The sequence below is a fragment of the Quercus robur genome, chromosome 8, assembly GCF_932294415.1.
Source record: "Quercus robur chromosome 8, dhQueRobu3.1, whole genome shotgun sequence".
Lineage (NCBI taxonomy): Eukaryota > Viridiplantae > Streptophyta > Magnoliopsida > Fagales > Fagaceae > Quercus > Quercus robur.
The window spans coordinates 65,345,259-65,415,310 of record NC_065541.1 but is presented as its reverse complement, the minus strand read 5'-3'; the positions used below and the strand labels follow the sequence as shown (position 1 = coordinate 65,415,310).

At 35.3% G+C, this 70,052-nt stretch overlaps 7 protein-coding genes and 1 non-coding gene across 12 annotated transcripts; 3 read left to right on the top strand and 5 right to left on the bottom strand.

Annotated features, from left to right (window-relative positions):
- Nucleotides 1-2,715: 2,715 nt before the first annotated feature.
- LOC126697733 (NF-X1-type zinc finger protein NFXL2) lies at nucleotides 2,716-10,978 on the bottom strand. Its single transcript, XM_050394823.1, has 13 exons — nucleotides 9,730-10,978; nucleotides 8,967-9,080; nucleotides 8,824-8,879; nucleotides 8,477-8,543; nucleotides 7,668-7,760; nucleotides 7,145-7,230; nucleotides 6,873-7,035; nucleotides 6,552-6,725; nucleotides 6,153-6,343; nucleotides 5,923-6,004; nucleotides 5,551-5,757; nucleotides 3,462-3,551; nucleotides 2,716-3,374 (listed from the first exon to the last, which is right to left on the bottom strand). Exons 1-13 carry the CDS (start codon nucleotides 10,870-10,872, stop codon nucleotides 3,216-3,218), a joined length of 2,625 nt encoding a protein of 874 aa, XP_050250780.1. The 5' UTR covers nucleotides 10,873-10,978; the 3' UTR covers nucleotides 2,716-3,215.
- Nucleotides 10,979-17,788: 6,810 nt separating this feature from the next.
- LOC126697732 (phosphoinositide phospholipase C 2-like) lies at nucleotides 17,789-23,594 on the bottom strand. Its single transcript, XM_050394822.1, has 9 exons — nucleotides 23,139-23,594; nucleotides 21,953-22,149; nucleotides 21,159-21,294; nucleotides 20,840-21,085; nucleotides 20,518-20,750; nucleotides 19,758-19,875; nucleotides 19,099-19,251; nucleotides 18,885-18,971; nucleotides 17,789-18,359 (listed from the first exon to the last, which is right to left on the bottom strand). The coding sequence occupies exons 1-9, from the start codon at nucleotides 23,433-23,435 to the stop codon at nucleotides 18,066-18,068; spliced, it is 1,761 nt and encodes a 586-aa protein (XP_050250779.1). The 5' UTR covers nucleotides 23,436-23,594; the 3' UTR covers nucleotides 17,789-18,065.
- A 9,763-nt stretch (nucleotides 23,595-33,357) lies between these two features.
- LOC126697731 (putative pentatricopeptide repeat-containing protein At3g25970) lies at nucleotides 33,358-37,599 on the top strand. Of its 3 annotated transcripts, none has more exons than XR_007646248.1 (3): nucleotides 33,358-33,849; nucleotides 33,949-36,466; nucleotides 36,564-37,599. XR_007646248.1 is itself a non-coding variant. In XM_050394820.1 (2 exons), the coding sequence occupies exons 1-2, from the start codon at nucleotides 33,757-33,759 to the stop codon at nucleotides 36,133-36,135; spliced, it is 2,280 nt and encodes a 759-aa protein (XP_050250777.1). In that variant the 5' UTR covers nucleotides 33,358-33,756; the 3' UTR covers nucleotides 36,136-36,538. The 3 variants fall into 3 exon arrangements, 1 of the variants encoding a protein (XP_050250777.1); XR_007646247.1 differs by having other exon boundaries at nucleotides 36,567-37,598; XM_050394820.1 differs by lacking the exon at nucleotides 36,564-37,599 and having other exon boundaries at nucleotides 33,949-36,538.
- A 1,211-nt stretch (nucleotides 37,600-38,810) lies between these two features.
- Nucleotides 38,811-44,137, bottom strand: LOC126697730 (phosphoinositide phospholipase C 6-like). The gene is made up of 9 exons (XM_050394819.1): nucleotides 43,553-44,137; nucleotides 42,312-42,508; nucleotides 41,969-42,104; nucleotides 41,665-41,886; nucleotides 41,362-41,582; nucleotides 41,135-41,252; nucleotides 39,907-40,059; nucleotides 39,741-39,827; nucleotides 38,811-39,304 (listed from the first exon to the last, which is right to left on the bottom strand). The coding sequence occupies exons 1-9, from the start codon at nucleotides 43,886-43,888 to the stop codon at nucleotides 39,011-39,013; spliced, it is 1,764 nt and encodes a 587-aa protein (XP_050250776.1). The 5' UTR covers nucleotides 43,889-44,137; the 3' UTR covers nucleotides 38,811-39,010.
- Nucleotides 43,174-43,245, top strand: TRNAC-GCA (transfer RNA cysteine (anticodon GCA)). Its single transcript has one exon. It is a non-coding gene; the product is annotated as a tRNA-Cys (tRNA).
- A 10,617-nt stretch (nucleotides 44,138-54,754) lies between the features above and the next one.
- On the top strand, nucleotides 54,755-57,852 carry LOC126697728 (peptidyl-prolyl cis-trans isomerase CYP19-4-like). Its single transcript, XM_050394818.1, has 8 exons — nucleotides 54,755-54,926; nucleotides 55,044-55,097; nucleotides 55,227-55,305; nucleotides 56,475-56,522; nucleotides 56,628-56,651; nucleotides 56,828-57,010; nucleotides 57,146-57,221; nucleotides 57,551-57,852. Exons 1-8 carry the CDS (start codon nucleotides 54,849-54,851, stop codon nucleotides 57,687-57,689), a joined length of 681 nt encoding a protein of 226 aa, XP_050250775.1. The 5' UTR covers nucleotides 54,755-54,848; the 3' UTR covers nucleotides 57,690-57,852.
- A 2,543-nt stretch (nucleotides 57,853-60,395) lies between these two features.
- On the bottom strand, nucleotides 60,396-62,642 carry LOC126697727 (protein EARLY FLOWERING 4). The gene is made up of 3 exons (XM_050394817.1): nucleotides 62,125-62,642; nucleotides 60,938-60,979; nucleotides 60,396-60,834 (listed from the first exon to the last, which is right to left on the bottom strand). The coding sequence occupies exons 1-3, from the start codon at nucleotides 62,539-62,541 to the stop codon at nucleotides 60,832-60,834; spliced, it is 462 nt and encodes a 153-aa protein (XP_050250774.1). The 5' UTR covers nucleotides 62,542-62,642; the 3' UTR covers nucleotides 60,396-60,831.
- Nucleotides 62,643-65,974: 3,332 nt separating this feature from the next.
- Nucleotides 65,975-68,713, bottom strand: LOC126697726 (DNA replication complex GINS protein PSF3-like). Of its 3 annotated transcripts, none has more exons than XM_050394815.1 (7): nucleotides 68,586-68,713; nucleotides 67,706-67,889; nucleotides 67,551-67,619; nucleotides 67,369-67,469; nucleotides 66,848-66,940; nucleotides 66,583-66,722; nucleotides 65,975-66,487 (listed from the first exon to the last, which is right to left on the bottom strand). In XM_050394815.1, exons 2-7 carry the CDS (start codon nucleotides 67,748-67,750, stop codon nucleotides 66,378-66,380), a joined length of 558 nt encoding a protein of 185 aa, XP_050250772.1. In that variant the 5' UTR covers nucleotides 67,751-67,889; nucleotides 68,586-68,713; the 3' UTR covers nucleotides 65,975-66,377. The 3 variants fall into 3 exon arrangements, with proteins under 3 accessions (XP_050250772.1, XP_050250773.1, XP_050250771.1); XM_050394816.1 differs by having other exon boundaries at nucleotides 67,706-67,879; nucleotides 68,586-68,708; XM_050394814.1 differs by lacking the exon at nucleotides 68,586-68,713 and adding an exon at nucleotides 68,487-68,507.
- Nucleotides 68,714-70,052: the final 1,339 nt, after the last annotated feature.

The following is a 70,052-nucleotide window of genomic DNA, read 5'->3' as shown; positions in this document are numbered from 1 at the left end:
TAACAATAAATTTTTTAACAAAATATGCAATATGCATTTAAGTTTCAGTTAACAAAGACAACAACTTATTTGTTCTTATCAATTTATTTAGATAAAGTAACAATAAGTGTTTTAACAAAACATGCAACATGCATCTAAGTTTCAGAAATTTAAATCCTACTCCAACTAAAAATTTATTATCAAAATTTCAAAACTTATATATATTCACCAATGGTCTTTGTCTTTCCATAGAATCTCTCTTGCAACTTACACATATGTATTTGTAATTTTGTATTGGAATGATATACATGTTGTATAGATCCATTGAAGTTGATAAACTTATATGATATTCTCTCTCTCTCTCTCAAGCAAATATTTTTTTTCCTAATAAACAACTACTCTCATTAATTATTAAATTAATTAATTATTAATTGTTAGTATATATTTTCTCAAATTAAGGGATAAAATTAACAATAGTTTAATTTACCTAAGAATTTATCATTTAAATTTTAACAAATTTAAATTCTATTCAAACTAAAAGTCTATTATATTTTTTTTTAAACTTCCTTCCCTAGAAAAAAAAATAAAAATAAAATAAACTTGTTATTTCCCCCTCACACAACATCCACGCTTCCCCCCCCCCCCCCCTCTCAGAGTTGCACCTTACGTTTTATTAATCATTTAAAAAAAAAATATTTTTTTAATTATTAGGATATATTTCCTCAAATCAAAGGGATAATATTTAATTATAATTTAATTTAGCTAAAATTTTATCATCTAAGTTTTAGAAATTTAAATCCTACTCCAACTAAAAATCCATTATCAAAACTTTAAAACTTTTATATATATATATATATATTCACCAATGGTCTTTCCATAGAATCCTTCTTGCACGCCACTTATTTATTTATTTTTTTTTTTGTTTATTATTTTTTTCAAGTTGCAACTTATGCGTATATATTTGCATATGATAGTTTTGATTAAATAAATTAATCTTACTTATCATTATTTGTTTCTAAATTTTCATTGTAAAAAATGTACTTTCATAAAGTATGTATTTTTTTAATAAAATATTATAATTCGTGTAATATTCATAAGTTATATTCCAAATTCATTATAACTAATTCTCAAAATACCAAAAAAACAAAACAAAAATTAAAATAAAGGTAATAAAATGAACTAATATATATATATATATGGTGGGTCGTTTGAGTAAAATGGATCGAAAAAAAAAAAAAATCCAAATTCGGTCCAACTTGCGACTCAAAATAAAATTACAACCTAACCCACCAACTCGCAAAAACTAGCCCAAGGTGTTAGGTTGTATTGGGTCCGATCTTATAAGGCATGAATGGGAGGCGTCTCTCTCCAATGTGGGATTGAACAAATCCTTGAGGATTAAGGCTCAACGTCATTTCCAAAGAGGATAACACTTGATTGGGGGCCGAGACGAAAGTCCTCCCACAATACCTAATATTTAGTTGTATCAAATTAATGATCAATCCGTTCAATTGGCACTTTCTAGGGTCCCTTAACAAGGTGGTCATTATTTGATAGGAGTCATAAATAACTAGTAGAATTTTGGGTTAAATTGTAGCCCGTTATTGAATTAGTATTTTTCAAAGCTTGACCTAATCCATGGAATCATAGCAATAGTTGTATGTTAGTAAGACCCTATATAATATATGTCCATGTAAAGGCCCCCAGAATCCACCACTCCTTCGCGTTTGTTTTCTAGTCCTAGAAGCCTTAGAACACATCTCCTTTGTGTTGCTTTCAGGTGTCATCACTCATGCACATTTCACACGGCTGAAGAACGTGAAGAAAATTGCGAGGGACCGAGTCCAACACGTTTTGCTTTATTTGATAGCAGCATACACAAGTGTGCGCTTCATTTCATAGTCAGTCATCATCTGTTTTCATATAAGAAGACTCAGTCTGTGACAGCACCGTCCAAATTTAACTACAGCTCAATTCATTTCAAGCATCTGAACCAATATGAGCTCTCCAATTTATAAAGCCCAGAAACAAGCCCAATATAATATATATTGTTTACGGAAAAAGTTAAGCACTATTCTTATCTTATTGTGCTCAATGCAACCAATAAGATAACCTGCACAAAATGACCTCTTCAAAGGGGTGTTTGACATGTCATGAAACCTGGTTAGCTAAATAACTGGTTTTTAATTATTCAGTTTGATGACTTTTTCTTAGTCCAGTCAATTGAATTGAATAAAATCATATTAAAAATACAAAACTACTTTTAGATTTGATTCTTTTAAACACGCAATTCTCCTCAAAAGTGGGTTTTTTTTTAGTTTTAGTGTTTTCACATTCATTTTTCAACATAAAACCAGTTTAAACTTTCACATGTTCCGGTACTTATTCGCACCAATCCCAACCTGCGCAAAATGACCAATTAAAAGGGGTGTTTAGCATGTCATGAAACCTGGTTAGCCAAGATTTAATTATTTAATTCCTAATGAAAAAAAGAAAAGAAAAGAAGATTTAATTATCTCAGTTTTATGGTTTTAGAATTGATTCTTCCAAACGCACATCCTATCCACAAATGAATTTTTAAATTTTAGTGTTTTCACATTCAAATAGTCATAAAGTAGTTTTAAAATCAATCAATCAATCAGTGATTTTTTTTTTTATGGGTAATCAAAGATTTATTGCATAAAAAGAACATCATGTTCACGATGGTGAACACTTTGTACTTAAAACAGATACAAGTAACTCAAAAAGAGAGATGAATAAAAAGGAGAAAATCAGAAATGGAAATACATTGTGTAAAATCAATCAATCAATCAGTGAATAAATCATGTATAATTGTTGTATCAGGTTTCTAATCAGTAATGTAGTTGGTTATTTCAAAAACCAGCTCAGACAGCTCGACAATTCTTGAAAAGCTCTGCAGTAATCACAAATGGCTCCATTATTTTCATGTCATAATTTATCACCAATTAAGGTATCAGTGTTCAAGAATTATATTCATGATTTGGGAATACATAATATCAATTCTATGGTTCACACTATTAATTTAGTGAGGGACAAAATTCCAAAATTTCGACCACTTCCAAACTTTCTTCTGAAAAATGGTGAATGATCATCTTCTCGCCGATAAGGAAAGGAAATGTATGGTGAGTAATCAACGCCTATAGGATTTAATGTACTAACCTTCTGTAGATCTATTCACATTTCAAGTATCAAAGAAAAAAAAGCCTCAAGAATGTTTAGACCCGACGGTATGTTCTTCTTTGTCTTTGCTCTTCAACTTCGTTCATCCAATCAGAGAGCCACATGAGACCCTTGTAACCATAATTTGCTATAGCAATTAGGACCACCACAAGGGTGACAATAAGAAGTAGCCACTTCATAGCCGCAACAATTTTCTGTTTATAAAGAACAGATTCTGTTAATGAGCAAATAAAAGGGCACTTGAAAGAATTCATTTTTTTCCCTTTGGAAAAATAACAAACCTGCAGTCTTGATATTTGCTTGCCTTCTTGTACCTGCTGTCGTCTCCTTTTACGCTTTGGTACATTCTTTTCAGTTTCTGGCTCCTTTTCCTGTAAACAAAATTTCCATGGTATTAGATTTGACCTTATAGAGCTCATCTACCAAAATGCTACTGAATTTTATATGCAAAACATAAGCAAGATTCAAGTATGAAAAGTTTCGTGCAATAATTTTCAGAGATGGATATTAATTTTTTAGACTGATATTTTCAGTAGCATAGATTATTTATTTATTTAATTTTTTTTTCATAAGTAGTATTATTCAGTCAAACAAAGATTACTTCAGGTTCATGATGATGAACACAAAAGTATTTAAAAGATTACAAAGAAATCAACTAGGAAAATAAAGAGTCTTGGAACTCCAATATAGAGTGAAAATGAGTAAAACCCCAAGCATGAGACTAACCAAACAAGGTTTGGATCAACGAGGCTTTCAAATGATCACGGGATTGCTCCTTATCCTAAAAAGTACGGGTATTCCTTTCCTTCCACACTTTCCACATAAAAAACAATGGAGTAAGACTCCAAACATCAGAGTAGTGTCTCCCAAACAAATTCCTCCATCCAAGTAAAAGAGCTACTACTGACAAGATATTCCCAAATATCTTGAATACTTCGCTCCACAAGCCATAGGCAACATTGCAATGAAGCAATAAGTGGTCCATTATTTGTCCTTGACACCAACACATACAACACCATTCAACTAAATAAAAACCTCTCTTAAGAAGATTATCATTAGTCAGAATCTTATCCTAACAAAGAAAGACACCCTCTTGGGGGTCTTAACACACCAAATACTCTTCCAAGGGAATGAAGACACGCTTGTACCACAAAATCACCTTATAATAGGAACGAGCATCAAATATGCCACTCCCATTTAGGCACCATCTCAACCTATCATCCCCCAACCCCCTAGGCATCTAGGAATATAATAGGTCTAGAAAGGAATTCACTGAATCCAACTCCCAATCATGAAAGTCTCTAAGAAAACACACGTCCCAGCTCCTAGCCCCCCCGATCTATTGCTAATACAGAGAAGCAAAAATGGAGGTATCTTTGTCAGTTGCACAAACAAATAGGTCAGGATACAAATCCTTCAAGGGAAGGTTCCCACACCAACGAACGTGCCAAAATCTTATACATGTACCGTCACCAACCTCAAAAGACGTGGGAGAAAACTGTCCCACCCCACCTTGATACTCTGCCAAAGACTACAACCATGCACCCTTAGTTGAACCACCCGTCTACCCCATACTTCGAAGCTATCACACATCGTCACAACTGAGTAATTTCATGTCCAAAGCATCATAATCACTTCCCCAATAAAGCTTGATTAAACCTCCCTATCTTCATAATCCCCAAACCGCCTGCCTCAACAGGTAGACAAACCTTATCCCATGCCACCAACAGGAATTTTAACATGTCCTTTGTGGCACCCCACAGAAAGTTCCTCTGAATTCTCTCCAACCTATCAGCAACCAACTTGGGAATGGGTAGTGCATAGATTTCACTGTCCACTGAATCCCCTGTTATGGGTTGTGCATGAAGAAACATGTTCTTCGTTTTGCCATCCCCACTATTTCCTATGTTTCCCAAGTGAAGAACTTGTACTACAACTGTACCTATTTTTTATTTATTCATTTTTGCAATTAGAGAAATCAGTCCATGGTACATGGAAAAAGTTCAACCTCTTCTGTCAAATGACAGCCATAACAAGTTGCAAAAGGTTTCAGGAAGCAGACAATGACATCCTGGTAAGTAAGGGGCTCAAGAAACCAAAAGTTCCCATATCTGGTAGATATAAATCAACGAGCTGAGCCATTTGAAAGGTGTATATGGCGTCAACACTCTCTACCAAACTAGAGCCTCTTGTTGAGTTTGGTTGAATCAATACACAATTACACATCTAATCTTGTAGCAGGCATGAGAAAACCAAGCAGAGAGAGACTGCTTTTCAAGTTCAAAATAACCATACAACTAGAAATGCCAGCCAGAATAGATGATGCAGCAGGAATCCACAAAAATTCTGGCAAAATTTAAAGGATATTACCTCCATGACTTTAGATTTACGTGAGTGTAACTCTGAATCAACAACTTGTACTTTACTCTTGCAAGCAGAATTGCAAGGAAGAAGTCCAATTCCGTACTGATTTTTTGGTATATCTCTGGGATCTGAACCAGCATTCCGATGGGCTGCTTGCACATCTTGACAAAACCATTCTTTTTTCAAGGTTTGGCATTTACAACGAACAAAAACCTTGCAAGAGAAAGAGTTGACAAGGTAAATCAAATATACAAATGCCAGTTCCAATGGTAATGTTTTTTGGATAATATTTGAGATTCAAGACCAAAAACAAGATATGACATCCATGTGTTTAATTAAACAACAAGATCGTCCCTATAAAGTTATTAACATTATTACCTTCTTGCGGCACTTGTCAGGAGATGGGCATGCACCAGGATGACACGTCTCTGGGCATAGATGTGTACAATTGGGCAACTTCCTGCATAATCACAATCACCTTTAAGCCTCATTTCAGTCATAATTCTTAACCCAAAAGAATAAAACCAGAGCAATCATGAAGAATATATAAATTTAGACTGAGGCTATTGAGTTCCATATGCTAATATGAGCATATATCTTTGAATTACCTATGACAAGGTCCACCACATGAGCGAACAGCCATCTGCTCCTTTTCAGACAGGCTGTTGTAGTATAAACACTCAAAGACATGGACCATTGAACCACAATGACATGATCGTTTTACAAGTACTTTGCAAGGAGGACAGTCTCCAGGATGACATGGCAAGGGGCAAGGATGAGAACATGTGGGTCTTCTCTCCTGAATGAGGACATTTAAAATAAGAAGGCAAATAATGAGTTGTGAGAGTAAATGATGAGGCTGAAGAAATACATCCATTCTTCACTCAGACATACAAGGGTGAAAAGTCACTTAGTAAGGACACAATTCAGTCCACAAGATGAGGAGAATTCATGAGAAAATACAGAACATAACACTTGAGGAATGGAGGAAATATAAGAGTAAACACCTTTTGGCAAGGAAGATGACACTCTTCACAAGAATTGCTCCTTTCTTTCTTGAAGGTTGTTGCAGAAAGGTTCTTCAAGGCATGGCAAGTTTTAGTACAATAATGATTGCCACAAGATAAAGGATTTCCGCATAAATTATCACAGGAAAATTGTGTTTTATCTGAGCACACCATCTGATACAAGGGGAAAACCATTATTTTTTTTTTTTTTCCCAAAAAAAATCTGGGGAAAATGAGGCTAAAATGGCATTGATTGTTCTAGAAAATGAAGTCGCAAGTTAAAATATTTTATCCATTTATAGCAAGGAAAATGCAACCAACCATTCTATCTGCCCCAATATGTTGGCCAACACATGACCTCCAAACCAGTTCTGGGCAAGGAGGGCATGGAGAACCAGGAGTATATTCAGTCTGATGTATTGACTTCTTTTTCTTTGGTTTCAATGTAAATTCAGGATTAGGAGGAGATATAGGGCCATGACACCTGAACACAAAAGGAAAACAAGTATAAGTTGCATAAGAAAGGCCATTATCTAGTATCATAATCTCAAGGAGATTTTAAGATAACATTCATGAACTAAAATACTGCAGACCTTAGATTGCACTTATGGCCACATGGATATTCTTCATCGCAAATTAACCGACATGGGGGGCAAGCACCATAATGGCATTTGTGTGGCTGGAAAAAAAGAAAAAAAAAAGTATTGTTAAATTTTTTTTTTTTTTTTTTTTAAAAAAAATCTCTGGGACAGAACAAGCAGTGAATGACTAATCTTTTCTTCTGCAAGAGCTACAGGCATAATTACAGATAAAAACCTAAAACTTCTAAAGATATCAAGAACCATCTCCTCATTGACATCCCAGGGAATTTCAAGTATTCAGTTTCATTACTTTATTAACCACACATGGAAGAAAATCAAGATGGCCATTGGCTAAAAAATCAGGAAGAAGAAATCATGATGATTGTTGGCAAATGCCAGTATGCTCCCAATGTTGAGGACCACTCATATTATTTTCTTAGAGAGTGTTGACATATATCTGAAGAAATCTAGAATGCTCTAATGTCTTCAATTGATCTAACCAATCTTCATGGAAATGAAACAAGCAACCAAGTACCTTGCTATTTGATCCATGCCTGCATAAACGAGCAATATGGCATTGCTTGGGACATCTAGGAGGCTTTTGATCCATCTCAGTACCACAAGGAACCTGATACAAAATCCATTACAAAGTACTCAGCAAAGACAGTCTAATTAAGAGCAAGCATGCATTCACTGCATGGAAGTCTTTTCTTTCTTTCTTTCATTTTTAGAAGGGGTTGATTGGTGGGGTGGGGAAGCAATTTATACAAAAGCTTAATACCATTATTGAAGACAGTGGCAATGTTATTTGTACATTTCTAACATCCTATATGACTACTAGCATGGGGTACCTACATTACAACTGTTAATAACAAGTACTAGAAGAGTTCTAATACTCAATATAACAAAAGAATGGAATGGTAATATAAACTGCTCCAAGCTTCATAGAGCCTGGTGTTTAAGATGAAAACTTCACAAACGAAAAAGTCATCATCTCTACTTTAACATTTGAGCCCTTGTGAATTTTCGAAGGAAATGAGCATGTTATACATGGTCATTATGTCCAGTGAACACCATCCCAGCACTAGGTGTTGTAAAAAAGGTTTTGTCATGAGAGACATTACCAATTATATCTGAATTTTCTCACTTGTAGGGACCAGAGACAAAATTAATGCAGAAAAAAGAGATGTTCCTCCTTGAGACCAGAAAACAACAATGATTTCACAACAGTCACAACCAATCCCAATAAAGAACAATCATTCACGAATCCAAGTGAAATAATACGAGAAAAGCCAATTGCCAGTAAGAAACCAAATTACAGAATTTAAAAGACCAAAATCACACCTCAAAGTGTGTCTCACCACAAGCACATGAAATTGCCACCATCACTGGGCAAGGAGCACAGGCACCTCTGCAACAACAAACTGACTATCATTTAGGCTCACATTTTGATAATTGATGATTATACAAATTGAAACAATCCACTAATCATAACCTTCTTACATTAGCAGAACCTACTGTATCCTATTCCTGCCAAACAAATTTAATCATATTCAGCTTAACTTAACCGTAGATATTCCTCGTACTCCTCAAATTTAATGGTTATCTCAACAAACACCCTAAGCACCATAGACCATATGACAACAGAATCACCATCTGTAGCTTACAGTAAATGAGAAAAGGCCACATACCTATGGCACGGGGCAGGGCATTTATGGTTCTTACATCTTAGCTTCCTGCCACAAACCTAAGATTTCAAAAAATCAATAGTCACAAATAGTTCCTCAAAATAAAGTAACAACACTGAATTAGCCACACACACACAAACACCAACCTCTGAGCATGGAGGGCAATCCCCGTCACAGCAACGACGCTTACAAGCATGACGCCCACAGTCCCGCATTATCTGACACTTCCTTTCACATGCCAAATCTTGATAACAAGGAACCTATTCTACATTCAATTACACTTTCCCATACTAAACTTCCAAAAGTTTAAACCCACACAAAACATTTTTCAATAAGGCTAGTGACACACAAAATTTCAAAACTTTGTTCACAATTATTGAGGTGGTATCTTGTGATTGGTATAAACTAAAAGTGGTATTAATGGTATAAGTAGTTTTATATATATATATATATGACGTGTTGGTGTTTCTAACATTGCTTATACTACTTTTAGGCTTAAAATTTACCATTAAATTAGTCCCTAAAGTTTAGTCCACAAATGATTTTAATCTATGAAATTTAGAGTGATCACTTTTAGTCCCTTAGACTACATGGCAAAATTTAAAAAAAAACTGACATGTCGTCACTCTATTAGACTCATTAGGAACTAAAATTGATCCCTCTAACTTTGCTAGAAACTAAAATCGATCACCTTAAGTTTTCGAGGGTATAAAACAGACTACTTTAAACTTGTTAGAGACTAAAAGCAACCACTATAGCACCAAATCAATTAAACTTATCAACACAAAATTTTTTCACAATTCATTCATTACAGATTAATGCATATGAAAACAACGAAATTTGTCCCTAGCATTGCTCGTTTCTAAATTCAACAAAACTTCAAAAGGCAAACAAGGCAAAAGTGAATACCTCTTTCCTGAGGCTCCCACACCGGCACGACTTGATCACGACGATTCTACAAGTCTCCATACACGTCCCACGGTGGCACCGCTCGTGACACCTATGCAGACCACAGCTCAAAGTCTTATCGCAAGTCGCACCGCACAACGGCGTCGTAACATCGCAGGGCATCCCTTCATACACTCTCTTCCCGCACGGACACGCCCGTTTCCCTTGTAGCGGACACTCTCCGCACCCGCCAATCTCATGGCACCCTTTCTCGCATCGATGCTTCCCGCATTTCAACGCTCTATCACAGGCGCCCTCGCAGCGAAACTCGCGATCGTGACACTCCCTTTCTTGCTTTTCCTTCCCGCACCGGCACGCGTACACCGCACGCGCCGCGCAGGGAGGGCAGGGCCCGTCGTGGCAAGGCTGGGCGCATTTGTGGACCCCGCATTGTAACCGTTTCGAGCAGAGGTTGTTGCAGGAGAAGTTCTTGAAGCCGCAGCGGCGGACTTCGGAAACGGCGCCGCAATAGCATTTGGATTTGATGAGTTTCGGGCAGGAAGGGCAGGGGCCAGGGTGGCACAGCAGGAGGCAGTTATGGCCGCATTTGTGCTTTAAAGGACGGTTACAGACCTCGCCGCAAGAGTGCGGTAGGACCCACGGGTCGTCGGAGGGCGGGTCTTGTAATTTTCCACAAAAGCAGTGGTAGTGTTTAGGGATTTGGGATCTGGAGTATTGGACGCGGCATTTTGGGCAGTTCCAGGTGGAGATTTCGGAGGCGTGCTGGGAGGAGATAGGGAGGCGCGTGGTGGCGCGCGCGGCGGAGAGATCGGAGGACTGGCGGGACCAGCTTTGGATGCAGGCGAGGTGGAAGACGGCGAAGCAGAGGGAGGAGCAGGACCACGTCGGGTGAGAAGGTTTGATGCGCTCGAGGCATATGAGGCAGGAGAGAGCGCCGGAGGAGGAGGTGGTGAGGAAGGATTGGATTTTGGAGAGGTCCGACGCGGAGGGAGATGATTGGTTGGTGAATTCGAGGTAGGATTTGAAAATGGAGTTGGAGAGGTCGGCGTGGAGGAGAGAGGAGGATCCGGTGTGGCCGTGGTCTGAGTCGGAATCGGAGTCGGAGAATTGGCGGTGGCGGTGGTCGTCGTTAGTTGAGGTCATTTTTACTCGTCCAGCTGAGGCTGGTTGATAGGCTTTTTGAATCTATCACAAGTTTATAAAGTTAGACAGTAGGTGTAGGATTCAGTTAACTTAATCATACGGGCTCTTATGCATAATACAAGAGATTTGGAGTTTAATCTTGGTTTATACCAAAAATTGAATGGTGTGATGATCTGATTATAAATTTTTAGTCTCTGTCACTTGTATTCTAAAATTGTTGTATTACACTCTTTTATTTTTTATTTTTTATAGTGTAAAACCCTTGGCCAATGGCCAAATATAGGTACAGAGAATAAATTAAATCGATAATTGAAATGAAAACATATGAATTTCACTATAATAAGATGAACACTCCAATATTATTAGATTATCAATATCCTCAAAGAAAAATAGAATACAATGACAGAAATCATAATAAAATGAGTTTCACTATAAAGATAAACACTTCAATATTATTAAATTATGAGATGTACAAATGATACTATTTAAATTATCAATATCCTAAATATTATTATTTTTGTTAACGATAATTTGGAGATCTAAATTGGCACTAGGTGTGTCAATTCGGGTTAGCGTGTCGGGTTCGTGTCGTGTCGAGGTAGGGGTATTCGACTAAATGGTTCAACCCTAACCCGACCCATTTAATAATCGTGTCATGATCCTTCAACCCTAATCCGACCTGTTAATAAAGCAGGTTAACCTGACCCAACCCATTTGACACGCTTAATAAACGGGTCGTGTTGGGTTGACACGAATGTAATACAACCCATTTCAACCTGCATAATATTAAATATAACATCTATTTAGAAATAATTTTTTTTACATTCCAAAAAACAGTGCATACACTTCATATTTTTAACTCACATTCAAAATAATATAGTTCAACAAAAATATAACATTCATCTAGAAATAAGTTCTTTACACTCCAAAAGAAGTACATACACTTCAACCCAAATTCAAAAGAACAAAGTTTAACAAAAATAAAATAACATAGTTCAACAAAAATATAATATCCTTGGAACTCGCCAAATGCTAAGTATCAATATTGAAAGAATTTAAGCAAATAGTAGACTAATCCTAACTATGACCACGATTATCATCCATAGATTCTTTGTTAATGTCCAAATTCATAACATCTTTCACAAGCCCATCCAATTTCATTTATACAAGTTCTATGCCAAAAAAAAAAGAAAAAAGAAGAAGAAGATATTAGTAGTTCTAAGGTCTGTAAAGTTTCAATTTTCAATTATATCCCTTGTAAATTTTGTAATTACTCACTTTTCTTTTTAAATTTAAAATATATGTTGGATATAAAAGGTATTTGACAAATCTAAAATAAAATAAATATTTATTTGTTATACGAGTTAAACGGGTTGTGTTAAGTGAGTCATTTCGGGTTGACACAAATAAATTGTCGTGTTAAACGTGTCTATTGCGGGTTACACGGGTTGACCCACTTATGACACGTTTCTTATCGTGTCACTTTCGGGTCGACCCGTTTATGACCCAAACCCATTAAGGCCCAACCCTAACCCGAAAAACACGTGTCAGGTTCGTGTCGTGTTCGCGGGTTGGGTCGAACATTGACACCCCTAATTGGCACCATTATTATAACTATAATATAATGGTATAATTTATATTGGAATTAAAAGTGAGAGAGAAAATAGAAAGAGAGTAAGTGAAAACACACACATATTAATATGATTTGGTTTGATGGTTTAAGTTCACAGTGAAAAGCCTTTGAAACAACTATACTGTTAACTAGTTTTAAGCCCGTGCAATGCACGGCTTAATCAATAATCTTGTGTAAATTAATGAAAAAAAAATATATTTTAATTAAAATTAAATAGATAATAAAAATAAAGTAATCTTTTACTCTATTTTTTTTAGAAACAAAATAACCTTTTACTTTAAGTTATATAATGAATGCATATTGTGTAAGATTAGGTTTTTATAAATAAATAAAATCATATATAAGTTCAAAATTAATTGAATGGAATATAGTAGATAACTATGCAACTAATATAAAAAGAGATGCCTAAAAAAATATAAAAGGATTTTGCATAATTAAATCTCAAGTGCTTATTTAAATGAAAAACCTTGAATTCAATAATTAAAAAAATAATTAAAAGCATATTTAAGTGGTAACCTCAATGTAATAGTTAAGAATTATGAACAACCCAAATTACTAAACATTAAAAATAAAAGTAGATAAACTTACATAATAATTGAATTTTTGGCTTTGAAAATGAGATAGGAGGCACCGAATTTCACCCTATCAAAACAAAATGTGTAAATATAAACTTCAAGAAATTTTTTTGAGAAAACTCAATACCAAGAGTATTATTTGATCGAGTGCTTTGAAACCTCAAGGAAACTCCATGAATAAAAAACATGAATGATAAATAAATAAATAAAACAAACAAACAAACAAAATTAAACAAATAACAAATAACATGATAGATACTTAGACGTTCAAAATATTAATAGAAAAATCAAGAATCTAGCCTTATTATTTATATTGTTCTGAAAATATAAATATGAGAGTTGTAAGGACTTAATTTGTAACAACCCCGAATTGGTTTATTGGGTTCGAACATTAAAGGCCCAAACAATAAATTTGTAGAGAGTGGGCTAAAAGGCTAGGCCTTGGTTATTGGACAGTAGTTAATCATTGTGTTCATGATGATCGCATGGAGATGAACTGAGTTTGTCCAAGAAGACTTTCTCGCTGGCACGGCCTGAGCGGCTCCGGTCATTGGACCTCGTCCGATGAGGTTAATGCTCTTATTATATCTTTTTCTCTTCGGTGACAATGGTTCAAGAGCCGATACATAATGCTCCCTCTTTTTGGCGCATGAATTCTTACATTATATAGCCCCTCGCAGTTAATCCTGACCTTTCATCTGTTGATCAGGCAGGTAACTACTCGAGTGCTTGTCCTATCAGCCGCCTTCCCCCACTTTCTGTTAGTTGCAATAACCGAAACCACACTGTTCAAGGGTCTTTTCCCATCAATGTGACCAAGACGTTTATTGGCGCATTCAATGCGGAGGTGACGTATTTTCCTTAAACCACTCCCACACTGTACCCCCGTGTGAGTCCTATTCTACTCGCCTTTTCTTTTGGGAGCGCTTTGAGGGCTGCCTTTGATGGTGTGTCGTTCTTCCCTTCTAGGCCTTGGGATGCCGAGGACGAGATGCCGAGGACAGGGTCGTCCTCGGCTGCATCTCTAGGCCATTTGGACTTTCGCTGCATGTCCTCGGTAACGACTCTCTTCGGTGCGGGCCTTGGGCCCTAATGGAAAGTGGGCCGGGATCATAAATTCTCTGGCCCCACAAGAGTCATGGTACAATAAAACTATTATCCATAATCATTCTTATATTTTTCCAGCAAACAAAATTTCAACCACGGTAAAAGTTGATAAGAAGTTGTTTCTATTTAAAACAATAATTTTAAGTTGTGAAGATGTTGATATAAGCCAAAAAGAAAAAGAAAAAAAAAAGAGAACAAATTTAAATTAAAATCCAATACTATAAAAATAAATTTATCCAAAAAAATTAAATTAAAAAAATATTTGAAAAAAGTAGATAAAAAATTTATTATCAATAACTCCCATTTTGTATATCCTCCTAATGAAAGTTGTGATGAAGTTGATATAAGCCAAAAAAAAAAAAAAAAAAGGAAGAAATTTATTTAAAATCAAATACGTTATTAGCTTTTTTTTAATCCTAAAATTTGTAATTTATTTATTGTGGGGTCATGGGCCCAAATCATACAATTGGGTTTTGGGCTTTGGCCGAGAGCGTGAGAGGTCCGAATCCAAGGAGGAATATCTCCTCGGATAAGCTAAACGCAGATCGGGTATAGATCCTAATGATCAAAGTGACCTTCCAAGAAACTCTAGTGATATGGACGTGCACCATAAACATACAAGAAAGATGGGAACCCAAAAATATCTAAGGGAAAACTGCTACCACAGCATTGAATGCTCTGTAGCTAATTCCCTGGCCGCATTAATGAGGAAGTGACCTCTGAATAGTACTTTTCCAGCCTTATAACCATCCTCCAAAGACTTCTAGAGGAGGCTGATGGGACAAGTATTAGCCTAAGCCTTCAACTATCCACGTGTAGGGTAAAGGTGAAGGAAGAGATGTAGTATAAATGAGAATAGAGACCATAGAGGAAGGGGATCGGAAAACAGAGAAAGAACATTGCAGCAATCACAATTGCACCTGTACTCTGTTTACTTGATTTATATGAGCACTTGCCTCCTCGGACAAGGAGTTCATCCATATTAGCCGTTGTCCAATTCACTAAAATCTAGTTTTTTGACCCACTCTCTACAAATTTATTGTACTGGGCTCACTAAGCCAAGATCCCATACATTTTGGGCTTGGGCTGCAAATCGTGTCCCTACATTTATTTTATATTAATGTTTTCTTTTTACGTGCAGTGTAGTAATTTAAAAAAAAATGTTTTATTTTTTATTTTTTATAATACATTATACGTAAAAAGAAAAACGATTAGATGGATTAGACAAAGAAATTGGATTGTAATCAAATTAAGATTTTTATTCACTTAGAAATTCTAGGAGAATAAAAATTATATATATTTTTCCTAAAATCTAAAAAAAATTATGCAATTTGGTAAAGCCACTTGGCGCAACCATGACTTCTAAGCCCAATTTTTATCATATAGTATATGATGTCTTAATGTATGTTACAATAAATTCATTATAATGGATTACAATAACTTAGATTTTGTATCTTAATCTCTCTAAAAATGTGTAGTAAATATAACTAAATAATACCAATACCGGCAATACACTATCATTTTAAATATTATTGTGTGATTTTGTTTGCACCCAAACAATGACTTATTGGGATTGGAATAGTGTGGTCAAAGACTAGGACACCACTACTTTATAAATAAGTATACAAATAATACTTATCGTTTAATATTATTAAGAAATGAGATTAAAAAAAAAAAAGCCATTTGAATAAATCTGTTTAAGTATTAAGTATTAAGTAAAAAAAAATCAATTTATATTCACTTAAGTTCTTACATTTTATTTGCCTATAATTATAATTGCACCCTTATAGTTTATTTTATTTGCCTATAATTATAATTGCACCCTCGTAGTTTTTTTTTTTTTGGGAGATCCCTTATAAGATTGCTTTTACTTCATTAATGGTGTGTTTGGATATTGTTTATTTGCTGAAAACTGAAAATTTATTACTAAAAACACTGTAATAAAATAATTTTTAAAAGTGTGAATAGTGCTGTAGGGCCCAAATTTACTTAGAAATTTGCTGACTTTTGTGGGTCTGTGAACAGTACCCATGGGCTCACTAAAAAAACACGGACACACAGATTGGGCAAAACGCCCAATCCAAACACATGCTAAAACAATGCTGGAGAGGAGAGGGGAAAAAATGGATCGTAAACTTAATTTACACACTTGAATGGCTTTTTGAAGCCCACAAGTAAATCCCAACTCATTGATATTGTTCATGATTTCTACGTTTATCAAGTTCTAAAAAATGCATGCAACCAGTAAATCAGGGAGTATTGGCAAAACATTGTATACAAAAAAACCCATCACAAATAAGAAGAGTGTCCTCAAAGTGCATTGGTCACCAATAAGAAGAGTGTACTCAAAGTAGTTCAATTCAAGAAAGAGCCTATTGTTCACAAGCCTTTTCTTATAGTTTTTTGACAATTGGATGTTGGGTATTTGAGTTGTAGTAAATTGGTCGAGTTTTGTTGGTAGCAAATGGAATATGCAAAGCTGAATGATGAATATGGCAATGGGCCTATAGGTTCCAATTCTCTCAAACTCTCTTGCTTTTTACCCCTATCTCTATTACTCTACTCTCTCTCTGTTACTCTACTCTTCAATGAACTATGGTGTTTATTGTTAATTTCTTCCAATATCTCAATGGTGATCCTCGTAGAACACTACTTGGTAAACCCATCAATTTTTCATAGGTGTGTTTTTAACAACTTTAGCTTTAATTGAAATTATTTATTTGTATTAATACCACAATGATATACCAAAATCATGAAATTTTAACAATGTCATTGGCATGTTAAATACCTTTCATGTAAAATATGGCCACATTGGTATGATTTTGTTTCCACCAATCCACTGCCATGTTGGATACCATTATGTGATTTTGTTTCCACTCCAATAATATTTATTTATCACTAAATATTAATTATTACTAAGAAATGAGATTTTTTAAAGTCTAAAAGTTAGACAAAGGAGGTAAAGGAACTAGGTAGAATGGGGGCAAAAGCCCAACGATGAAAGAGAGAAGGGACACATGATGAATAATCATTGAGTAATGATACAAACTTGAATCTAATGGACATAAAACAACTCACAACAAACTTTACATTTGTTGATGTAGCAAATTGTTATTGGTAGATGATAGAGTGCTATCACTATTGAGTTCATATGAAAATTAATGAAAACTTGATAATTCAGTTGTTATGAAATTTGTTGTGAGCAATGTCGATTTTAAGTTTAAAGAATCTCATTCAGTGGGGGAAAATGTTCAAATCTAAATTATCCTTCTCTACAGCATCTCCTTCACCATTTTCTTTCATTCTCTCTCAAACTCTCTTCTTCATTGAGGAAAAGAAGCAAATATGAAATAAAAACTTTTTCTCGATCTCTCTCCCATTGTCCTAATAGTAACGATATTTTTTATTTTATTTTACTATATGGGTTTTTTTTTAATACATGTATATGTGTCCAACCTTACTAATTTGTGGAGAATTAACCAATACCAAAATTTTGGGATCAAGACTCCATGGTTGTATTGACTACTATTGTCAGAAGTCAGTAAGTACCTACTTTATTTGAGGACATGCTAGGAAACTTGTAAGCGACTTAGAGGCTTGCTCACAAAAAAAATCGACATTATTGTAACGAATATAATGAATTCAAGTCTGGTTATCTTACAAAAATACATTGACAATTTCCCACACAATGAATACCAATCTAGTTATATTACAAAAATACATCGACAATTTCCCACAATAACTCAACATAATTTCAGACATTACATATGCATATATCACACAGCAAACCTTTGATGAAAAAAGAAGTGCACATTTAAAAACTGTACATTATTTTGTACTTCTTTCCTCGCAAATATGGAGTGCAACTACTGATGACATTAAAAGTATTCAAAGCGCATAAGAAGCTTCACAGATGGGTACTTCTCACCCTTTTCATTATGGAGTGGAACTGCTCGAATCCCGCTTCTTAGCTCCGAAACTGGTATGCATGTTTGGCCTCCAAAGTCATCTTTTTCAGACATGTCATACTCATGAACTTCAATCCGAAGCAAAGCCAGTTCTGGCACAGTTAGTGGGAATTCAAACTCCTCATTCCAAGTAGGCACCCAGTTGTCCTCTAATGTCTTCGTTTTCTTCATGACAGTATCAGCAGACACTCCAGCAATTCCTACCTGCATACAGATTGGTAACATCATATTTTACATCAAGAAACCTTTGAAGAAGGTTATGAGTAGTTTGGAATTTTCAGAAGGGCACCCTAAGAAGAGATAGTAATGGTTGGGGGCAGCAATTGCATACCAATAATACAAGATACAAGATATTTCACAACTTGTTGAAGTGGCAGATTGTGATTAGTGCAACATCACTTTCAATAAGAACACCACTAATATCGCTTATATTGTACACCAATCACAATTTGCCCACCGCAGTTGTGAAAAATGTTGTGTCATTTGGACATTGATTGCCTATATTTGGAGCTTTGTATGAGAAGAGGTTGAACTCACAAGAGAACAGCAAAAGATGAACTAATTTCACTAAACCCAAAACTGCTCGATAAAAGGTAAGGCACCCGTGTCAAACTTGACTGAAGACATTAATGAGAATTATAGCAGAGGAAGGTAGTCACACCATAGGTCAAACTATAACAGAATGCAGCTATATAAATCAAATTATTTTTGAACATTCAGTTGACTTACCCTTGCATAAAAATCTGGTGGGGAATATGCATCAAAGTGCGTGTGACGGAAATCATAATACCATCCTTCCCCCATATACACAGTGACCTATTAAATAACAAGAGAACTATAACCCTTGGTCGAGACAAAAATAGAAAGAATAAAATAAAAGCACTTCTGTTAAATGCTTAAGGAAACTAAATAGAGTCAAAAACCCTGGCAATAAAGCACTCACCTTTAAAGTTTTTTTCACCGACAACTTAACTTTAGGATCAAAGACCTCATTGGGTGGGTCAGTCTTCAATAGGAAATCTGGTTTTTTAACATAACCACACCCGCCATTTGCTCTGAACATTCCCTGCATCAACCAGAGAGATCGTCCATGTCCCTGTCATGGGAAACATATTCCAGGAATTTAGCAGAGGTAAACACTTTGAGAAAACGTTTTTCTTAAGCTGAGATTACTATTAGAACCCAGAAAAGACACAGCTTATCGACCAGTGAGCATCACAGAGACACTCAATGGTAACAGCATCTCTTCCTTTCCTATCATAATAGTAGTTCCGTGTGGGAAATGAAACACACAGTCATACACATACATGCGCGCATTTCTGATCTAATAGCTCAATTTAAAAGCAAACACTACTATGAATTTTCTGGTATAAAGTTTCAGATTAATTCTTGATTATTCTTTAGAACAGAAGGATCCATTACACAATATAATGTCATGAACAAATCATTGGTATTTTTAATGACTTAACCCCCCCCCCCCCCCCCCCCCCCAACAAAAAAAAAAAGCATAAAAACTAAAAACTGCATTTTTATCAAATGACAAGGAATAAGAAAAACAAGAAATCCCTGACTGACAAAGGATTAAACAAGAAACAAACCAACCTGCATATTAAATGCAACCATTTGAGCTCCATGAGTCCACCCTATTAGTGGGTTGTAATTTGAAGAGTCAATGCGTGTACCCTTTGGATACACCCTCAGAATATTACGCTGGGTAAATCTACAACAAATCAATCATCAAAACATGGAAAATTTTGTTATTTAGAAATCAAGACAGAAATTTATATTACAACATATAATGTCAAAGCATGTTATTATGTTACACTGGAGAACATATATAGGAGTTGCAGGAAACCACTAAGTGATACAGCACATAATGCCTGCATGTGTATCAAAGAATCAGAGTCACCAATGGATGTCACACCTGAGACCTGTCTCAGACAATAAATATTACAGCCAGATAATTGAAATCCCACCAAAAGAGGCCCTTCCTAACCATGATTATCAGAATTTTAAAGTAACTGATCAACCAAAATAGGAAGTGCCATCCTATTGACTCAACTGTTAAACAGGACCTCTAAAAATTAGTCCTACCTGTCTGTTCATTAATCACATCTACTGCATCAGTACAGTGCTTCTAAATCATCTTAAGGTCTTTCAATATCAAATATTTAAACTACTTTGAACTTCTTTTCACTAAGCCACTCAAAAAGGCAGCCTGAATGATGCTCTTTTCATGAATATCAACAAATGGGCCACATTCTTGTAAAAATAGAAAAATGAACATGCCACAGGCACAACAAAACTCCCTTTCCAGACCCCCACCCCCCAGGAAAAAAAAGAAACACCCTTGTATCAATACCTGACAATCTCTTTTCCATAAGTGGCTACGGCCTTTTCAAGTTGTTGCTCACTTAAGCTAAGACGTCTCACTTTATCAGGGTCCACCTTGAAACATTCCTGTAATCCACCTTTTGGCTTCCCAGCATGAATGGTAATTAAACGTTTATATTCAGGTGCTTCATGTTGCTGTGCCTTAGTATCTCCACAATCAAGATCTTCCTCTTCATTATGATCTTCTTCATCCAAATCATGCTGTCAGGACATGTTAAGATAGCAAGTGAGAATTAAAACTTGGTACCTCAAGTAAATCAGCATATTATATAAAAAATGTATCTACAAACCTTGTCATCTGATACAGACATGCTTTTCTGGTGTGTGAGTTCTTTACCCCAAGCAGTTTCATCACCTAACTCCTTTCCCTTTTGGGAATCATTTTCTTTTTCCTTAACTTCTTTGGCCTCAAGGTATTCCTTTGGAGGTTTGGTTGATATGATTATCCTTCTCTTTAAGGATTCTGGGGATGGAAACTCCTTCAAGCTTTCTGGGCCAGGAGTAAAGAGTATGTCTTCAAATGTTTGAGTGGCCATCTAGAAATTGGTGAAAAATTTGTAAATTAATAGAACAATAGAGCTGAAATACCACAGAAAATTAAATACTCACATGAGCCACTTTAGCCTGAAGATCTGGAGTAAGGTGGTCTTCTAGAGTTATCACAACTGGATATTCAGATGCAGTAAAGGCATGCTCCTTTATACACTTCAAACATTTGAGGAGTTCCACAGGAGTAGTCAGTGTCCTATACAAGAAAAAAATGTCCAAATTGGTAATATAGCAAGTAGCATATAATTATTATCAAAAAAGCAAGTAGCATATAATTAACTCAAGGAAACCTTTATCCCAACTACATAGGTCAGCTACATAAATCCACTCCATCCAGTCCAATCTAAGGGTATATACTTTGTTAGTATTGTTAACCTTATTTTGAAATATATACTTGTGAAACTGAACCCAAAAAAAAAGGCAACTGTTGTGGAAACTATTAGAGAAAGTGCATTCATTATCCAAGCATAGAAGGATTTAAAAATTTTCCCATTTTGATTTTCGGTCATATTCTCCACTTTTGATTGTTAGGTGATGTGCAGTGTTATGGGGAATTTTCAAATCTCATTCCTCTTAAGTTCAACTCGTTTGTTCAAGATTGTATCAAAATCTGAAAGGAAGAATGATACTATCTTTTCCTAGTATCAATAGTTGCTAGTTTCTCATTTCCACTAGGTTTTTTTTTTTTTTTTTTGGGTGGGGGAGAAGGGGCTGTTAATATCTATGTTCAAAATCCAGACAAGGATCAAATAGAGGTTCTCAAAGAAAATACGATTTGACTGAAATCTTGTGTTTAAGTTTCACAAAAATGAGAGGTCTCTCCTACCTAGAACAATTTGTACGCTAAACCATACCTTCCATGAAGAACATCCACATTATCTTTTGCGGCATTTGGCCATAAATCCAACTCAATTACCCTCACTCCTCTCTCCAGCGCTTGTTTGATGGGGACATCGCTGCAATCACTACTGAGTTGATTCCCAGTTAAATAAGAATTGTGACCCGTATATATGAAATAATGCGACAAAGGCGCATTCATTTCATGATGCACCTGAAACATACCATATGTTGAAAATTAGAAATGGTTACCACACAAAGTGTTGTACTTAAAAAAAAAAAAAAAAAAAAAAATTAAAGCTGCAATTTTAATTACTTAACAGTTGCATTAGTCCTTAATCTGCTTCACTAATAGTTACAAAAAGTGAAACAGCTAAAATGTAATGTAAGCACTAAACAACAAAAACACAAAATATAGAAATTTTAAAGGATAATTATTACTGACTCTCACAATTTAGTTCATTAACTCTCAATTGTTACATTGGATCCCCGAAAGTTTGAATTAAAAACGAAATCATTAGAGTTCCCAGTTCCATCCAAGTTAACAAATTTAGCAGTTTAAGGATAAACAATTTACCCATTGTGGTTAAGCCCAATCACAATTTAGTCTCACGTGCCTTCTCAATTGCGACCTTTAGCACCCCTAGATTTTTATTTTAATAATCATAATTCAATAGTTACAATGAGGAACTTTGGACGAAGCCCTAAAAATTTCATTTTAGTCCAAAACGTAGGGACTCAAATCTCAAATGTAACAATTAGCTCAACTGATAAGCTCTCAGGTCAACCCCTGCTTACACCAAAAACTAATCAATACCTTGATCTGATAAACAAGCTAAGCGCAAACGCCATAGGTTAAAACTCTCTCAAACAAAAAAAAACAAAAATCTCAAATGTAACAATTACAGGTTTGTGGACTAAATTATGATACGGCTAAACCGGAATAAGATGAATTGTAATCATCCAAAAAAACAAATACAAAAACAGCAACCGTATACATTATGACAGCCATAATTTTTTTTTATTTTTTTTTTTAAAAACATAAATTTAGTCAAAATAAAATATTTCCAAAAAAAAATTTCCTTAGCTAAATTCTACTTTTACATTTAGTTTACAACAACAAAACAGAATTGACCATAAAAGTCTTCCACAAAATGCGTTACTCAAATTAACCAACTCAGTGAGAAAAAAGTTATATTATACCGTCCGAGAATGGAAAGGAAGGTTAGAATCAGAGAAGAGGTACTTAAAGAAGGCCTCGAGGTTGAGTCCCTTGCGATGAATGTGCCTGAGCTGATCGATGATGCCCTGAGCTTCCGATTCGGTTGCTTTCTCTTGTTTCTGAACTTCGATCAGGAAGTTTCGTAACCGATCGGCGTTCATGATCCCATTCTCGGAGTACTGACTGAAAAGGTCCTTGATCTCCGCCGGTGCTTCCGTTACGGCGAGCCTGAACCGCCTATGGAAGCAGAAGCAGACTCTGTAGGTCTGTTTGGACATTGTTAGTTCAATTCTGGATAGTGGAAAAATGGAAATGTGGAATTTTTTGTGAGTTTTGAGAGTGTGTTTGTGTGTCTGCGTGTGAGAGAGAAACTGAAAGAGAGTGGTTTTATTAGATTTTTGTTGTTGCTATTTGGTTTCTGATAGGGTGAGATGGTTGTGTTAATGATTCCATTTAAGATGGGGAACTGTTGTGGGACCGTATGCTTATATACTTTTTACGTCGTTAACTACTTTGGTGTTGGAGCCAACGAAAATAATATACTATACTAAAAAAAATAGTTTGCTTTGGTATTATTCCCTTTTTTTTGTTTGGCTCTTTTGCATCATAAAAATAAAATAAAAATTATGTGTATATGTCTGATCTTATCTCTTATGGTTGGTGTCCTTACTTTACTTAGTGTGATTGATATAAAGAATGCTACAATCCCATTATTTTACAATATTTTTATATGATAGATTTTTAATGGATCTCATTTGGGTCTGTCATTGATCTTACTTTTTTACTTACTATTAGCTATATTGACCATTAGTAAAAAAAAAAAAAAAATTGTTAAAAATTTATGATTTTAGCATTTTTTATGAAGTAATATTATTTTAATAATAACTTATTAGCCTCTGAGCATGCGCACACTCAGACACTCTTTTATTTTTATTTTTTGATAAAAATTAATAATTTGCATCTATTACTATTAGGGATTACTATATTTTTTAATCACAAAAAAATCTAAAGATATGATGAGTTAATTTCTAATAAAAACTACATAATTGTCTTTGAAGTTGTACAATCAAGAAATAGTGCCTCTCACTCAAATGAATCCAATTTGGCCTTTATGCAAATCTAACAAATTTGTGAATGCGTGAATCCTATTAAAAAGGAAAGGGAGAAAAAAATTTGGCCTTTATGCAAATCTAACATCATGGTTTTTTTAAAAAAAAAAGCAATTTAATATCAAGCAATGAAAAAGTACAAACAAATAAACAAACTATACTTTTTCATAATGTCAAAATTCATCTCAAAATCGACCAGTTAATTTTTCACATTTATCAATTCAATGTACAATCAATGCTGGCTAATCAAGGAGTTCAATAAAACAATTAGACAATATTAAAGGAACATTCAAAGACTTACAAACATTGTTTTGGAACATTTTGTTTTATAATAAATTTAATGCAACAGAATATGTAAACAATGTCTTCTGTAATGGTAAACAGTGGCATCAGTTTGAAACGAATAAAACATGAAAAAAAAATCTATATATCATAATTTTTATTGAAGTTACAATGTCGTCTTATATATTAAAAAAGTAATGGTATAAATTATAAAAAAAATGTTATATGATCTTTTTTTTTTAGTTATTAAAAAGAAGTAAACAATGACATAATTTTTTTTAAAAGAAGCCTTAAATTTTTAGGTTGACATACCTTCTTCATATGAACGATCGTGCTGGCTTTATAAGAAAATCCTTCTGTCAAAAAACTTATAAACTTGTGAGTCTCTTTACCAAAAGACGGTGTTGTTATATATGTTGGGAAAAAATCCAGAAAAAAAGTAATAGTATAAATTAAAAAAAAAAAACATGTTATATCATCATTTTTTGGAGTTATTAAAAAGAAGTAAACAATGACATAATTTTTATTAAAAAGCCTTAAATTTTTAGGTTGACATACCTTCTTCATATGAATGATCATGCTGGCTTTATAAGAAAATCCTTCTGCCAAAAACTTGTAAACTTGTGAGCCCCTTTACCAAAAGAGGGTGTTGTTATATATATCGGGAAAAAAAAAATCCAAAGGAAGAAACAAAAATAAATAAATTCCAAATGTGAAAAAGGACAAAGGAGTTTATTGATATCAAAGGAGGATGTTACAAATTTTTTAGGTTGACATACATTTTTCCCAGATGAATGGTTGTGTTGGCTCTGTCATAAAATTCTTTTTGTCAAAAACCCTAAATGACACATTTACAAAAAGTGATAAGGTGGTTGCTTATCTATACTACTATTTAAGGAGTTTCTCTTATTTGAGATCCTCAATTTTAATGCTCAAAATATCCTCAAAATTATCAATTTGTAAAGCTTAAATTCTAGGGTTATTTATGTAAAATTGCTAATTTAAAAATTCCTAAATTTAAGAGAGTTGGAACTAAAATTTAGGACCAATCCATTTGTATACTGAATTCAGATTTTCTAGAGTTCTCAGGGTCCATATTGAATCCTACTATTGCTTCTTTTTTTCTTTTTTTTTTTATAGCTAAAATTTAGAAGTTTTTAAATTAGTAATTAACATATATAATCCTAGAATTTAAGCTTTACAAATTGGTAAATTTGAGGGTATTTTGAGCATTAAAATTGAGGATCTCAAATAGGAGAAACCCCTTAAATAGTAGTATAGATTACTAATTTAATAAATTATTAAAACAAAATAGAAAAAAGTTATACTTGTAGTTCGTAGGCTTTGTATTTTTTTGGGAGTGAGATCACCAAAATTAGCTTAAAAAGCTTCTAAAAAATATTGACCTTTGTTGGGCTTGCCAAACGCACTTGTGTTTGGATTAGCATTAGCATTTTTATTTATCTTTGGTTAACTGGAATATAAATAAAAAGAAGGAAGAGACTACAGAGTTATTGCACTGCCACGACAATGCCTAAAATAAACAGTGCCCAAGGCATCAAGTCTAAATTGATCAAAATACAATTCAGGGATGAGCAAAATAACAACAAAATCCTAGGTCATATCTCCTCCCCTTTTGGCCATTTTGTCAGTACATCTATAGGCCTTTCTTGAAATAGTGTTGGATTTTGCGACGAGGAATTCTTCTTAGAAGAATTTTGCAATCATCAATCATAAGAGATAAAGGTTTGGAGTGTCTATTATCACTATTCAACACATTGACAATAAAAGAAGCAGTAGCATTTTTAGGTTAGCTTATAAAGAATAAATTCAATAAGGACCGGGTGTAAACTCTTTGGTTTACACCAACTAATAAGAACATATCACATCAGCTTTTTACTAAATACTTGCTATAAAATCAATACATTTTAATACACCTAATAACATCTTAAAAAAAAAAAAAAAAAAAAAAAAAAAAAACCCTATCTCACATTATCATACTAGATGTGAAAAAGAGTCCCTAAAATCTCATCTCCCTCCTCAGCTCCTCTGTCTCCCACCACAAATCTCCCCGGACCTTCGTTTACCGCCGCATACCTTGTCGGACCTTTGTTCTCTACCACATCAACTCGCCGGAGTTACAATTCAAACCTTGACAGTGGAATACGACACTTGAAGATCTGTTTTGCTATATTTTCTATATTTGAAGGTCTCTGATCTTGTCGGTATTCAAATCTTGACAGTGGATTTGCACACAATTTTGTTTGTTGTTCCATAGTTAACATAGAATCCTGTCTTTTATTGAATGGGTTTATTGTTTTTATTGATATAGATATGTACATTGAAGTCACGTATTCCATTGTCAAGGTTGAATTGACTTGTGTGATTTCCGATTTGAAAAAATTACTATTTCATGGAAGTGATTTTCGAAATTACCTATCAGAAATTTTGATGAATGTTGATTTTGTACAGAAATGTACAAAATCACTTCCATGAAATGTTTTAGATTTTTTATAGGTATTTGAAAATTTTATGATTTCTGATAGGTACAAGATGGGAACGATTAAGAAACGATTGAGAATGATTTTGGGAAAAAGAAAAAATCAAGAAAAATTAAAACTTGAGCAAACCTGCAAAAACGATGAGATTTCAGATTTGAAAAATTAAAACTTGAGCAATGATGCTAGAAACGATGAGATTTTAGATTTTTATTTATTTTTGGATAGGAAAGGATGAGGTCCTGGTTTAAGTTTGTTTGGAAATCAAAGACTTTGATGAAAGTGGGAGTTAATTGAGATATTATTAAATGTGATAGGGTGTATTTCTTGTTAAGTAAAAGGCTGATGTGACAATATATTATTGAATGTGTAAAACAGAGATTTTACACCTCGTCCTTATCAAATTCGGACTCTAGTTTATATTAGTTTTTTTTTTTTGAGGGTGAAGTTTATATTAGTTGATATTAGTTTATGTGGCTATACATTGTTTTAATAATTTTAAATATAAGAGAATTTTTATCAAGTTTTAACAAAAATTTAATCTAAATTCACACTTATAAAAACACTTACCAATTTGATCACAAAATGCTTATAAAATTGATTTTTTTTATTGGTAAGATTGAATTTTAACTTATGACTTCTGGTCAATAGATACAAATATTAATAATATTTAAAAAAAATATATATATATATATATATATATATATAACTCTAAGTAGTGTACAGCCGTACAGGTGTTACGTAGTCACTCATCACTATTCATTTAAGATAAGTGGTGGAAAAATCTATGACAGAGAGAAAGAGTGATAAATCATACCCGTATTACGTGGTCACTATTATATGGTGGAAAATTCAATGACAAAAAAATTCCTCAAAAAAAAAAAAAAATTCAATGACAAAAAGAAAGTGCCAAGTGCCAACATGTTTAATTCGTGATGATGATTGATAACAAAACTTAACTTTACAATTATTTATTGTTTTTGCTGAGAACTCTACCAACTTTTCAACGTCAAAGAAAGAAGAAATGAATAAAGGTACTGTATATTTTACGGCCTAATAATAATATAGTTCAAAATAGAAAATTCTGTCTCGGTTTATCCAAAACCAAAAGATAATCTTTGTTTTCTTAGACTCCAGAAAGTATGATTATTACAATGAGATTTTTAGTAGAGATACGATCACGTGGTAGTCACTTTCGTATCAGCAATGAGAGTATGAGACTCCAGAAAGTATGATTATTACAATGAGATTTTTAAAATCCTTTTTATTTTTTGGTTGACCAGTATAATAATAGCAATAACTATGTAAAGATAGTTTTATATATAATAGTGCATGCCAGTGCCACACTTTACAGTTTGCTCAACTTTTAAGTAATTGATCTTTAAAAAAAATGTATTAAGCTTTCTGTGTACGGATTAAAATTTTGGATTGAAATCTGACTCGGGTCTGTTTGAGTGTAGCTAGCAATATTTGGTAATTTATTTGCATAGTATTTATAAAAATATATAAATTTTTAAGTTAGATATGTGACAAAAAAAATAAAAGTTAGTTTAAGGTTGAGTTTAAGATAGTTTATATTGGGCAGTTTTTTTTACTATTTGCCTTATTTTTACTATTATTTATAAGTCTTATTGCATTTTTTGGTACTATTTATGAGTCTCACAGTACTATTTCAACTAATTTTTAACTTTATCTATCTCTAGAAAAAAAAAATAGTTTTAGCTAAAAAAACCGTTCCCAAACGACCCTAATTCTAAAAAATTATTAAAAGTTAGATTATTGTTAAAAAATCTGAGGCAAAAGGCAAAACGCAATGCTTTTTCTTAAACACTCTCTTATTGTAAGAAAAAAAATGGTACACCCATCTAATTTCTTTTTCTAAAGAGTTTATCAGTCTCTGAATATATCACTTCTTTCTCATACATTTTTTTCTCCCTCTCTCTTCTGAGAATTTTCATTGTTTTAGATTGCAAAAGTGAATTTTTTTTTTCTTAAAATTTTTTAACAATGACTGAACATTTAGGTGGGTGCATTGATGTTGGATGGGCTCCTAGTACCATAGATAATTACTCAAGATCTGTAGGTAGGTTCCCACTCTGTGTCTCTCACTTGTAAGTTCTAAGCTTCATATTCACGTTCATACAGTGTCACCTAGACTTCTCAAGTCAACAGCACAATCTATCTGAACTCACCTCTGGCCCAGACTTCTCAAGTCAACAGCACAATCTAATTGTGTCTTGAAAGTTGAAACCAATTTCTAGCACGAGGAGCATGAGCTGTGGGTAAGTTTTAGTAAGATCTAGCACGCATATGGATTGGTACTTCGGTAGTAAAACTTGCCAACTATTTGTGGACAACAATGGTTGTGGTCCTTTAAATGTGGCCCATGGATGTAAAAGTCATGCCTTGAAAAGAGCAATCATATTTATTAAGGGAAACTGTCATGTTTACCATATTTTATACGATAAATACTGTTATTAGTGGATAAAGATGTAATTTCAATTGAAATAACAAATACTATGTGACAGATTAATATTATTAAATAAAAAAGTAATATCAATTGAAGATTTAAATTAGAACTAGTAACAACTTACCACCAGACACTCTTGCTAAGATTGGCACTAACCAACTACAAGATTTTTTGCTTTTCCGCAGTCCGCCTGTGGACTTGGATTTTGCTCTCTCTTCTGATTTCAATGGGTTGTATTACTCCAGGTGTTGTCTTGAATTATCTGTTTCTGTTTAGTTGAATGTTATTTCCCGTTTACCAAAAAAAAAAAATTTGCCACTTAAGATTTGTTATGAAAATATTTTAGACAAATCAGTTCTCATTTGTTAAGGGCCTAGGATATATATATTGTGCACTACGACTTACATAATTGTAAAAGTAAAATTACAACATTTGATCAATTTGATAAGTAAATCATAAAAAAAAAAAAGTTAACAGATATGCTAAGAGCATTGGTTTAAGAAATATTTTTAAAAACTATTTATAAGAAAAGAAAAAAAACAATTAATTGTATTTCCTAAATAGACCACTAAATGGAACAACCTCATTATATGATAGTAAAAACCTCATTCTAAATAGAGGCCTTGAAGATTAGTATGATACATTATCATTTTATGTATTGTTTTTTCTATGTATTGGGATCCCATTGTGTTTGACAGAGCATTGAGAGAATAGGGGCTGAATTATACTATCCTAGATTTGTATTTGTAGTCTACTTTGATTACATATGTTGTTGCATGACTTCAACATCCAGGATAGGGGCTAAATGCTCTACATTGGATTTGGTATGAAATTGCTATACTGATGGCTTGATTGCTTGACCAAAAAAACAACACATTAGTAGCATCATGGTTCATGGTTCATGGTCATGGAATTTTGCTATTTACACTGAATATTACTGAAGATGATAAAATATTGGGCATGATGGGCTTACCTTAATGGGCCTGACGGATTGGGTCTCTTGGGCCTGCGTAGGTATGGTCCCAGCTTTGAAGGCCCATCACTACTGACGCAGCAAGGGCCCATGATCCGGTAATGAGAATCCTTGCTCACCACGTTTGGAAGAATTGGGAATAGAGTCCCACATTGAAAAGATGTGGGAACCAAAAAGGGAAAGTCAACCCCTTATCACTATAAAAGGCGTAATACCCACAGAAATCGAGGTATGCTTTTATGAACCCTCTCTAACGCACTAAGTAAAACAGAGGAATTCTAACTTGACCGTCGGAGAGTCTTTGGCCGGCACCACACCGGTGCTCTCTGAAGGATTCTTTAGTTTGTTTCGTCGTGCAGGTTCAATTCGAGTCGCGAGTACGGTGTGACCCATTGGTGACGGTTTTCGACGTCATCAGTTGGCGCCGTCTGTGGGAAAGAAAGATGATCAAGATATACACATATAACTGGACGGATATGAAAAGCAACACAAAATTTAGACGGATGCATACGCGTCTGATTTATAACTGCCCAAGTTGTGTCGACGGGCATGAACTCCGTCTCCCCTGGATGGTTCATCCATCTATCACCCTCCAGGAAGAAGTACCGACTCTTCCAGTCTCTATTTGAGTCTGGGGTCTCAAAGATCACCTTCAACAAGGGGCTCCGACTGGCAAAACTGTACATCCCCCTTGATCCAGAAATCTCGTCTGGACGGTAACAGTGAAGAAATTCACGGACCGTCAATTTCCTTTCCCCGTTTGACATTGCACCGTAAAGAATCTCCATGGCTATGAAGACCCTCCAGGCGTTAGGGGATATCTGGGTGACGGACAACCCCAGATACTACAAGAGTTCCCTATGAAGGGTAGAAAGCGGGAATCGAAGTCCAGCCTTCAATGCCTGCTCGTACACTCCTACACCGTCTACCCCTTCGTAATAACACTTCTCCGACACATGTGGTAGACGGATGGAGACATAGTCTGGGATTTGGAAGTTGGTCCTGAAGGTGCTGAAATGTCTCTCCCTGATGACGGATGTAAACCTATGAACAGTCCACTCTGGCAACATGATGAACTGCCTTAGTCCATCAGCGCCTACAACGGACTCCAGTTGTTGATCCCCGTCATCATCGGAACCCTCTACTTCGACTATCTCCACATCCTCATTTGTTGAGGATGAAGAGGAGGCAGACGGACTCCTACTTTCGCCGGGGCTCTCTTGGTCTTTATGACCGGACGGGTATACATCCTCGTATTCCGTCCCATCACGAACCACCGACTGGTTACTTGACGCACTAGACATTTCCTACAATTGACAATAAAACGTAAGACCGACGGGTTTGAAAGTGTTGACTGGTATGGAAAGCCTAACAACAATGCATGGAAGAGAATGTAACTTGACTATAGTAAATTAGAAACACTTACCGAACTTAGCAGAGGATAGGTGACGGTTGGTGTAATCAGCGAGTATTCGTCCTCGACGGATTGCACAGATAAGGTTGACGGCTTTTCTCTGACAGGGTTGACGGCTTCGCTCTGACAAGTGTTTTCTGAGTGAAAATTGAAAAATGAAAGAGTGAGGCGCCTTATATATATAGGAAGTGCACGGAAGACGAAGCGACGCTTCGATCCTATACAACGACCATTCAGAGAGTGACACGTGGCATGCTTAATAAATGCTGACAACCTGTCAGTACGTACCAACAGATTTGTACCTGCCATGTATCCGTCAACTGGATGATTCTTCCTTTGACGGGTTGATCCAGCTAGGACCGTCGTTCTATTTTGCATGAATCCGTCATATCCATATGTAAGGACCGTCACCCCACTGATCCTTTGACCTTAAAGGTGACGGATCATTGGGGTGAAGGGGGCAACTGAAGATGATAAAATATTGGGCATGATGGGCTTACCTTAATGGGCCTGACGGATTGGGTCTCTTGGGCCTGCGTAGGTATGGTCCCAGCTTTGAAGGCCCATCACTACTGACGCAGCAAGGGCCCATGATCCGGTAATGAGAATCCTTGCTCACCACGTTTGGAAGAATTGGGAATAGAGTCCCACATTGAAAAGATGTGGGAACCAAAAAGGGAAAGTCAACCCCTTATCACTATAAAAGGCGTAATACCCACAGAAATCGAGGTATGCTTTTATGAACCCTCTCTAACGCACTAAGTAAAACAGAGGAATTCTAACTTGACCGTCGGAGAGTCTTTGGCCGGCACCACACCGGTGCTCTCTGAAGGATTCTTTAGTTTGTTTCGTCGTGCAGGTTCAATTCGAGTCGCGAGTACGGTGTGACCCATTGGTGACGGTTTTCGACGTCATCAATTACAACATTGCATTAGACCTTACACACCTACTAAAACACATCTAGACACACCAGCACCTAAAAGAGGGTTGCTCTCAAATCTCAGAATAAATTAATTCCACGGTTGTCATAGTTTTGTCTTCAATAGTGAAAACTCTCCATGTAGCAGGTGTACAGTATCTATCTAAAATTGTTATGCAAATTTTCACACAAACTTGACCCAATTTTGCAATCAATTATACATATCTTATCTTACACAGATGTGTGACTGCCTAAGTTATATCTCATCTTATTTTGCAGTCATATATCTCATCTTTAATAACTGTGACTGCTTGAAAATAAATTTTTTAGGGACCAGAATTTTTTTGGGGGGAGAAGATTTTATTTTATATGGCTTTAATTAATAACTGTCACAAGCTACTGTTCCCTATTTTTTTTCCTTAAAGTAAAAGACGATTCATTAAAAAAACTAAGAAACTACACCAGGTTTAGGACACAGTCTATTAAAGTACATACCATTAAAATCTTGTTCAAAAACATTAAAAACGTACACAGGCGGACTATCAAGACATAAAATCTAAATCCTGGTCAGATCCCTTTTGTTTACATAACTGTAAAATAACAATAAGTTGGTTTGGTGGTCTGTTGAGATTAACTATTATGCCTTATGAGACCAACTTAGGTTGGGCGGGTCTGGCCATTATACCTTAGTGAACTGTTTGTGTTAGATTCTTGTTTGAATCCATGGTTGTTTGAGCTCCAAGTCCAAACGTTCAAGCCCATGTTAGTTTGAACAAAGTTTACAAATCTCAAATCTCAAGTAGCATCAATCAGCAAAACTCTGTTCGAAGTAGGACATCTATACTATCTACTCTCTAGTCTTTGCACCTTGGAGTTCCCATAAGTTACAAACAAGCCAACTTCTCATCTAGTCTGGAGCTGTATTGACGTACAAATGAGTATTATGAGTTTGTGTGTCAAACTGGGTGTTCCTCAGCCTGCTCATCCGGTCTTATTGCCTACCCCTGTTGCCAACAACAATAATAAAGTGAGACAAACATACACACCCTCCTCCTCCACTTGCATTTCTACAACGTAATTGTAGACTTGTAGAAGTACTAACTTGTATTTTTGTCTTATTGGGCAGATTAGAAGTTCAGTTCTAACTCTACCATCAAATGGAGGCAAACTTGCTAACTCAGCTTTACAAGATGAAACTCACAAACACTTACAGTTTCAGCCATTAGTTGATGTCCTACGTGACTGTGCAGATAAAGGGTCTGTAAAACGAGCAAAAGCGGTTCATGGGTTGTTGTCAAAATTGGATTTTTCGGATAGGGACTTGATGGTCTTGTTAAACCATGTAGCTCATGTGTACTCTAAATGTTCGGATTTTGATGCTGCTCGTCGAGTGTTTGATAAAATGTCTGAGAGAAACATATTTTCTTGGACGGTCATGATTGTTGCTTGTACTGAGAATGGCTTCTTTCTTGAAGGATTCAAGTTCTTCTGTGAGATGTTGAATCATGGTATCTTACCTGATGAGTTTGCATATTCATCGGTTGTCCAGACGTGTATTGGTTTGGAGTGTGTTGAATTGGGTAGAATGGTTCATGCCCAGATTGTTATAAGAGGCTATGCATGTCATACGTTTGTTAGTACGTCTCTTCTTAATATGTATGCCAAATTGGGAATGATTGAAGTGTCCAATAAGGTATTTGAGACCATGACTGAACATAATCAAGTCTCATGGAATGCAATGATATCGGGGTTTACAGGGAATGGTCTTCACTTCGAAGCATTTGATCATTTTCTTAGAATGAAGAAAGGAGGCATTACACCAAATATTTCCACACTTATTAGCGTTTCAAAAGCAGTTGGAAACTTAGGTGATGTCAGAAAGGGCAAAGAGGTTCAGAATTATGTTTCTGAATTGGGTTTGGAGTCTAATGTTCTTGTTGGAACAGCTATAATTGATATGTTCTCAAAATGTGGGTCATTGAGAGATGCAAGATCTGTTTTTGACTCAAGTTTCACCTGTTGTGGAGTTAACACACCTTGGAATGCAATGATTTCAGGCTATTCTCAGTATGGGTTTAGCCAAGAAGCATTGGAACTTTTTGTAGAAATGTGTCGAAATGATATAAAATCTGATGTTTACACTTATTGCAGTGTGTTCAATGCTATTGCCACTTTAAAGCTTTTGCGATTCGGAAAGGAAGTTCATGGGATGGTTCTGAAGAGTGGATTAAATATGAAAGTTGTAAGTGTTTCCAATGCAATTGCTGATACATATGCCAAATGTGGGTTGCTTGAAGATGTAAGGAAGGTATTTGATAGGATGGAAGAGAGAGATATAGTGTCTTGGACAACCCTGGTGACTGCTTACTCTCAATGTTCTGAATGGGAGGAAGCACTAGCCATCTTCTCTCAGATGAGGGAAGAAGGCTTTATACCCAATCAGTTTACCTTTTCTAGCGTGCTTGTTGCTTGCACCAGCCTTGGTTTACTTGAGTATGGTCATCAAGTCCATTCTCTTCTTTGCAAGGCTGGCTTGGACACTGATAACTGCATAGAAAGTGCTCTAATTGACATGTATGCCAAATGTGGTAGTATAACTGAAGCGCGTAAGGTTTTTGAGAAAGTATCTAACCCTGACACTGTTACATGGACAGCTGTTATATCAGGTTATGCTCAACATGGTCTGGTGGAGGATGCTCTTCAACTCTTTAGCCAGATGAATCAGTTAGGTACAAATGCCAATGCTGTTACCTTGCTGTGTGTCCTGTTTGCTTGCAGCCACGGAGGAATGGTGGAGGAGGGCCTAAATTATTTTCAACAAATGGAGGACAGTTATGGCCTGGTGCCAGAGATGGAACATTATGCATGTGTTGTTGATCTCTTAGGTCGAGTTGGCCGTCTGGATGATGCAATGGATTTTATAGAAAGGATGCCCATTGAGCCCAATGTGATGGTCTGGCAGACCTTGTTGGGAGCATGTAGGGTCCATGGCAACATTGAGTTAGGAGAGATTGCTGCCCAGAAAATTCTTTCAATTATGCCCGACTACTCAGCTACCTATGTACTTCTATCCAACACGTATATCGAGAAAGGGAGCTATGAAGATGGACTTAATTTGAGAGATATGATGAAAGAGCAAGGCGTGAAAAAGGAACCGGGATATAGTTGGATTTCTGTCAAAGGTAGAATCCATAAATTTTATGCAGGTGATCAACAGCATCCTCAAAAAGAGGCCATATATGCGAAGCTAGAAGAGTTGAGGGCGAAGATCAGATCCATGGCTTATGTACAAGACTTGAACTCTGTATTGTGAGATGTGGATTACAGATAAAAGCTTTGTATGACTGGTGGAAGCCCATCAAAAGATATAAACTTCTACATGCCAATATTTCTAGTAAATATAAACACATAAATGGGCACACATCTTTCACAAACACATGTACCTCTTTGAGTAGAACTTCCACATTTAGAGATGCCGAGGAGAACTTACAAATGTGGCTGATGAATTCCTGTTGATGAATGTTTAGTGATAGGTGTAAGTGTCGTGCTTAACCTATGACTCCTACAGCCTTGTCTTTCATAATTGAGGAAGGCTGAGTACCTAAAAAGCAGAGAGCCAATGGGAAATATTTTTGAGAACAATGGTACTGTTAATTTTAGTGCCGAACATCATTTGTTGATGCAGTTATGGCTTTCAAATAGGTTTAGAATACTAAGGCTAATGTTTCTGACTTTGTTTAGCAGGAAACTGATGTGGGCTTGGATACCAATATTGACACTACTTTCAAGAATAAAGGTCTTCCCACAGACTTTGTGATCCATATGCTTATTATGAATGATTTGAGAGAGTAACTTGTGGGTATTATTATTTGTCATGGAGAGGCAATCTTGGCATTATATTAATCAAACAGGGTGTTTTAGAACATCCTTAACCAGGTCATCCACCATTGCAAAGCAGTTGAAAACAGTGGAACAGTGGCTCAAGGTGTACAAAGACAAGGTAATGGTTTCCTTCTTCGATGTGGCAAAATAAGAACGAAAAGCTTGATTTCTGTTAATTGATTTTAGAAATGAGCATGATTCAATCATGAGTCCTACTGCCTTTAATTATGTAATTGCAGAACTGAATAATGAATTGCACTTTGTTCGTGTGGCTGATTAAATAAAAAAGAAAGAATCATGCTTCTTTGGATAATGTATTATTGAATGCTTTTTTGCATATATGGAGCTTGCAGTCAATTCTCGCTGCTGTCAATTCTTTGCAGTCAAAACCAGAACAACCAACCTGCTAGAAGCAGAACCCAAAAAAACCAGCAGCGGAGCTGCACTAAATGCACCCTTCTAAGTAACTATACTACAACAGAACAACAAAGTCCCATGCACTCAAAAAACAAAACAGAAAACAAAAATTCCAGAAACTATTGGGTCTGCAGTACACATATACAGCAAAGGGAAACAGCAGATAGTCTAAAACCATTTAATAAGAACAGAATAGGGAATCCAACATTTAACTCGATTTAAAACTCAAATTTTCATTTCTGTTCCAGCAGCTAATCTGCCCCACATTAGCCATTGCTGCAAAAGATGGCAAAAGATCTGAGACACAAGGCAAAAAGAAAAACCTTTTCTTAAACACTTGGTGTAAGAAAAAAAATTGTATACCCATCTACTTTCTTTTTCTAAAGAGTTTGACAGTCTCTTGGAGTGAATATATCACTTCTCTCTCACACATCTTTTTCCCTTTCTTTTTGAGAATTTTCATAGTTAGATGGCAAAATTGATAATTTATTTATTTATTTGATTATTTATGAAAGACTGAATATTTAGGTGGGTGCATTGATGTTCGATGGGCTCTACTAGTACCATTGATAACCACTCAAGATCTGTCGGTAGGTTCCCACTGACTCACTTGTAAGTCGCAAGTTCCATATTCACGTTCAAACAAGTCACCTCTGGCAAAGCAGACTTCTCAAGTCAACAGTACAATCTATATATATATATATATAGTAATAGTAAAAGTAAAATTACTACATTTTTTTTAGAAACGTAAAATTACTACATTTGATAGGTACATCATAAAATATATGAATAATAAAAGATCAAACTATTTAGAATTTTATATCGTAGACAAATCATTAAGACCAATTATTCTATTTCAATTTTGTTTCCAATTTTCCTGCACATCTTGAAATACATCCAATTATGGGGAAAAAAAAAAACTAGGTTTTGCACAAAATTTTCACTTTTATGGAATTTGAGAGAAGTAAATTGGTAGGCAGTCTTACTCTTTTTTTTTTCTTTTTTTTATTTAGTAAGATTGGTTTTTGGGACTCAAACTTGCCACTGGTTGCTTTCGGTGGAAGACATTTGTCAGTTGTCATTGCACATCAAACCTCTCCAAAATCAGATAGTAACCATCAGGGCACTAATGTCTCAGTATTGGATTGGTCACATTTCAAAGGCTTCCAAATGGGAATTTCTAAATGGAACAACCTCATTCTATGATAGAAAAAAAAACCTCATTCTAAGGTTGCATTTGGATATTTTATTTTTTGTCCACTTATTTTACTATTCAGCTTATTTTTGCTACTATTCATAGATCTCACTGTACTTTTTTGTACTATTTATGTGTCCCACTATTATTTTAACTAACTTTTACCTTTATTTATAATACTTTTAATAAAAAGTTTTTAGTTTCAGCAAAATAAACGGATCCTAAACAGATCCTAAATAAACCACTTTAAAGGCCTTGAAGATTAGTAATCACTTGTTTTGCGTTGTTTGATGGATTCACAATTAAGCTGTCATCTTCTTTACCATGAACCATGGTAGCCTCTCACCCCCTTCCTCTCTAGTAATCTCTAATCCAAAATCACCTTGCCAAGTATTCTTATTATAGCTTTAATGCAAAGCAAAATAAAATGAAAAGCGACGAGTAAGAGGGGGGAAAAAATTCATCCCATTACGAGAGTAAGAAGCTGTAGTTGGTAGAGCATAGAATAGAGCACATGCATTGGGACATATATGGATTTTTATAGTAACTAAAATTATCTTCTAACAAATCTAAGGCAGTCCTATCTGTATACAATCATTGTAACACAAAACCATGCAAGTAATGCATTATAGAGTATGGACTAAAGGGATGGATCATGGAGCACATATCCTGGATGAATGATATCCTAAAAAGCCTATACAAATTGAAACCGCATTAGAAGCCTAACAGATTTTAGTTTCTCTCCCTTTTTGTTATAAAGTGAGACAGCACGGATACCGGGTCTTATTTCTGAGACAGGTAAACATGTCTGCCCACCAAAGTCATCCTTCTCAGACACATCATACTCTCGTACTACAATCTGAAGCAATGCAAGCTCTGGAACTGTCAAAGCGAATGTAAATTCTTCATCCCAAACAGGAGTCCAGTCATCTTCAATTATCTTGGTTTTCTTCTTGATGGCGTCAGCTTGCACCCCAACAATGCGAACCTGCCATGAATACCTATCATTAGGTAAACATACACTGACTACATGTTTTAAGACTCCCACCCTAATAGAACATATCAATAAAGCTCATCTGATGTAAATAAATGGTTTTTAATCTTTTGATCATCTGGGAAACAAAAAATTGACAATTTAAAATCATATATCATTTATAAAAAAGACAAGCATTGCAAATTGATGAATCATTTAAGACAATCAAATCTAATAAAAAGCATGGCTACAATCTAACAAAAGGTCCGGATATGCTGTGATTCCTATAAGTTTAAAGGCAGTGGGACATACACATCCACACCAAGCTTCAGGTCTACATGACAAAGATACATAGAATCATTTTGCAAATGTTACCAATTCTTGCAAATATGCAAAGGGAATCTCAATTAGTTAGAGATTACTATTCCACATGCAGAACAATCCAACTAACCTTTGTATAGAAGTCTGGCGGTGAGAATGCATCGAAATGTGTTTGGCTAAAATCCAAGTGCCATCCATCTCCCATGTATACTTTCACCTGATAATCAGCACACATGCTCTAAGAATAGTTCATCAGAACAATCGCATTCACTTCTAAGATTAAATGATGTGCTCACCTTTAATGTCTTCTTCACTAGCAAGGTTCTTTTGGGATCAAATACCTCGTTATGAGAACCCGTTTGCATCAGAAAATCAGGTTTTTTCACATAACCACACTCTCCATTGGCTTTAAACATCCCATGCATCAACCAGAGTGATTTGCCATATCCCTAATAAAGAAAACTCACATATTGATAAGAATTGTCTGGTGGAGATCAGATGAATGGAAGACTCACTTGTTAAAAATTTCTAAACAATATTATAGAGAAAAAGTAAGCATCGAATTGGAACACCCTCAATGCATGAACAGGGAAGCATCTTTTATTTGTAAGGCCATGATATTTAATGGTGATCTCATTTCCTGATTAAAATTGGCCTTCCAAAGCATTGCTTATGAGAGAGTTTTCCTTCAGTCAAAGACATCTATCCTTCTCTTCATTACCATCTGTACTCTTTTGCATGATAGTTCTTTGTGTCAATTTCAAAATAGCATTCACTTGAGCAAATGAATTGACAAACAAAAGAGAAGCAATTTTTGAAGTGATTCTTGCCATAGAAATTTAAATTCAAGCGAGAACGAGAAAATAAAAGGGCCCTCATGTGGCATGAAAGCAAGGTGATCAAGAAAGTTTAATAAAGTGGAAGGTCTTATATGTAACAATTTTCATATGCAAGCACGCTTTTTTTGGGGGGATGGGGGAGTTTATGATTTGGATGTGCTATTGCCATGCAATTAGTACTTAGTACCTAAAAAATTTAACCTTTTAGCTTTTTATTACTTTTTTAACCATCTCATCTTTACTTCTCACAAGTGGTAAGCATGGTGCAATAGCTATTGCAACGGATCTAAATCTGGGGTTAAGTGCATCCATGCTATTAAGGAAAAAGCAATATAGGTGTAAGGATATTCTCCATTTAGATGCTACTGCAACCATTCAAACTCCAAGCAACCACTATCACATAGGTGCATCGTGCACACACACAAAAACATTAACAGCCCATACCTATGGTCTATAAACTTGCTTTGAGTGAAATGTAGCACTAGTTGATCAGAAATTTACTAAGTTCACACTTCAATGAATGTTTACAAAGTTTCTACCATCAATTCATACAATGGAAACATCAAAAACAACAACAAAGCCGTAGTCACATGATGAAAAATATAGCAAAACAGATACTGGAGTACAGCCCAGCAAGATTCATTTGAATTATGCTTTTATTTGAACACTGAAACTTGAACCTGACCTGCATATTAAATGCAACCATCTGAGCCCCATGCATCCACCCAATGTGTGGCTTGTAATTAGAGGAGGTGACACGTGTTCCTTTGGGGTACACTCTTAGTAAATTTCTCTGCGTGAACCTAGAAAGCATAAGAAGAAATATCAGAATGAATTTCCCAGGTAAATGTAGATAATAAGAGTGCTATAATGTCCTGCAATTAGCTACCATCAATTAAGCTAGAAATATACCTCACAACCTCAGTTCCATGAGATGTGGCAGCTTTCTCAAGTTCCTGTTCACTCAAACTAAGACGTTTAACTTCATCACCTACAACACTCAATGCATCTTTTAAACTACCCTTTGGTTTCCCAGCATGAATTGTAATCAAACGTTTGTATTTTGGTGCTGCTCGCTGGACTAATTTGTAGTCGCACACATTAACATCTTCGTCATCTTGATCACTCTCACTCTGCCATCCATCAAAAGGGTCAACGTAAATACGCATGCTTTGGGAATAAAATTGCAAAGACAAATATCATATCCCAGCTCACTCTCTCGTCCACTTCAGGCCCATTTGCTGATGTTTCTTCAGATGATTCCCTTCCATTAGTCAAGATACTTCCCTTGTCTTTGATATGCTTTGTTTCAAGGTATTCTTTAGGTGGTTTGGTAGAAATAACAACACGATGTTTCAGTGATTCTGGTGAAGGGAATTCAGCTAAGCATTCTCCCTGGGGGTAATACAGCATTTCTCCGAATATTTGAGTCACCATCTACATGAAACATGACTTGAGGTCACAACAATAAAACACCTCGAATTAAATATCAATGTGAAAAACAAAAAAAGAGGCTAACCTCTGCAACTTTGGCCTGAAGGTCATGGGTAAGGTGGTCTTCTAGAGTTATGATGACAGGGTATGGAGATTTAACAAAAGCATGCTCTTTAATGGACTTCAAACATCTGATGAGCTTCACAGGAGTGGTCAGAGTCCTAAATTCAAACAATGGTGTACAATAATAAGATGGACAAAGAACAATGATAATAAGTTAAGAACATATGTTGTTGGATGAGGAATTCATCTCTCATGACATTGGCCACATATGGATACTTAAAAACTTATAGCACAACAAAGAAACAAATAGACACAAGAAAATAACTACATAATCAAATGACATAGATTTGAGAATCAGCTTGTACCTTCCATGAAGAACATTAACATCATCTTTTGTAGAATTTGGCCATAAATCAAGTTCAATTACTCTCACACCTCTTTGCAACGCCTTTATGACTGGGGCATCGCTACACTCACTGCTGAGTTGATTCCCAGTTAGGTAGGAATTGTGCCCTGTATATATGAAATAATGTGACAATGGAGCATTCATATCATGGTGTACCTGGAATGACATAATTTGTCAAGAACAAACCTAAAGTGGTCCTTATACTAGAGTCCTTCAAATTAAGACAGTTAAATGATTAGGAATCAAAAAGAAAGGTATATGATTAGTGTGACAAAGGGAATGACATATTTGTATTATCATATAGATTTCCAAGAACAGGCAAGGTAAGTTGTTTGTATCTTTGATGAAAGTAAACTTATTTATTATATATAATTTGATTTTTAAAGTTACAAATAGTACTAAACTATTTTAGTTTAAACTAATTAGAATCATGGTCTTTTTGAATAAATCATCCAAACACAAAAAATATTGCGAAAGCTATCATAGTTTTATCAAATCAATGTTTTCTTCCCCTCCCCCCCCCCAACATTTTCTTTTCTGGTGGATTTGTTGGACTCTCCTCTCATAGAAGTAGACATAATTTATATTTTATAGTCAGTAGTATGAGGCTATGAGCGAAACTTCAATTCTAAGAAACTTAATCTAAAACTGGATTAGACCTTAGAGTCAGTAGTATGAGCAAAAACTTCAATTCTAAGAAACTTATTCTAAAATTGGATTAGACCAACAAGCAGAACAAACCAAACTAGTGCGTAGTTTAAAAAAAAAAAAAAAAGACAAACTAGTTTTCAACACTTTGTCACTAAGGAAAACTAAACAAAGGGTCCATAGCTCAGTGGTAGAGCATTTGACTGCAGATCAAGAGGTCACCGGTTCGAACCCGGTTGGGCCCTTAGAGTAATTAAATTCTTTTTTACACCACACCCTTTTTTGCCTTTTGGCTAAGAAATCTAGCTAAAAAAAGTTATGCACCAATATTTCAAAGAAGGAAAACTTTTTATAGTAATTAAATTCTTTTTATACCCTTTTTTGCCTTTGGCTAAGATCAAGCATAAAGAAAACTAGCTAAAAAAAATAGGCAATACCCTTACATTAAGAAAAGTAATTTAAAAAAAAAAAATTATTTCCCTAGATTTCCTTGTGGATCAAACACGTCTATGTTAAGAAAAGTAGCTAAAAAACAAAAGAGAGAGAGTTGACCTTGGATTTGATAGGGCCATTGAGATGGTCAAGAAAGAGGAAGTGAAAGAAATCAAGGAGGCAGAGACCTTGCTGTTGTTGTTGTTGGGTGGTGGTGGTGGTGGTGTCGTGTGGTCTACTGCGAAGAAACTCTTGTATGAATCTCTCCGCATCAGATACGGTGCAGTCCACCTCGCACTGGTGCTCCACCTTGAACCGGCGGAGCTGATCGGCCGACATGTGGTCCCCACCGTCGGCGAACTTGGAAAACGCTTCTTTCACGTCCGGCGGTGGCACCACCTCGTTCATCTTGAACTTCCTGCGGAACCCCAACACCTTGTACTTGTAGCTCGCCATTTTTTTTACTTTTATCCAAAACCCAACACACACTCTCTCTCTCTCTCTGGCTTTGTGTCTCTTTGTTCTCGTTAATTATCAGAGAGAGAGAGAAATAGATGTACAGTTTTTAATCAAAGATATCTGCTTTGGGCGGGTTTCAGAGAGAGAGAGAGGTGGGCTATTATTTAGGAGTGTTTGAAGCTGCATCGTTGGACGTGACCAACAGTAAACGACCAAAACGTTTCTCTCTCTCTCTCTCCCCTTCTCTCTTCAATACTTGTACCAGTACAACACCAATAAAATTATAAAATTTGTTTTTGTAAATTTCAACTCCAACCAACTTTTAACTAAAAAATAGTTATTAAATTTATTTATTACTATATAATAAGTACTATATAGCTTCAATTTTTTCATAATTTATATATTATCGATTAAATGTATCACCATCTCAATTGGTAAGTTTTTTTATAATAAAATTGATAATAATAACTTTAATATTTTTTTTCTCAGAATAAAAGTAGTTTCAAATTTATTGTAAAATTTTTACAAATTGAAATGATAATGAATATGAATGATTTTATATCATAATATAATAAACTAGCCTCTGAGGATGCGTTTTTTTTGTAAAAATTAATAATTTGCATTTATTATAATTTGAGATTTCTACTTTTTTTAATCACCAAAAAAAAAAAAAAAAACCCCCTAAGGGTATAATGAAGAAAATATTTTCCCTACAAATGCATAAATCAATACTACCAAGGATTTTGAAAGATACCTGTTTGCTCAACGAATAATTTGAGTCTTTATTGCATTTGCCAATCTCAATTTCAAACTCGTATTGAAAAGCACAAATTGAACAAATTGTCAAAAAAAATTTACAAACAAAAAGAAACATGAGATTGATGAGAATGAAACTTGACCTTCACAAATATAAGATAAATATAAAACTGACTAACAAACGTGGAGGTTAGTGATAATAAGGAGATCGTGAGTGAGAAAGTGAAAAACAAAAATAAAAGTGTGAGAAATTACATAGTAGTAACTGCTTTTTAGTGGGGATGTTGGGATGATAAGAATGGATAGAAGTTATAATACTGGTTTTATAGTGGAAGTCTTTTTTTTTTTTTTTTTTAATAAAGAAGAAGATATTTGGGAAAATAAAAACATGAGATTAGAGTAATGAAATTTATAAAAAAAAAAAAAAAAAAATTGAAAAAAAAAGGGGCAGAAGAAACAAATACATTATAATGAAGTAAAAAAAAAAAAAAAAAGATTGAATATGTATGGTGAGTTTTATGGATTGAAGGTGTGGGGCCAGAGAGTTTGTGACCCTAGTCCATTTCATGCTAAGGCCCAAGGCCTGCGCCGAGGAGATACAGGGCCGAGGATGCACCATGAGAGTCGAGGACGGCCTAAGGAAATGGCCGAGGGCGAGCTCCTGCTCGGCATGCCATAAATGCCCTAAAAGGAAGAGTGATCACAGTGCGGAAACAGCACAAGTAAAAGGCTGTCAGTACTGCAATAAAGCATTCTGCACCTGACAGAGTCATGCTCTTCAGCTTTTACAACTACCCCCAACCACTTTGGGTATGGGCTGATGGGACAAGTATCAGCCTTGGAAAGTCGAACCTACACGTGGACGTAGGATAAGGGATACAGGCTAATATAAAAGGGGAAGCAAGCAATCCGAAAAAAGGGGCTGGGAAAAAAGGCCAAGAACCAGAACCTCCCAGACCGCCTCAAGGAGAAAGACCCCTCGAGCGAACACGGCCTAATTCTGTACGATCAAGACGGCTAACCCTCGTCTGATGACCAAGGCCTAACCTTTCAAACCCACGCTCTATAAGTGATATTGTTTGGGCCTTTTTACGTGCGAACCCAACATCATTTTGGGTCGTCACAAATCGAGTCCTTACAATTGGCCCCATCTGTGGGGAAGGCTTGTGTGTTGGCACAGGTGGTGGGCGTAAAGTTCCACTAGGGGCTACGTTCTTCACTAGGGGCTGCGCTTCATAGTGTCAGCAGCACGGATGGTTTTAGGGGCTTGGCCGAGGAGCTAACCCCCCTAAACCAAGGTCCCACGCTATAGCCGAGGGGTTAATTCCCCCAACTACTTAAAAAAGCTAAGTTTTGGACAGAACCAAGGTATTGCATGGTCCTCGGATTCAAACCTATGGGGAAACCAACTACTTAAAAAAGCTAAGTTTTGGACAGAACCAAGGTATTGCATGGTCCTCGGACTCAAACCTATGGGGAAACCAACTACTTAAAAATCAAGTTTTTGACAGAACCAAGGTATTGCATGGTCTTCGGACTCAAACCTATGGAGAAACCAACTACTTAAAAAATCTAAGTTTTGGACAGAACTAAGGTATTGCATGGTCCTCAGATTCAAACCTATGGGGAAACCAACTACTTAAAAAAGCTGAGTTTTGGACAGAACCAAGGTATTGCATGGTCCTCGGACTCAAACCTATGGGGAAACCAACTACTTAAAAAAGCTGAGTTTTGGACAGAACCAAGGTATTGCATGGTCCTCGGACTCAAACCTATGGGGAAACCAACTACTTAAAAAAGCTGAGTTTTGGACAGAACCAAGGTATTGCATGGTCCTCGGACTCAAACCTATGGGGAAACCAACTTCTTAAAAATCAAGTTTTGGACAGAACTAAGGTATTGCATGGTCCTCGGACTCAAACCTATGGGGAAACCAACTACTTAAAAATCAAGTTTTGAACAGAACCAAGGTATTGCATGGTCCTCGGACTCAAACCTATGGGGAAACCAACTACTTAAAAGTCAAGTTTTGGACAGAACCAAGGTATTGCATGGTCCTCGCACTCAAACCTATGGGGAAACCAACTACTTAAAAGTCAAGTTTTAGACAGAACCAAGGTATTGCATGGTCCTCGCACTCAAACCTATGGGGAAACCAACTACTTAAAAAAGCTAAGTTTTGGACAGAACCAAGGTATTGCATGGTCCTCGGACTCAAACCTATGGGGAAACCAACTACTTAAAAAAGCTGAGTTTTGGACAGAATCAAGGTATTGCATGGTCTTAGGACTCAAACTTATGGGGAAACCAACTACTTAAAAAAGCTAAGTTTTGGACAGAGTCAAGGTATTGCATGGTCCTCGGACTCAAACCTATGGGGAAATCAACTTCTTAAAAATCAAGTTTTGGATAGAACCAAGGTATTGCATGGTCCTCGGACTCAAACCTATGGGGAAACCAACTACTTAAAAATCAAGTTTTGGACAGAACCAAGGTATTGCATGGTCCTCGGACTCAAACCTATGGGGAAACCAACTACTTAAAAGTCAAGTTTTGGACAGAACCAAGGTATTGCATGGTCCTCGGACTCAAACCTATAGGGAAACCAACTACTTAAGAAGAATGTTAGGTTACTCAGACCTACAAGAAGATCATTTACTAAAAGTCGGATTAAGTCCTAGGCATAATGAAGATCCCGATCTGTCCTCAGAGCCTCAGCTCTAAGGGAATTGATGCAAACGAGCGTTTGAGCTTGGCATGATCGTCCCTCGGTCCTTGGACTGGATACCAAAAAAGGACCAAGGCTACAAAAGCCATTAGGAAGGCGGCGAAACACTCTAAGTACTTGGCGGCCCACATGGACGGTCCACCTTTGAACCACCCATCCTCGGATGGTTACTTCCTACATCGCACCGAGCATTCAGCTGTCATCTCGACTGTTTTGGGGTATGTACCGCTTTCTCAGGTTGGCATTATTGTGCCGAACAGCTCTATTAAGTTCATAATAACATCTTTTTCTTAGCAAAGGTTTCGACCCTAAGTATCGTTTTTTCAGGTCGGCATTATTGTGCTGAACAGCTCTAATAAGTTCGTAATAACATCTTTTTCTTAACATCTTTTCCTTAGCAGGGGTTTCAGCCCTAAGTATTGCTTTTTTTAGGACGGCATTATCAAGCCGAATAGCCCGATAAGTACAGAATTACATCTTTCTCTCAAACAAAAGTTTTTTCCTAAATATCATTTGTTCAAGTTGGCATTATTGTGCCGGATAGTTTCAATAAGTACAGAGCAAGGTCTTTTTATTAACTGGGATTTCAGCCCTAAGCATCGTTCAGAATATAAAAATAAAAAAAAGTCATATGGTAGTACGTCTATTCACGGCATAACCATTTAAGAAAGAAGAGTTAGAATATACAAAATTAAGTAATGTTGACTTTTATTAATATAAAGAGGTATTACAGCGTACAATGAAGGGTTTAAACAAGCCTATACAGAAAACGAATTGCAAAAACAATTAAAAAAAAAAAAAAAAAAACCATAAGCCTTTTTAAGCTCTGCTCCAAAGTCTTTCCAAATTTTGCCCCAATAGCACCCATATTGAGAGGAGGACCTCCCTTGGTGGAAGAGGAGAAGAAGAAGAAGAAGGAAAAGCACCAGGATGGATCTGGTGATGGGAAAGAAGAAGAAGGGGAGGCAAAATGAGGTATTAGTGAAGGAAGAGAGGAAGAAGCAGGGATACTTTGTCCCTGCGTCAGTGCTGACTCCTAACACGCTGGTGCCATATTAGCTATACTCATAAGAGAGCGGCTGGTACTGATAATGGGTGACCCTAGCTCAGTCGCACCAAAAGTTTGACGCGACGAGCCCCTGCTTCGGATTTTGGCTGAGGGGAGGATGAGAGGTATCTTGAGTCTCTGCCATTCCTGCCCTGACCGAGCCATTTTGAGTTTCAGAAAAACATGGCATTTCTGGGAAGGGTATGGTCTCTTCATTCCCGCTCCTATCTTGGACGTATCACAATTCAAGGTGTAAGCGAGCGGATAAGGGAAACTCTGGGGGAGGCTAAGGGTTTCAGACTTTAAAAAGATTAAAAGGTCTCTGTGTAAGAGAAGTAACCTCTTGCCTTTCTTCTTATATGAAGGGTAAAACGGGAGGCATTTAATCTATCCAAATTTCCAAGAAAATCTGTAAACGAGAATATACCCACTCCACTTCCCCACGCCGTCAATAACCGTTGGATTTAAATGGTCTCGTAAAGGGAAATCATTAAAGACGCGTCTCGAACACTGAAACGGCAGGAGCGCATCGTGAATGAATTCAAAGGAATGTCTCGTAGTCCGGCGTGTTTCCTAGATAGATGAAGAGACACCCGCATTGATGAAAGGCAGATCTAAGCAAACCGCAATAAAGACATGGCATCACCAAAACCCTCCTCTTCGACCAAGAGGTCGGACAGTAGGATTTTGAGGGGCTATTGTGGGGTCAGAGAGTTTGTGACCCCAGCCCATTGCTAAGGCCCAAGGCCTGCGCAGAGGAGATACAGGGCCGAGGACGCACCACGAGAGTCGAGGACGGCCTAAGGAAATGGCCGAGGGCGAGCTCCTGCTCGGCATGCCATAAATGCCCCTAAAAGGAAGAGTGATCACAGTGCGGAAACAGCACAAGTAAAAGGATGCCAGTATTGTAATAAAGCATTCTGCACCTAACAGAGCCATGCTCTTCAGCTTTTACAACCACCCCCAACCACTTTGGGTATAGGCTGATGGGACAAGTATCAGTCTTGGAAAGTCGAACCTACATGTGGACGTAGGATAAGGGATACAGGCTAATATAAAAGGGGAAGCAAGCAATCCGAAAAAGGGGCTGGGAAAAAAGGCCAAGAACTAGAGCCTCCCAGACCGCCTCAAGGAGAAAGACCCCTCAAGTGAACACGGCCTAATTCTGTATGATCAAGACGACTAACCCTCGTCCGGTGACCAAGGCCTAGCCTTTCAAACCCACGCTCTATAAGTGATATTGTTTGGGCCTTTTTACGTGCGAACCCAACATCATTTTGGGTCGTCACAAATCGAGTCCTTACAGAAGGAGTTTTAAAACTGACAAAGGAGTAATCATATTTTGTAGGGAGTTAGTGAATAGAAGTAGAAATTTAAATCAATGTAAAAGTAGAAGTTTATTAGATAATGAAAGCATTTCAACGTAAAAATAGAAGTTTATTATTTTTGTTAATTTACTATTTTAACCCAATTTTTAAATTTTAGGTAGGGGTATTTTTGACAATAAAAAAAGTAATAACTAACTTTCTTTTGCCAATTTACTATTTGAGTAATGCTACAAATACAAATTATTTTACAACATTTTTACAAACTGCTGATGTGGTTTTAGTATTTTCCAAATAATTATTGCAAGTAAAAATGTGATGTTAGTGATGAGCCCATATTAAAACTAGTAAGAATTGCCACATCAACAGTTTGTAAAAATATTGTAAAATAATTTGTGTCTGTAGCATTACTCTTACTATTTTAACCTCATTTTTAAGTTGTTGGTTAATTAATTTAGGGATATTTTTGACAAAAAAAAAAAGCAATAACTAACTTTCTGAATCCAGTTAATATATACAGATAATTTTATTAAATTTTTTTGTTTAAAAAGTAACACATCAATTTATAAGATTTAAGTAATAAAAATAAAAATTATAATAGCCTACCATCATTTTTTTTTTCTTTTGTTATAGATTGGGTGACTTTTATCCCCCTTAATCCTTGAGTTTATATAATTATCTTTCCATTAAATATGTAAAAAAAAATACTAATAAAAAACTCAAGGAGTAATTAAGGCCCAGCTAACTAACAAACTAGGCTTGGCCTAATCAAGACAGCCTAAGTACTCGGTATACCAGAAAAATTGAAGGTTACGGCCCATCTGAGGAGGCCGAGGAACATTTGCCCCTCGGGAGACAAGAGGAAGGCTGCAAGAGCTGTGAGATGGAAAAGCCAAGGAGGACCATGATGACATATGGACAAAAGAGGAATGAAACTTTTAGATAAAATATCCATCACCTTCGCATTAAATGCCCTCCAACAACTTAGTCGCCGCATTAATGGCAGAATGACCATTGAACAGTGTCTTCACAGCCTATATCCTACTCTACCACCACCAACAAGGCATTGATGGGACAAGTATCCAAAGAAAGATTAGCAGCCCTCCAAGTGGAAGGTTCGGATGCAATTTAATGGTTATACAAGGAAGGAAGATCACACTTAAAAGGGGATCGAAAAAAAGTTTAGAGAGAGAGAGTAGAGTAATATTGTAAAGCTTTTTTAAGGACAAATGATCCTTGGCTAGCTTGAGGATAGTATTAAATAAGAATCTTTTCTTCTTGTTTATATTTTGAAAAGTGTTATCTCTGTAGTTAATTTCACTTCTTTACTCTTTAAGCCATAGTTTTAAGGAATCAAAGTGTAGGCTTGTACTCTCATCTCTATAAATTAATTGTATTGGGTTCTCTTTTTAGCCCATCGTAAGTGGGCTAGGCCTAGGATTCAGTTTTGCCCCCTACATTATGATTATGTATGTAACGAGTGATGTTAAAGAGGATTAAAAAAAACCTTTAAGTGAGTTTTACAAATCGATGTGTAGACTTTTAAACACAACAAATTTTCATTAGAAAAATTATATATTTCATTAACAAAATCAAATGGTTGAATTTAATTGTTTTTTAGGAAAGATTATATACTTGTATTACATTGGTCAATATAGTCATGTCTTTGAATTTAATTGAGAAATAAAACATCTATAAATTCTTTACAATTTATGTAGTGATGGTTTTTTAAACTAAATATAGCTTTAGAATGTAACAAATTTCACCCTATCATTTAAAAAAAGAAAAAAGACTTTGAAGTAATAACTTTAAATACATAGTTTCAAATAGTGATGTACAGAAAACCCACCGACCCGTCAAATCTGACCTACCGGATTAGGTCGGGTTTTAGGGCTTGGTGGGTTGGGTTGGGTTACAAAAATCTTTTTTATAGCAGGTTGGGTTGGGTTTGGGTTATAAAATTACAAACCCATCAAACCCGACCCGACCCACCCATATTTAATATATATTTAAAATATATTATATATTTAATAATTTTTTTTTAAAACAGCTGTAGTGCACTTCACTTCTTCACCCAGCTGGGATTTACCGTGGGCCGATGGCACATGGCAGCTCTCCAAACCATTCAGAAGTGATGGTTCCCATGTTTTGTTTTTCTTTTTTCTTTTTTATACTTTTTTCGTGCTTTGTTTTCCTTTTTCTGAGCCCAGTAGCTAGCTAGCTATCATTGCCTCTAAGTAGGCTATTTTGCTTCTGACCCTCTCCTTATCGGGTAGTTTGTATTTTTTGTGATTATTTAATATAATTTTATCGCCTTGGTAAAAAAAATCATAGCATAGAAAAAAGTGGAATGCTTCCCAGCCATAAATGTGTAAAACTAAGTTTGCAGAAAAATATTAAAATTTTTAAAAGTCTAGTAAAAAGACCTGGGTGGTGACTAAGATTAGAAAGTGTTTACTGTTTAGTTCCATTTCAATTCCTTAACAAAAAATCAGCTTGTAGAGCACTTCGGTTCCTACTAATACACTTCCTTGGTTTCCTCCTATCATATATAACATTCTATTAGTTCGCAATCACTCAAATGACAAACCTAATGTGCCGCCTCCCTCTTCCCCTCCCCTCTCAGTTTCTCACAGTCACACTTCACTCCCATTTGAACTCTAACACTCTCCCCCTTTGCTGAGCCATTGCTGTCCATCAGCTATCATCACCGCCTCGGCAGTGGTTCTATCTTTCTGGTGGTAGCTATCTCTTCCAGTGTTAGGTAAAGTTTCTCAATGTTTTCTCTCACTCACTCACTCACTCTATCTGTTTATCTCTCTTGCTGTGGTGGATCAATGTTTAACTTTTGCTTTGTTGATTTCTTAGTTTTCTTTTGGCTGATTTTTAAATGTTTTTGCCTTGTCTCAACCTACAGGTGTATTTTTTACTCTACAATATTTTCTCTTGTTGACTTGCTGTGTCCCTTTCTCTCTATCTTACTTTGCAGGTTTGTTTCTGTCTGGCCCTCTCCTTATTGTTTTTACTATTGTTGTTTAGTCATTAATGTTATTTGCCTTTAAGGAGATACATTATACTAATAATTGTAATATTAGTGTGATATATTTTTTTTTACTCAATTTAATAATAATTGTAATAAAAAAAATTGTCCAACCCATGGGTTCAACCTAACCTAACCCAACCCATGTGGGTTAGGTTGGGTTGGACTTATGTGATGGGTTGGGTTGGGTTGGGTTGAATTTTTTTAACTCGTCATGGTGGCTTGGGTAAAAAAATCCCCTCAACCTGACCCAAGCCGACTCATGCACACCCCTAGTTTCAAAAGTTAAAAAAAAAGAGTAATGTTACAGACACAAACTATTTTACTACATTTTTACAAACCGCCGATATGACAAATTCTTACTAGTTCTAATATGGGCCCATTACTAATATCACATTTTTACTTACAATAACCATTTGGAAAATGCTAAAACCACATCATCAGTTTGTAAAAATGTTGTAAAATAGTTTGTATCTTTAGCATTACTAAAAAAAAATCAAACTTTGAGAGGGTGTTTGGTTATTGATTTCAAAACATATTGTTTAGTGTTTAAACACTAAACAATATTGTTCAAAAACAAAAAAAATATGTTTGGCCATTGATTTCAAAAAGTATTGTTTAAAAAATATTGCTCAAAACATATGTTTCAAACAATAGTTTTTGAAATCAGGTTGGGAGTGATTTTGAACAACAAAAAACATTGCTGAGTGGCATTTTCGTAATTAAGGTGAACAGTACCGGTCAGCTTTTTCACACACAGTGAACAGTCCGGTCAGCTTTTAAACAATATTTTATATTTTTTTTGTACTTTGCTGATTTAAAAAATATTTATTTTGTACTTTATTCAGCTTTTTTTTACCATCTAACACACACATACCAAACACATATTTTATGTTTTTGAACACTGAAACATGTTATTTAAACCATGATACCAAACACATTTTTTTTGTTTTATAAACACTAAAAACATATATTTCAATAACACTTTTTAAACTACAATTTTCACATCTTTTTAAACAATAATTTTTGAACTCTATAACCAAACGGGCCCTGAGGCTTCAAATGACAATAACTTTAACTCTATAATTTTAAAAGTAAAAATGGCAATAAATTTAACTCTATAATTTTAAAAGTGAAAACAACAAGAGGTTTCAAATGGCAATAACTTTTAACTCTATAATTTCAAAAGTAAAAAACTAATAAACATTGATATTTTAAAAAGTTGAGGAATCAAAAAATGTAGAGAAATATAAAATGGTAGGAAAAAAAAAAAAACATATTAATGAAGGAAGTAATAAAGAATATGATTTTAGATAAAGAAAATTAAAAGATAAGATAAAAAAATTCCTATTAAGGGTCTGTTTGGGATATGCTTATTTTGCTGAAACTGAATTTTTTTTTTTTTTTTTTTTTTTGAAAGTATTGTTGATGAAGGTAAAAGTTAGCTGAAATAGTATAGTAGGACCTATGAACAGTACCAAAAAGTGTAATAAGGCTCATGAATAATAGAAAAAATAAGCTGAATAGTAAAATAAGTTGACAAAATTAATCATGTCAAACAGAAGCTAAATATAGAAAAGCAAGATAATTTTCAAAAAAATATTTTTTTAAATGATTTACTTTTTTTATTAATATCAAAACAAACTGAACAATAGTAAAAAATTATAAATTTGTGAAGTAATAACAAGTTAATCAAGTTTAATCAACAAGAAAAATAATCAAATTTTAATATATAATCTCGGTTTGTATCCTATAAAAAAATTGGTTGAGAATTATGACAACCAAGTAACCAACCTCATATTTAAGTTTTTCTTTATTTTTTCCTCTGAATCGACTTCAATTGCTTTGTACGTAACGTTCTGTCTGACATTTTTTTTTTTTTTAAAGTCAGCATCTACTCCAGTACCCAATGGATTTTCTCCACGTGGCATAATGTGAGTAAACATAAAGTTACAGATCTAACGGCTCACATAAACTCCCAAGATCCGGTTCTACTAAATCCTAGAGTACTAGAAAGTGAAAAACTTAGAGACATCCTCGGAGCTGAGAAACCTGAAGACATGGCCTCCACAACAAAGTTGGTTTCAGTTGCTCTTTTGTGGGTACTAATTTTGTTCGGAACCCTTGCAATCATTCAGGTAGTTTTTAAATTCAATAATATTTCTGGGATATGAAAGTTGGGTATTCGTTTTTTGTTTCCAAAAAATTGTCTTTCATTTTTTGTTTGTTTTGTTTTGTTTTGGGATCAATTTCAGAATAGAATAAGCGATGCTGTAGTCTCATCTGAGCAAAGTATCATAAAACATCAGGTACATGGGGTTGGAATTATTTTTCATAGGGAATATATTTTGATTTTAAAACAAACAAAGTAAATCAATTAGTTTCCTTTAAGATATGCATTTGATTTGAGTGAGCCTGTGTTTTATGTTGTGTACCAGGATAATAAGTTGGTGGAGGATCTGGAAGAAGTGACCAATAAAGTTTACTTTGATATTGAAATTGATGGAAAACATATCGGTATGCTCCATTGCTCTGTGTGTGTGTTTGACCATGGTTATGCTTTATTTATATGTTCTGTAGTGTAGATCCCACTTATACAAACACACACAAAATGGGGTATTCATAATCAGTAGCAATAATTTTTTTTTTCATTACTACAGATTTGAAATTGCAAATTGTATTCGAATTTGCACAACTATTTATGTAAATCTTTAGCCTTTTGAATTGAGATTCTATATGGATTGGGTTGATGCTATGTGATATGTCTATTATGCATGTATGATGCACTAATATAGTCAGATTTGATTCTTTGGTGAAGTGGCAATGGTTCGGCATTGTTAGAGATTTTATTTTCTTGAACAAAAACTTGTCTTCACAAAAATCCCCCTCCATGAAAATCATGACTCATTCTTGGTAATAACATATGTTTTGATAATGAAGTAGAAATGTTGTAATCCATGTGCAATTTGTGAAGCTTCTAAAGAGGTTTTGTTGCTGCATTGCTGTATTTTGCTGCTTTGGGAATCATTTAGACGTGTATTCAAAAAGGTTGTTTTGCATTTTGATGTGAAAATGTTAACATCATTTTTTATATTATTGCTGCCATGACCATGATTTTTCATGTGGTGATTAGTATTTTAACATATAAGTAGTTGCTAAGTTTGAATGGACTAAACATTGATATGGCAGCCAGTGTTTGAACTTGGCTTCAATTTTTCTTAAGGATTCCCTTCTTTACTTTTCCTTTCTCTGGTTTTATTCTGCTGTGAAATTGAATTTTTTGTTTCTTGCTGTCATGAAGTGTTTGATCTGTTCCGATGGGCATTTTCTTGTGTTTTTCATGACAGTGGGAAGGCACACTTTAGTGCCATAGAGCAGAATCTGTACAAATAAAACAGGGACGTGTCTCGATAAAGATAACACCAATCCATAAAACCTAAAATTTTTATCTTCCACATGAATGCACACACACATACTATATAATTATATGGATTGATGTGCTTATAAGAAATGTCATGTAAAACAAAGTGGACATTTTTGAAATGCCATGTCAAACACTATTCTATGGGTTTGATAAAGAGTAAATTGTTAATTGGTTGCTTGAATCTGATTTCAACATTCTTATTCATATGGCAAGGATGTTATTGAAATATGTTTTTAAAATAACCTTTTTTTTTCCCTTTTAGGTCGCATAGTCATGGGCCTCTTTGGTAACACAGTTCCTAAAACTGTAGGTATGGTTCATAAGTACATTGGAAGCCACTGCCTTATACATGTCTCAACTTTAGAAATCTCACTGTTATAAGAAGTAACTGACTTCCAAAATTTTTTCTTTGCAGGAAACTTTCGAGCTCTTTGCACGGGTAGCCAAGTAACTTTTGCTCCCTTATATCTTAAAATCACATGAAAGCTACTTCTATATTAACGACTGCTTTCTCTCTTCGCTCAGTCTTTTTATGATCTTACAGGATTTTGCTTCTATGGCCAATAGGCTTTTGTGACTTTTATGTTTCAAGTTTAATATGCCCTCTTATATCAGGGGAGAAAGGAACTGGGAAGAGTGGGAAGCCTCTTCACTACAAAGGGAGCACATTCCATAGAATTATTCCTAGCTTTATGATCCAGGGTGGTGATTTTACTCGTGGTGATGGTCGAGGTGGAGAGTCAATCTATGGTATGAAGTTTGCCGATGAGAACTTTAAACTAAAGCACACTGGGCCAGGCAAGCTAAAATCCTCCATACAATTGTTTCTTCCCTTCAAAATTTCTTTCTAAATGTTTATACAATTGATTCTTAAATATACTGAAAAGTGTAAGTTGCAGAAGGTGTTAATTTATCTAGAATTTTTACTAACAGGAAATTTGTCAATGGCAAATGGTGGGCCAGACACCAATGGATCGCAATTCTTCATTACAACTGTCAAGACTGACTGGTAATTATCTTTTTTGGGAGCATCTATTGCATACTTTTAGAATAGCATTATAAGAGTTCCCAGATTTTTCATTCCCAACAAAGTTGGAAATGGCTAATACAGCATTTATGGTTACCCATTTGAAGAGTATTCTGTACAAGACATTGATGTCCATAAAATAGCAGTTAGTGTGCATTTGGATGAACTAATTTTCACCAGCTTATTTCATTGCAAAAGTACAGTTGCTCCTTCAAAAATGACGCCTTAAACAAAGTTGTGGACTATTTAGCAAACATTTATGATTACTTGTACTTTTTTTCCTCATATGCTGCTTTTGGTTTTCTTTAAAGGTTGGATGGACGCCATGTTGTCTTTGGCAAGGTGCTTTCTGGGATGGATGTTGTCTACAAGATTGAGGCAGAAGGAAAACAAAGTGGTGTGCCCAAAACCAAGGTTGTCATTTCAGACAGTGGTGAACTTACTATGTGAATTCCCTGCATCTTATGTTTTCTATAAACGCTAAAGGTTAAGAGTGGTGCTCACTGCTCAGTGCTCTCTCTCAATACAATCTTGAGTAGACTTATAGGTATATGTTACAAATTACTATTATTTGTTAATTTAAAGCAATTATAATCACATTTATCTTTCTCTATGTTTTTTTTTTTTTTTTTTTTTTTTAATTAAGTTTTTTTAGCGGTTACCGCCCTGGTTCTATTGCAAACTAAATATTTTTCTTTATAACTAATTTACCATATTGTCCGTGTTTTATTGATAATATGTTTCTGTTGAGAAAATGGTTATCTCTATTTTAGAAGATTTTTTTAGCCATGGGCTGATATGCTATTTAAAACAAATATATAAAATTAATAATTAATTATGATTGGAATGCCGAAGAAGATTACATTTAAACGATCTCAATTAGTCAGTTGAAAATTCAGAGCTGCTTTATATATTTTTGGGACTAAGGTTTTGTATTAGTTGTTATGTTTTTTCCCTTGGAATTTAACAAGTTGATCAACTTTAGTTTTGATGTATTTGAGTTGATGGGGCATTGTCACCAACTTCTCATTGACAAAAAGTTAACAATGGAGAGTGTTGGCCTTTCTTATTCGCAGAGATTGAAGTTCACCCCATAATGGCATAAAAAAACACCAAGCTTATATACTTCTATTGCTTTACAAAGGTTTGAATAAAAACAAAGTTGATTTTTAAACAATTTAAATTGTTCCATGGTGTTTATAATAAGCAACCAGGACGTAGGCCTTTTCTTAATAAAATGAGCTAAAAAGAAATCTGCAAGAAGCAACCCGATTAAAATGAGTTAAACAACCAATCAAGCTGCATATTTTAAGTGTTCCTTTAAAATTTGCATCATATTCCTAAGATAAAGTCGAAATTTTTGATACAAGAGAACTATCATTTTATTGAAGGAATAAGAGATATATTAAACAAGAAAACCAACATACAATGTCTCAAGCACCGTCTGCAGACTCACACTTCAAAAAGATCCTCTAGACCAGAGCAACAAATACAAAACCAGTCGAACATATGATTGCCTCCAAGCTGTTTCCAAAGAACAAGGAAGAACTCTAGAAGATCCAAATTTGCCATATATATGCCTTGTGAAATGGTGCAAATCATTGGACAGAAGACACAAGTTATGCCAGCAAATGCTAGAGCAATAACGTAAATGCTCTTTATATATATATATATATATATATATAGGTCATGTTAGCGAGTGCCCTGATATATATATATATATATATATATATGGGTCATGCTAACAAGTGCCCTAACGAGTGCACTTAGGGCATTCGTTAACAATCTATTTTAGAAAAATTTTGACATCACTTTTATGGGAAATGAAAAAAGCTATCAAAACATTAAATTTTTTTTTTCTTTTCCCATAAAAAAGCTAAGGGCAATCGTTAGCATTTCCCTATATATATATATATATATTTTTTTTTTTCCCCCCCCTTATGTAAACTAATTGCTGTTGAAAACATTGCGGTTTAATTAACTACTAAACAGTGATGAACATACTTTTTTTTTTTTAAACAAGATATAATTTTTACTCTAGCCTAATTTAAGTGTATATATGTGTAAAATTTCCTCCTGAAGACTTAAACTCGGCTCTTGCCCCCCACACTCCACAAATATTTATACTTGTGAAATTGGTGCAGTGGTGTTATGAACATACATTAAACGGTGTTGAGTTTTGACAGTTTACCAGGGAAATATCTACCATCTAAAAATATTTCTATTTTTGGGTGTGTGTTATGTCCTTAATGAGTGGTGCATTTAATGCTTTATTAAAACATGTTTTTATAGATTTTTCAAAAAATAGATTCAAACTATACGCATATATCCAAAATAAAGTACACAACTATAATGAATTTTGTGTAAGCTAATAAGTCATTAGCGCATGTATTTTATTTTATGAAAAATGTGCATTGCAATTCATAATTGAACATTTATTATTCTTTAAACTGTGCCCTCACTCATTAACATGACCTATCTTTGATTATTAAACTTAGAAAACAAACCCCGTACAAATCCCAACAGACAAGTTGGATGGATTAAAGCCTCACTTAATACAAGACAAGCTCTCAAGGAATTTCCACCAAAAGTGAGATCAGAGAATCAGCAATTTCCACCAAATTGCTTCCAGCATTCTTTTTGCCAGGAAGTAATTCTCCCATCACCAAAATAATCAAAACCAAAATTCTCCCACATGTTTACTATGAGCTCACAAGCTTCATGTCATAGAATTCACTGCCAGTGACAGAAAAAGCAGCACAAATTGCAATCGCATATTTTCGTGCATGATATCAAACAAAGAATATGTGGCAAAGAATGGAACTTGCTCGAGCTTAATTTGTAACCTCAACAGAGAAAAAGGCCATGTCGGACTGATAAAACTAAGGCGGTTGGTTCAGAACATCTATTAAGGTAGAGTGAGAACAGGGCAAAAAGGAAAATCATGTTTAGACATTTCAATCCTCCTAGCCTTTAATATCCTCATTATGCCAATCTAATGTGATCAGACCATTGCTGAGAACATGGTGAAAGTGAAAGCCAAACAGCTACACATATTTTACAAAATGCATTACAATCAAGTTTTCTGCATGACATCATCCAACTTGTAGGTGCTAATAGACCAGCTTTAAAAGCAAGGCACCCCAACCTTCAACATCACACAAAAGAAACAGAACTTCCTTATGTAATTTCCATTTCGTACAAATTAATTCCTACAAAATATATAATCTCCAATCATGGCAAGCAAAAGGATTAACCGCTAAATACATTCTGAGAGTGAAAATTATTTGCTACATCAATAACCAGCTTAAGAAAGTAAGTAGACTGCAGAGCGGGTATCACTATCAGGGCAGTGCTCCAAAGCAAGTGGGGTTGCCAACAACAATCTTGCATCACATCATTGCATAATGAAGACACTTCATGATTGTGCTCACCGTAGCATTTAACAAAACTCTAATTCTCAACTACTTGTGCTAAGCCACAGAAATCCTTTATCATCCACAAGAAAGATCTCAATCAACAACAAAGCCATTTGAAGTGACATTGTATCTTTTGCTTTGTTGAACACATCACATCTTTTTAATGTAGCTAGTTACTGTGATATCAAAACCAAAACCATGCAACCCACATCCCAACAAAATTAATTATCCACCACAAAGAGCATAGGCAAGAAATATGAGCAAATAGATTATAAATACCTCATAAGGTTGATGGATTGAACGTGTAAGTAGGTGGTCCCACTGTAATCCTCCTCGTAAAACAAAACACAACACTGAATAAGCATCATAGATCTTTGCCAAGACCAGCAGAAAAGGGGGAATACCCATAAAGATTAGAGCAAATATTGAAACGCATGGCATTAAACTCGATCCCCAACTTATTTCTATCCTAGGATACCGGCCGACATAACATCAGTCATAACACAAATAATTAACAGGCGACTACCAATTAGGACTAGAAAGATCAATTCAAATATTAGATACAGCATTCAATGTACTCATGAGGTTGACCAGTTCAAGCCTTGTTATTCTCTTCGTACATATCTCAAGCCCCCAAACCTTCTATGTTGACAACCACATTCCAAATCAACACAACATGTTACAACCCAAGGAATTGCAGCAATTGCTCAATAGACACATCTGCATTCTACCCCAAAGATTAAATCCCAATTGAAGCTCCTTATAATCGCTAACATAACCCAAATCCACACAATCCAGGGTATTCCAAATCATCAAATCAGAATAAAAAAGAACAAGTAGTCATGAAAAGCGTCACAAGTAGAACTTCCAGCCTTCTAAAAAAGCTCGCAAAGTCACCACCTTGGATTTTTTTTTCTTTTTCCCCAATCAATCATCCTAATAACACCGTATCATATATTCAACTCCATCACTCTAAACATCATAAGCTCATACCATATTTACACATCTAAGATAAGACATTGTTCGCAAAACTTCCCGTAATCCCATTCCTTCTTTCCCTAAATTAACAAACCTTAAACTTTCACAGACCACAAGCTTCTTAGGACTACATACATACCCTTAATCCCACGAACCAATTACTCCTCGTGTTTGTATCTCTCTAAGTATTTAATCCACCATAGGTTCAGAAACCAAGCCTAAGCTAAGTTCATCATAACCAAATCAAACATAAAAAATCAATACACAAACAGCAATAAGCATACAAAGAAAATAAGTACTAGTACATTATTAACTCTGTTACTTAAAATAACACAAACAAGACACCCAGAGAAAACAAATTCACCTTGTTCTAAATAGACTCAGTACTCTATTGAACTGAACAAACACTTAATAATAATAAAGACGGACTAATCATGGACAATATATTAAAAAAAATAAAGGGAAAATTAATATATTTTTTTTCATGCCTCGGGCCCGGGGGGACTCTCCGACTTGTCGCTGCCGTCGCTCTTGTTAGTGCGTTGATCATGGAACTTAGAGGAGAAATCGGAGGAGAGATTGGAGTAAAGCGAAACGACCTTAGAGATGTTGCCGTTTATCTCTTGGATGAGAGCCACGTTCTTGACCATGTTGTCTGGGATTCTCGACTGGTGATTCTCGTTCACTTGTTGGATCAGAACTCGGTTCCGGTCCAACACGGTCTGTACCTGTCGGAAATTATGGTTCAAGCTGTTCCAAACCTCGGCGTCCCCGCGCTCCTCGGCGACGGTTTTGGTCAGGTTTTGGTGGTGGTGGTGGTGGCGGTGGTGGTTGGAGGAGGGGTTGGACATGGTGGACTCGGTGGTTGTCGTCGCGGTGGAGGAGCAGTAATCGGGTGTGGTCATGTGCAGCTGGTTTTACTTTTAGACATTTTTTGGTTTCTGACTTCTGGGACTTTGAGGTCGGTTTTTGTTAACTACGCGATTTAAATAGAGCATGTAAATCTAGGATTGGAGCTAATAAGAACGTTTTGTTTTCATTTTTGGGTGGTGTTTGAAGAAGACGCGCTTCATGTAAGAGTAGGATAGTGTTTAGCCTGATAAATATCTTATGGCATACGTGTATTGGAGGAGAAAAAGGGCAAAAGTGAAATTGACTTTGCCACGGAGGCACTTTTCCTTGTCCGTATCAGAAAAAATATCTTCAGTAAATATCTTCCGACCAAAATATGTAAACAAAACAAAAACAGGAATTGGGGTGGTGGTTCGGGACAGTTCTGGTAATGTCATGGGAGCGTTGAGTCAAAAAATTTCTAGACCCCAATCCGTGGAGCATGCTGAAGCCCTTGCCGCCTATAGAGCTGTGATCTTGGTGAAAGAATTACTGCTCACTCAAGCATGTTTTGAAGGTGATTGTCAACGGGTGATTCAAGCCATCAATGCAGGTGGTCCCAATCGTACACTGTTTGGACATATTATTGAAGAGATTTGCAATTTCAGCTCATCTTTAGTAAGTTGTTCCTTTGTTCATATTCGTAGAGAGGGTAATAAATTGGCACATGCCCTAGTTAGAAGAGCAGTTTTATGTGCAGACACTGATGTATGGGTAGAAGAGCTACCCAATGACTTGGATGATGTATTTCGCTTTGATTTAGTTCAATAAATTTACTTACTTCTTTCTCAAAAACAAAAACAGGAAAAGCGGAAAAACCCATAGTTAAATTCGGATCATTCAATGAACCGAACTGAAAAGTTTAAGACTTTTGAAGTTAGATTAGGGTGAAACCGAAGTTAAATTGTGATAATATTTTAATTAACTTAATAATTATTTAAAATATAAACAAATATATTAATTTAATTAAGTAGAAAAATGAATTAAAATAGCCCAAATAAATATAAAGATCTAATTCTCAAATGTCTTTTTTATATTATAACTTTTATAAGACAAATAAAAAATATTAAATCTTAAGCAAAAATAAATATTTTTTTGATAAAACTCAATATTGTACTCTTTTAATTTTTTATGAAAGCTTATGTCTAGATTATCTCAAGTTATACTTAAAGCCCATTTGACAATCCAATAAATTGTTTAATGTCAAAGCCTATTTGAATATTTAATTATTTATGAAAATTTTTAAAATAAAAAATAAATAAAAACTAGAGGAGTAACCGGATAAAGCATTAAAAAATAGATTAAAAAAAGAACAAAGCCCAATAAAATTTTGAAGAGTAGTTGACAGCTGACACTTGACAGCATGTATTTAGTTAAATTTTAAAAATAAAAAATAAACAAAAGTTAGAAGAGTGGCCAGAAAAACATTAAAAAATTGATTAAACCAAATAAAATTTAAAAAAGTATGGTTGACAGCATGTATTTAGTGGGTGACAGAGTGCAAGTTGTCAATCATGTCTATCATCTTCAAAGAGACCAGAAGACTCTAGAGCTCAAAGGAAAAACGCAGGGAGGTAGAAAACTGAAGAAACAACAAACGAAAATAACGCAGAGAAAAGAGAAAATGCAGAAACAGCAGGCAAAAAACGCAAAGAGAGAAGGCGAGCTATACTGAAAAGAAGAATAAGAACAAATAGTGGTGCGATCTCAATGTTTGAGGTTGAAGCTTCATCAATGGCTGAGCCTGTATACCCGTTTGGATACGGCTTATTTTCTAAAACTGGAATTGAAAACATACAGGGAAAATAATTTTTAAATATGTAAATAGTGATATGGGACTTATTTTTAATGTAATTTGTAGGACCTGTGAACAGTATACAGGTGCCCTGGTCACAGTGAAAAAGTTAAATGTTGCGGTTGAAAAAAAAAAAGAATAAAGAACGAAACATGAAAGAACAAACCAGACGCAGCTTTCAGCCCAATCCAAATGGGCACTGTAGGTACAAAAAAAAACCTCTAAATCAACTGAACCTATGAAAACCATGATTACCATCCATGGTTTTCAAACCCGTGAGGTTGAATTGTGGTTCGCATGGTTCACTGAGTTTTTCATATATGTCGGTTTTTGAGGTTTAAAGAATCATTTTGGTGAACGGTTTTTGGTTAACCTGATTGGACCTTACAGTCCGGTCCAAGTTTCACAACCTTGGGAAAACCTTCGTTTGACTCATGAAATAATCCTCAACCAGAGTGGATTTTTTGAATATATATATATATATAAACAAATTTAAGAATTCCATTATTCCATTCTCTTTTTCTTTTTTTTTGGCGGAAACGAAGAAATTTGACAGTGAAGAATAATTGGATTCCCCACTATGCACAGTATTATCTCTCCCCTTTTTTGTTCTTTTTCTTTTTCTGTTTCTTTCCAAAAAAAAAAAAAAAATACACAAAAACTAAACTAAATAAGGTTTTGAAAATACCTTGCATCATGCAAAGCTATCGCACACTACAGTACAGACCTTAGTAGCCATAAAATTGAAGAATTATGCTAGGTATATAACTTTTGGTACAATTTTGTGCCATAACTCGCCATGTGGTGAGCACTCATAAATTGTGGACAACTTTTTGTTTATAAGGACCCGTTTGATAAAGGAGTTTGAATAATATTGTTTGTATATTTTTGAAATATGTGGGTGAAAAAATATGTGGAAATGTGTTAAATGTTATTTAAAAACTGAAAACATGTATTTAAGATGCTTTACCAAACGGGCTAAGTGTTTATAAACAGTGCAATGCAGGCTTATTTTCCACCCGAGAAACTAGCAAATTGCTGGATTCAAATATAAAACATTATATAATTTATATTGTAATGCCTCAAAGGATTTGGGTCGTGACATGTATACCTCTTGTATCAAGATGGAGCCCAAAACTTCAGTGCACATACACATAGATTGACATATAAATAGATTATAACTAGGAGTTGCCACATATAGCAAGCCACAAATTATATGAAGTTAATAGTAACCCTGCATTACGACGAGATGATTAAGCGGTTATTATTCTCAATTTAGAGAAACATAATGGAGATTCATGCAGTTGATTTTTGGTTAATATATGACAAATAGCATCAATTATTAAAGTAAGATGTAATTGCAAGAATCAAACACTGATGTCTGCTAGAAGCCTCTAAAGAAACTGTCATTGCAAAGAGAGTAAGTATCATTGCTATATTTCCCTTCTAAAATTCCCAACAGATTCAATTTGTAAAGTTTGAGCTGTTATTACTGATCCAAAGCCAAGCCATTTAAGTTAACCTAATCAAAAAGGTTAATTCTAATGGATGATAGCGTTTTAGCTGTCATATGATCAAATTTCGGAAGTACCATACAGTGGCAATTCTTCACTAAAATTAATCAATCATTAAAGTTAAGAAAGCTACAAGAATGAATGGAATGGAGCACTCAGGCAAAACATAACTAGCAGTCTCAGGTACAAACAAGAGCCAAAGGAGATCAAATACATTTCCAAGATCTAAAATTCCCATAGTAACAGATACATAGTTATTTTCCACTTTTGATTAGAACTATCAAATTGTCTGAACAATTCTTCAGGCCCTTTGGTTAATCAATGAAGTATTGCTTAACTGTTTATGATTGTTTTTATGAAGCTTAGATCAGAAATTAAGACCTAAAACGAAACTTGATAGATTGAGGTCTCTATCTGAATCAATATTTAGTATCTAACATTATCTCCCTTTTTTGTAAACAGACATTTTGCACCAATCTCATACACTTACAGACAAGACCCTCTTTGTGATGGAGATTAATCATAAAGTGAGAGATAGCAGCTACTCGGTTGATTTTCTCTTCCTTCCAAGAATGGAAGCTTTCTGAAACCTGGGGCCACCCATCCGCCACTTCTTAAATGCTGCCATAGAGGATTGAGCTGCCTCATACACTAAACATGCATCACCAATAGACAACCAAAGTAAATTCACAGAATGAGGATATAAGGATGGAAGTTACGCTTAAATATGTAACAATGAATCTCACAATTGGTTTCTTCTTTTGTCAAAATTGTCAAGTTTTTGGAAGCTGCTGTAAATGCTGCAGTGTGTGCCTTGGTGAGGACTTCCTTGTACCTGCTCTTAAATGCAGATAAGAGCAAAGGTCCAATATTTCTAGCACCAACCCTGTTGATCAAAATGAAAAGAAACTACACATATTCTAGTGAGTCAATATAAGGAAACACACCAAGACTACACTAGATCTTTATATAAGTGTATGTAAAGAAAGATGGGTGTGCCGAGAGACTCACAGTGGTGCTATCTTGCATCCAAATTCATAAAAGTATGGACATCGAGATCTCAGATCCACACATGCAGAATCAGCCTGTATTTCCAGCCTCGTGCTGTTATCAAAATACAAACAAGTAAATTATAGATATCACAATTTCAACAAAAATCTTAAATCAGTCCACAAAACTAGCATATGTATTGGCAACATTACAATTGAGTTGATCTCACCAAAGTCCTACAAGGGCTTAGAAGTAGTCATATGATATGGTTATAGTTATAACTTGGAATCTTCACATAGTTGTTTATTAACAACGGATAAACAAAATAACTATAGAGAAGTAAGAATTTAGTGACGAGATCTCAGGGCCGAACATCAGGTTGAATTTTGGCAGCTATAGGCCAGACCTTTGCAACAAAGGGTCCAATCACTACAAGTTTAACAAGATACCGCTGGCAAAATGCTTCTCCTACAACTCAGTCCTCTCAAATTAAAATATTAAAATGCAGTAGAAATGCCACTAAGATCTACTATGACCATTACTTTTGGTTGAAGCTAGTGGGGATATTCATTGATACTGCTTGTCTCTGTTGTAACTCATGAGCAAGCCAGAATGGAAGCTCTACCTTGGAACCCACTTCAACCTGAAAAAAACACCCAACAAAGTATCAGAAACAGTAATTGACCATCCACTCTGACTCAACGCCAGTTTGTATGAAACTTACACAGTCTGTTTCAGAACTGGGATCAATTCCCACCCCAGATGCTGCCTTTTGGAATATAACTGCAACAATCTGTAAGCAAGAGCAGAACACGTAAAATAGTTAGATTGGGAATTTGGAAGCAAAACTACGCAGCATAGGATGACGTGAGTTTCAACCTCTTCATCTGTAATAATATCATCAATGTCATAATATTTTGCCATCCTTGACACCTCTGCTTGCTGCTCTTACAGTGTCTCTTCACTCATTAAAAGAAAGATTAATGAGGACCCAATTGCTGTTTTTTGAGCTCAGAATCATATAGCTACTGCCAAAACCTTTTTTCACTGAATCTGTAAAAAACTGCAAAGGTGAAAAATTGCCAACATTATAACCAGGGGAAAAAAAAAAAAAATCAAAATTAACATGTATGCTGCAATCAAAATAGAAAATCATTAAAAGGAGTCATGAATAATTAACAAATTTACGACAAAAATCACAACCCAATTTCACTTTCAAGTTGATTCAATTTTCTAGCATTGCGAAATTCATAGAATACCCAAATCCACAAAAAAGACTATGATTTGAATTCCGAAACAGGTTTTGGCATGGATCTAAAAGACATGGGATTCACCAAATTTTGATCAATCACATACACAAGGATTTGAAATTTTAACAAAATTACAAAATTCTTAAGCGAGGGCGAGTTCTCACACTGTGTATGAGGCATTTCAGCAAGCACTTTCCACGCAAGAAATATCAAAGAAAACATATACACACAAATGACAAAGTTGAAATATAAAAGCACAGCTAAAATAGATCTCAGCTTCAAGCAAGCAAATCCAGCATAGAATCATCAAATTGTTGATTAGCATAAAACGGAAAAATACATAATTATAAATTCATAACAAAACCATGAATTTTTTATATTTGAAGTGTTAGAAAGAAACCCTAAAATACCAAAATTAAGGAGATCCGTAAGGTAGAGATTGAAAAGAAAAAAGAGAGAGAAAAATGTTGATTGAAGAAGAAATTAGAAAAGTTTATGCAGAGAATTACCAGAGATCTTGTTCCTTTTTTGGATTCACTGTGTGTCTGAGAGAGAGAATAAAAGGGAGGGAAACTCAAAAAATAAAATATAAACATGAAACGCGGGGAGGGGCGTTTGTTTATAAATTGAAATTGTGACATTATTGGTGCCTTTTGTCTTAAGTGGTATTTCCTATTTAACTAAATTCTATATTTTACCAAATGTTTGGGGATGTTTTTATTTTGGTCCCCTAAAATTGAACTTTTTTTAAATTTTTGTCTCATTTTCAAAACGGTCTACTCTAGGATTTTTTTTTTCTTTTTTTCTTTTTGTACATCAAAATATTAAATATTGGGATGTGGGGATTTGTATCATAGATGTTTTAGTTTGATAGATTTTTAAGACTAATATGTTTGTTAAAGTGCAAACAAAAGGATTTTTTTTTTTTTTTCATTTCTCTTTTAATGGCTCATGGAGATAGTCGAAAGGTTTATTTTTAAAAAAGGAATCAAACTTAGTAGACTAAAATTAAAAAGGGTAAGAAAACAACTCCAAACTTTAAGGTTTTTACAAATTATTCTATCCAATTAGGTAGAAATAATATCTATTTTTTTTAATGAATGTAGAAATAATACCTCATGTATCTTTTGATGATTTAATTTTTGGTTTTATTTTATTTATCTTGTTTATGCCAAGTGTATGACCCCACTCATCCAAGTCCATTTGGGTCTTGGGCCATGGATCAATAGTATGGCCTAAGGGCCTAACCTCCTTCTGCTCGGGATCCCGGCCCAAGCCCACAAAAGCTAAGAGCCTAAGTTGGGTGTCGTTCAAATGCCTGAGAAGTAGATAGCCGATTCCAGCTCGCATATTGCTCGAAAAGTCGTCCCTGAACGATATGCAAATGTTCGGTTACACTGCCCTGTGTGTGCCCAGCAGTGCCTTAGAAAACTTCGCCGCCAAGCACATTTGCTGTAGTGGGAACCATTTCCAAAGCCACTCACACCTAAACATCCACTTACAATTAACGACATTAGACCTCTCATTGCACTATTTTAAAAGTAATGATAATCCCCCCACTAATAATTGGCTATAAATAGGAGAAACTAAAGAATGGAAGGGGGATGGAATTTTGGGAAGAGAAAGAGAGTCTAGAAAAAGAAGCACAGAGAGAAAGAGAAAAGCGATTTCATTGAGTCTCAAAATCTAGAACGACCTAAAGTAGGATACCCAAACCCACCATACAAATAAGTTGTGAGCCCAGTTGAGGTTCAGTCCAATAACCTCATCTTTGGCGCGCACAATTGGCGCCCACCGTGGGGCTATCCTACAACGCTGTGGTTCTAAAGGGACTCGAGCTTGGGGAAAATGTCTGAAAGGCATCCGGGAAGTCACGCGGAAAGTGGATCCGTAGGATCTTCTTGGGGATCCAGCTGGTGAGAGCGCAGACAAAAGGAATGAGAAGATAAGGAGCACGGTCAACAAGAAGAAATGTT

Excerpts from the sequence above, each read along its gene's own strand:
- LOC126697733 (XM_050394823.1), bottom strand. The coding sequence starts at position 10,872 with ATGACCTCAACTAACGACGACCACCGCCACCGCCAATTCTCCGACTCC. Across the intron at positions 9,081-9,729 it reads GTGGGAGCCTCAGGAAAGAG|GTTCCTTGTTATCAAGATTT; the intron begins GTATTCACTTTT and ends AATGTAGAATAG. Across the intron at positions 6,726-6,872 it reads ATATTGGGGCAGATAGAATG|ATGGTGTGCTCAGATAAAAC; the intron begins GTTGGTTGCATT and ends CCCTTGTATCAG.
- LOC126697732 (XM_050394822.1), bottom strand. The coding sequence starts at position 23,435 with ATGTCCAAACAGACCTACAGAGTCTGCTTCTGCTTCCATAGGCGGTTC. Across the intron at positions 18,972-19,098 it reads CGGTGAAAAAAACTTTAAAG|GTCACTGTGTATATGGGGGA; the intron begins GTGAGTGCTTTA and ends GTTATTTAATAG. Across the intron at positions 18,360-18,884 it reads CACCAGATTTTTATGCAAGG|GTAGGAATTGCTGGAGTGTC; the intron begins GTAAGTCAACTG and ends ATCTGTATGCAG.
- LOC126697731 (XM_050394820.1), top strand. The coding sequence starts at position 33,757 with ATGAGTATTATGAGTTTGTGTGTCAAACTGGGTGTTCCTCAGCCTGCT. Across the intron at positions 33,850-33,948 it reads TTGCCAACAACAATAATAAA|ATTAGAAGTTCAGTTCTAAC; the intron begins GTGAGACAAACA and ends CTTATTGGGCAG.
- LOC126697730 (XM_050394819.1), bottom strand. The coding sequence starts at position 43,888 with ATGGCGAGCTACAAGTACAAGGTGTTGGGGTTCCGCAGGAAGTTCAAG. Across the intron at positions 42,105-42,311 it reads GTTAATGTTCTTCATGGAAG|GACTCTGACCACTCCTGTGA; the intron begins GTACAAGCTGAT and ends GTTTGAATTTAG. Across the intron at positions 41,887-41,968 it reads TTCAGGCCAAAGTTGCAGAG|ATGGTGACTCAAATATTCGG; the intron begins GTTAGCCTCTTT and ends TGTTTCATGTAG.
- LOC126697728 (XM_050394818.1), top strand. The coding sequence starts at position 54,849 with ATGGCCTCCACAACAAAGTTGGTTTCAGTTGCTCTTTTGTGGGTACTA. Across the intron at positions 56,523-56,627 it reads CACAGTTCCTAAAACTGTAG|GAAACTTTCGAGCTCTTTGC; the intron begins GTATGGTTCATA and ends TTTTCTTTGCAG. Across the intron at positions 57,222-57,550 it reads ACAACTGTCAAGACTGACTG|GTTGGATGGACGCCATGTTG; the intron begins GTAATTATCTTT and ends TTTTCTTTAAAG.
- LOC126697727 (XM_050394817.1), bottom strand. The coding sequence starts at position 62,541 with ATGACCACACCCGATTACTGCTCCTCCACCGCGACGACAACCACCGAG. Across the intron at positions 60,980-62,124 it reads AGAGTCCCCCCGGGCCCGAG|TGGGACCACCTACTTACACG; the intron begins GCATGAAAAAAA and ends GGAGGATTACAG.
- LOC126697726 (XM_050394815.1), bottom strand. The coding sequence starts at position 67,750 with ATGGCAAAATATTATGACATTGATGATATTATTACAGATGAAGAG. Across the intron at positions 67,620-67,705 it reads ATATTATTACAGATGAAGAG|ATTGTTGCAGTTATATTCCA; the intron begins GTTGAAACTCAC and ends TCTTGCTTACAG. Across the intron at positions 66,723-66,847 it reads GGATGCAAGATAGCACCACT|GGTTGGTGCTAGAAATATTG; the intron begins GTGAGTCTCTCG and ends TTTGATCAACAG.